The following is a 72,089-nucleotide window of genomic DNA, read 5'->3' as shown; positions in this document are numbered from 1 at the left end:
TCTTTCTGGGTCCAGGGCTCCCTCACACCACACCCTTCAAGTCTCCCCAGGTTAACGGTCAGAGTGTGCTTGCGCGCTCTCCCTCTTTTCCTCTTTCTCTGTCTCTCTTTCTCTCTCCCCTTCCTATATTTTCTGACCACCCTACCGACACAGTGGGTTGAAGTGATCACTGACCTCCTAGTCCTCAAATCCATTCCCCCAGCCTTCATCCTCCATGTGTTAATGCAAATTCATGTGCCCGACACACAGTGAGGCCAAACAAACCGAAACGTCAGAGTTTGGAGCACAGAAAGGTTTATTGCAGGCTGGCAAGCTGGCTCCTGCCCTAAAAAGCCCCAAGCTCCCTGAAGGGTTTCGGCAAAGCACATTTTTTTTTTTTTTTTTTTTTTGGCGGTACGCGGGCCTCTCACTGTTGTGGCCTCTCCCGTTGCAGAGCACAGGCTCCGGACGCGCAGACTCAGTGGCCATGGCTCACAGGCCCAGCCGCTCCGTGGCATGTGGGATCTTCCCGGACTGGGGCATGAACCCGTGTCCCCTGCATCAGCAGGTGGACTCTCAACCACTGCGCCACCAGGGAAGCCCATCGCCAAAGCATTTTTACAAGCCAGGTGAGGGAGGGGGGTCACAGGGTGTGTGATCAGCTTGGGCAGAGTTCTCTGACTGGCTGATGGTGAGGTACCAGGCTGGTGTCGCAGGGGTTCACCTTGTCAGTTCTTACGCTCCAGGAGGCCTGGGGCGATGTGCTCACGGTCCTCAAGTAGTTAACAACTTCCGTTTGTTGGGACTGGGGCACTGGGCAGGGTTACATCTGAAAAACAACCCAGGAAATGTGCATCAAATATGATTGCCCAGGTCCTTCAGAGAGGAGCTAAAGCAGAGGCTATGGGGGAGGGTCTGTCCTGGGGAGACCGCACGGGGTCCTGCTTGGGTACCCAGGCAGGGCTGCTCAGTGATGCCTAATTCTCGGCCGTTCCTCTTCCCCTGGCCTCAGCCTGAGCACACCATTCCTCTTCCTCCTGGCTCACCACTTCCGTCTTCCCTTCTGCACCCTCTCCCTCCCACCGGTGCATTTAGGTATTTCACAACACCCAGATCTCGAGCCTCTTCCCCTCTCCCATAAACACTTACTGCACTGCGTTAACTAGAACCACATATATTTTTTACGCATAAGATATCATTATAATTGAAACCAACAAACTATTAAAAAAACATCCAGTGAGATTCTAATATTATACTCCCCATAGAGTAATTGTGAGAATCCCAAGCTGGGTAACCTGGACCAGGAGAATGTTTCCCATCCTTCATCGTCCCACTCCAGCCAATACCATCAGTGCACCCTCATCCCAACTCCGGCCTTGCATTGCCTCTTCCTCCTTGCTGTTTGTCAACGGTTGTGGCCTCCGCATCTGCAGACGTTCAAAGTTCCCTATAAGTACCGTCTCTGCTGACTGTACCACCCGTCCCTCCATCTGGTCAACCCTGAAGCTCTCCCTCAGCACTTGGTTCTGCTTACTTTCCCTGCTTTGTTTTCCCCCAGAATCCAAATACTGTGATAATGGAGCAATATTTTCAATGCCTTCTGGTGGGAAGGATTCAGTCCTGTTTACCCTTTGATCAGGCAAAACCATGACAATACTTATGTGATATCCATGGATACTTCCTTGGCAGTAGGCATTAAAGATATCATGGCTTAATGGTAGCTGATGGTCAACAAGGTTTAGGATATGTTCACATGTGTTAGAAGTGGAATGAATATTCACTGAATGAGTAAACAAATTAACAAACAAATGAACAAAGCTAAGCATTTCCTTCTGACTCTAACCAGAGCTAAACCACTTCTACACCCAACCAAAATTTTATGTATGTGCTGGGATATTGGAAAACCCTCGATATAAGTCACGTGATCCACCCCTCAAGTCTAAGGAAATTAGGAAAGAGAATTAATGATCATGAAATAATTGCCATGTGACAGATCCTTCACATTATCTGTTGAATCTTAATGGCAAATCTAGGTGTCATTAACCCTATTTCCCAAGTAGGAGCTGGGAATCTGAATCCAGTTTTGTATGACTCCTTGCTTCTGAGATTGACCCCAACATGGAGCTAGTGTCCTTGAGGATTAATAACAATCCTTTAATTACAGTCTTTTGGAAGCCGGTCTTTTCTATGTGTCACCATCAATCTGTACTTTACTAAAATTTTTAATGGGTTGATGAGAGCCATCGAGCACTCTTCTGAGGCCCCTTCTGCTCTGCCCTTAGTCCACCATTTCCTCTTATCTGTTCTTCTGTCACTGACAAGTGTGGGGAATGCATTCTTTTTTGTGAGAAGTCTAGAGCGATGACTCACGCCATTTACCATGTTTTCCTATGTGCAACTTACCCCACAGTTACCAGTGTGCTTAATGGAATTACCAGGCTCTTACTATGTGATTATTGGGAAATAATGTTGGGTATTTTGCAGTGAATCCATCAGGAACCCATGTCACCAGTACACCGACCACTTATCCCTGTAGTTAAGATACTGTTGGTTTCTGTACACTTGTTTAAACAAAACAAAACAAAAAATCAGGAAACTATATTTTTAAATAGTGTTTGATTTAACTGCAGCCTAGCCAATTCATAACATCAGATACCTGAGATTTTGTAAATAATCTGCCAGCCCCAGAAGGAGATGCTAGGCTTTATGTCAAATCATCATAATGGATACTTTGCTGGTCCAATCATCTTGAAAACAGATGTATTTACAGTTCCGGCAGCTGAAGACCCACTATTAGGAAGCCAGATTTGTACTACCTGTTATATCTGTACCTCCTTGGTTAAATCCCAGCTCTCACTCCTGAATCAGAAGTGGTAAAATAGGGGAAGGAAAGCTGCACTCCAATGGCCAAGAAATTGGCTAACATTTTTATCTGAGAATAAAATTATAAAAGACTGAAAGGATTGGTCTGGCAACCCATAAGCATGAAGAATTCCAGGGTTTTTTGGTGTAAAACTACTGTATGTCATGTGTAGTTTCAGCCACCCCGCCAACTGATGGCTCCAGAGAACAAACACCAAAAAATGGCACCTCTATAAACTGACGGGGGACTGGGCAGGGCCCCTTTATTTTACAGTAACTGGATTTTTAGCTGGGCATTCGGTTATCCAGAATAAACATTATGCTACTAGTTTACCTTTCAGCTAGAAGTTCTCGCTAAGGGCATGTGGCAGAAGCAAAGTGTGTGACCTTCTGGTTGTCCTCCCTTCCAGTTCTTAAAGGGAGACGTGGTGGCCAGGAGGGGTGGACCATGTAGACCAGGGCCATGGAGAGGGGACCACGCAGGCCACTCTAGGGGCAGTGGGACAGCAAAGAAGAGACTGCTCCTGGCAATTCCATAATTTGAGCTACCACACCAGCATGGAATCTGACATGAGAGAAATACCTTTCTGTCCCGCTTAACCCACTGTTATTATGGATTTCTGCACCATGTTTACAAACCTGTCTCCTAGCCCAGAAGAACACATATCGAAAGTATAATTCTGGAGAAATTGATTTTTTTTCATTCTGATGGGATGAAAAAGATACATGTTTTTTCCTCCATCTCACTGTGTTTCTAACACTTTCAGGAATCCTAAGTAACAAATGGGTAAAAATCCTACCGAAACAGTTTTCCAATATTTAAAAATGTGTTTACATGGGCATATTTTAATTTCTTAGGTAAAAATTTGTTAAAAGTTTAGCAAGCTGCAAATACTATATCGTGGCCCCCAATGAATGAACAATACAGACCTGTCTCCATTTCTTTGCACTGATAAATTCTTTTACCTTTTGGGTGCCCAGTAAATTTAGTTGGTTAATGGACGACTGTCTTAAATTATCTCGGAGCTTTGCCAACGTGCAAAAGCTCGGAAAACATTTCCCATGATGTTCAAATGCTTCCAAGATACGTATGTGTCACTTCATAAAGAATGATGACCTGGATGATAATGAAGGACTTTTCTAAACCAAAATTGTGGATGCAATGTCTATACCCATGTCAGAAAGAGGGAGGCACAGGTCACGGCCTTCGGAGAGACAGGCACGAGGTTCTGACCATGTCTCTCTGAGTGACAATGCTACTGGTGCGACATCACCACCCGGGGTCTGGGCTCCACTTCAAAGGCGTGACCGCCCCCAAGGCAGGTAGCTAATTGCCTTTCAGGCAGCATAGGTGGTGGTGCAGTCTGGGCAAACAGAGTCTTATGGCCCACATATTGGAGACATTCTGAAACACCTGCTGAAAACCTAAAATTAGTTGGTTGGACTTGACAAAGGACACAAAAATAAATAAATAGTACTTCAGAAAGTGAGGGATAAAGGGTTTCCCAGTTTCCCAGACCTCCCTTATGCTAATTACTTGACGTTTTTCTACCTAACTTTTTAGTGGTGATGCAGTTTCCACACACATGAGAATAAAATGAGACAACCAAATTTATTTTTACTTATGGACCTGAGCCAGAGTTTAAATGACTCCAGCAATGACACTTACTTCCCTGGGGAGCATATTCTCTTGCCTAATAGATCTCGCTGTTAGGAAATTTCTCTTATAATTCAGCATAAATTGTCCCTTGCTGAATTCCATCCCATTATTCCTAGTTAGATGTCCTTGGACCCTCTTAAACAACGAATCCTCTTCTCACTGGCCTGTCCATTTCCAGGCAGGAGAGGGAGATGGAGAGAAGAGAAAATGGGAGGGATGATGAGGAAAGATGGAGTCGAATGTACCGACTCTGCCCTGGCTCGCGTGTGATCAGTGAACGTTTCAGCCACAAACTCCTACATACAGACACAGGCAGAAAATTTATTAACAATGGGATTGGGTAATCTCGGGAAAATATTTAACTTTCAGCCAACCTTGACATCTACCTCTTTATAATTTCTCTGCAAATGAGATAGGTCAAAATCATAAAGTTAAAGACTAAAGATACAGTGAAGATAAAGATCAAGTTAAAGATTAAAGATACCTGTCTGCAGGTTTTAAAATCATAGATGTGGCTCTATGCTTGGTTATTGATCACTTCTCCTTTTCCCTCCTGATACCCAGTCTTTTAAATAATGGACACTATTCATTGAGCTGTTTTAAACATCTGGACGTTATGTTTATAATCTCATTGAAAACTCACAGGCAGCTCTGACATGGTTTGTACAGAACCCCAGGATCAAGAATTGCCTCTCTGGTCCCCATCCACTTGGTTGCAGTGGAAGACGCCATATTACAACATGGCGAGACACCAGCTATAGGGGATCAGGGCAAGTTGGAATCTGACCAATGAGTTCTTCTTAGAAACATGTTTGATTTTGGCTGGAGAAAGTCAAATCTGTCTCTCTTTAGGTATCTGGACTGAAATATGTAAAGCTTGGGAAACCATCCTATCTTCTGTTCGGCGGAGCTAAGAAGGGATGATAAAGGTAAGATAGAGTGAGGAAGAATGCAGGCTCAACACAACAAAAGACAGATTCAACCAAATCCTAGGCCCTGCTCCCATTTGCTTCAGAAAATTGAGAGCATCCTGTATCTTGGTTTCAGGAGGAATCTCAGAATCCTTGTTATAAATGCCATTTAAACTACATTAGTATTCTTTGAAACACAGAGAGTTTCCATTTATAGATGGGTAAACTGAGCAGAAGAAGCAAAGATTCACATCCAAGTCTTTCTGACTCAGAGCTACGCTTTTCATCATCACAGTATATTTACTGCCACCAGGATTTCCTAGCACACATTCTAAACTGAGGCTATGAACAGGCTGAGGGAGAAAGAGGCCATTTGCACCCAACTCTTAGGGCAAAGGTTGAAAACACTTTTTCGGGGTAGAGACAAGACTTAAGCGACCAGCAGCTTGCTAACTGTCTCTGGTCACCAGGTTTCTATTTGCAAAATGAGCAGAAAGGGTTGTCCTGGATCAAGTGCTTCCCGGTGGGGGAGGTCTGTGTGCTGTTGATGTCCGTACTCACGAGGCATCTCTTAAACCACTTACATCAAAACTGCTTTTGTACTTGGCTGCGCTTGGATCAGATTTGTATTTTACAATACAAAACACAGTCAGTAAGCAGCCAGGATGTCTACACCACAGAAGAAATATCAAAGCGGGAATCCCACACTTAGGTAGATAAGGATGGAAATGCTCCGCCACAACCAAGCCACATCTGACGTTGTAGAAAAAGGGAGGCAAAGAACACCCATTAGGTTATCTCTAACCACTGGCCTTGTTTCCCCAAATTTCCCTCCCAATTCATTTGGCAAGATTCTTTATGATGTTACACCCACGAGGTACACAGAGATTAAGGGAAATAGATTTCTCTGTAGTCTCACTTTATAGCCAGTTGAGACTCCTAGAAAAGTCATTTCATCCCAAGCTGTCCTGAAAGGAAACCAGCTTCTTCCCACTAGCAAGTAAATTTTCTGGCTTGAAGCCAGTTTGCCATGCTGTTCTGTAAGCCTTCCATCTCGGTGTCCCTTTTCTTCCTTGAGATAGGCCCTATAGTATTCCTCCAGGACCCAAGCCTATTAAACAGAAAAAACGAAATATGCAAATTATCTCCCAACTACATGCATGAAGCCTGCAGACGTTATTCTTAGGAAAATGCTGGCAATTTATAAATTAACATGTCAGGCACCGAGGTTTGAAACCTTATAACAGTGTTTACTGTGTAAGAGGCCCCAAATGAACTGAAAACTAGAAGGGGAAGCACAGCGAAATCAGTGATTCAGTGACGCTAAGGTTGCCAACATCCTATTTCTGCCTCACTGGCTCTGCCAACTCCAGTAACCTTTGCACACGCATGCACAGGTGTGCACGTGCAAACAGGCATGCACAGGCACACGCCCACACATGTGTGTACATGCAAATGCACATACCTGCATACAGTAAGGCAGAGAACAAACACATAAAACAGAAATAACCAGAGTGACAGTCAGTCCTTCTGGTCTAGGCTTCTTGGCTGATTGTATCCCAAGCTCACTGATTCAAATTATTCCTTTTTTAGCCTTTCCACAAGTATTAACGGTAAGATTGGTAAGTACTGGGACCATAACACTAATATTTTAATAACATTGGCAGGCCCGATTTGGTAAATGGAGTGAATGTGATGGAAATCCAGTTGTTGGTAACAACAGTTTGAGCTGTGTAGATTCTGAAGGCTTAGCCATTTCTATAGGGGAGTTAAGCTACGGTTCAGTTTTCTGAAATTAAATCAACAAAGGATCCCAGACAATATGAAAAAAACGTGTTTTTTTTAATACTGTAATAATATCGGCTATACATCTCTACTAAAGATTTGTGTAGCTCCTGTTAAATTACATTTCCACAAGGAAGGGACCCAGTAAAACAAAAGTTTTTGTCAATCTCTGATCACATTACGGTTATTCTTTAAAAGGAAAAAACCTGATTATATGCTGAGCACATAGTCCATTGCAGAAGAAATGGTTTTATTTGAGGAGAACTGCTGGTCAACACAGAAAGAAATGATGCCCCTTGTTCTCTTCATTGGCAATAAATCGATATAAAGTTGATGGTTCTGAGTTCCCAGGTAAGATAATGTTTCCAGGCAGGAAAGACAATATTCGAGGCTCAGAAACTAGGGAGCTTAAGATCCTTTATTACATACTGTCTTGCAGGAAAGTGAGGCTGGGGGCTGTGATTTTTTTAATGACTGAAAGTAAGTTTCAAGAGTTGCTCTATCCCCATCTGCCTGGTGGTTTCCTGGATCCTAGGAGATCCAGGAAGGTGAAGCACAAGCTAATTATTTGATCTTCATCTTGCACTGGCATCTGCTCTGAGTCTTGGTCTCCTTCCCACATCTTTAAACTGAATTTTTCCCCTAAAGAAACCCAGAAACTCTCTTTCCTTTTTCTGCTGACCCTGTCTCTCCCTCCTTCTGAGAACCTGGCCTAAACGGCAATAGCTTTTGTTCATCCTTGCTACGTGGCAGGCACTGAGCTAAGTGTGCAAGTACCTCTTCTCTCCTAAGCCTCATTCCCCAGCTGAGGTGCAGGTTCTTCTTCTGAGCATCTCAGTTCCTGGATCATGTCCTCAGCTTCGGTTACATACACCCGCCATATCACAGACAAGGAAACAGAGTCACAGAAAGCTTGGTTATTGTGCCAGAGGTCAAGCAGAATAAGTGACAGAGGGGGGACGGGAAGGCTGGTCATCAGGGCTGGCACCTGCTACTCTCGCTGTCCTCCTCTCTCTCCCACTTCAATTTGTATCTGCATTTCTCAACATTGTACGTGGCCTGTGGGCCACGTGTAGATGCCAGTGCTTGTCCACGCTTCCGTTACTTGATAGAAACTATTTCCTAAGCACCTATGTGGGGCACCTCTTAGAGAATATAGAGGACACAGCAAAATATAGTTGGCACTCATTATCCATGGTGGTCCTACAACATCTACACAGAGTTCTCTAAGTCACCTTGAACACAGGATTAGCAAACACTGAGCCATTGCTCCTAAAGGAAATACAGAGTTAGGTTCCTGCAACCCTCTGGTCACACATTTCAACTTATCCTGCCATTCAGTGTTCTTGGGGAGAATAAATTGCTTGAATGCTCCCAAGACTGAGAGGCAGTTTTCCTGTCTTATTCTATGGGACGCCTGCTCTGCAATTGATGCCTTGTCTGCCCCCTGCTCCACACACACCTTCCCGTGTCCTCCAGGTGTCCAGCACATGTGTTCTCTGCTTGTCTGGACCACCACCTAGTGTTCTCATGCCTCTTAGTCCTCTCCACTTTCTTTTAATTTTAGAGCTTCTCTGACCTCGGAGACCTTGTAAGCTTCTCATCCCCTATATGCTTTCTGAGTGATGATGTCATCAGCTTCAGTTACATCTGCAAGTGGCCCCCACTCTATTGCCTTTGCATTCCTTCTTCTTCCTGGAAGGCTCTGCTCTGTTATGCCCAGAAAAAGTCACTTCCTCGCTTCATTCAGGAGTCTTCTAGGAGGCCACCGCCCAAGCTGCTGCTCCCATAGCTCTTTCCCTCTTTTGTTTGCTCCTTGGCCTCCTATACTACCTGAAATATTACATTATGCTCTTTATTTACTTGTTTTTACCCTTCTGTGGTAGGCACATTTCTAAGCTGGCCCCCAAGATTCCCCCCACAGGCATACACACACCTGTGTGATTCCCTCCCTGAGTGGGAGGGACCTCTCAATGCAGGGGGATGGATGGTCACTCCCATGACTAGGTTATGTCACACGACAGAGGGGATGGGACAGCCAGGCCTGACTGGAAAGAGAGTGCCTTGCGGGCTCTGAAGAGACAGGTGAGGCCACGATGTGTCAGGGACTTAGGATGGCCTACAGAGCTGAGAGTGGCCTCTGGCCAACAGCCAGTAAGACAATGGGGACACCAGGGGCCCAACAACTGCAAGAAAGCCTGCCTGATCCTAGAAGAGGACCCTGAGCCCCAGAGGAGAATCAGCTCAGCCAACGCCTGGATTTCAGCCTGTGAGACCCTGAGCAGAGAACACAGCTAACCAGCAACCAGACTCCTGACCCAAGGACACCATAGACAATAGTAGGCTTTGCTTTGAGAAGCTAAGATTTTGGTAACTTGTTACACAGCAGTAGATATACCTTCCTTCGGGATGACAGCTCCATTAGGGCAGGAAGCCAGTCCATTTTACTCACTGCTTTATCCTCAGCACCAGCAAAGGCTCGGCACATAGTTGGGACTCAAGAGTGGAGATGCGTGGGGCGCCCCGGCCCCATAGACATCTGGCATTCATGGCTGCATTTCACAGAGCCTAGGGGTCCGGAACTCATCCCAGGTTTCTGAAAATTCCTTCCTTCCTCCCTCACGCTCCTCTCTGGCCCTGTCTCTCTGGTGCCTCAGTTAGGCAGCAAACAATCTGGGTGTGATGCATGGCCCCTCGGGGAGTGTTTTCTCCAAATCCCAGGATAACCAGTGTTCAGAAACAGTCCTTTCCATGATGACGTCAAGACGCTAAGGGTCCTGTCTTCTCCACCTTGTGCAGGACACTCTGCCCAGAGCCACTTTCCTCCAGTTCTAAGCATGGAGCCCACGGGGGCCTATCAAGGAATTCTTTCTAAATAAACCCAGTGCCTTGCTTAGGAGCCTTATGGGGACAGCTGTTAATACAGTGACATTTTCTACATCATTTAATCTATGCTGATAAATCCTACTTCAGACCGCTCTACTGGGCTTCACATGCCTTTATCCATCTGCCTGCTGGTTACCTACACTTGGAAGTCTCATAAGCATCACAAATTCAACACTCCCACAAATGGAACTAACCATTTCCTTCCTGAAACGTTCTTTTCCAGGGTTCCATATCCCATTACATGGCACTGCCACACAGTTGCCCAAGCTGCAAACCTTGGAATTGCTTCTGAACCGCCCTCCCCTTCCCCGCTCCAGGTCTGATCAATCAGTCATTCATGGAGTCAGACTGATTTCTTCCCCCTTGGATGTACATCTGGGCTCCATCCATTTGGCTCCAACCTCACCACCATTGGCCAGGCCACCACCATCTCAGTCCTGCTTCAGAAAGCATCACACAGTCTCTGAGAAGTTAAGAAATTGCCTCTTGTTCTAGAGCCAGTAACTGGTAGAGCTCAGATTCAAGTTGACATCAGAGCCCCTAGACAGAGCTGCCTCTCAGTTAAAAGTGATGGGGACAGTGTCAGGAGACCCTGTAAGGCCAGCAGTACAACTGCCTTGGTCTTGGGGAGCTCACCCCCTCTCCATTACCCTATAGATTTTCAGGCAGCCTGTCCCCTTTGCTTCCTGCTCATCATAATCTTCACTTGAACCATCATAATTTGTGTTTCTCTGTTGGGTGTATCCTATGTTTCCTTAATCTCTCCCTTTTCAAGATCTGCCTTCTGTTGAAGCTGTGAGTCAGTTGAGGAAGATGAATGTCAAAAAAAAAACGTGGGGATTCTATTAAATTCTCTCCAATCAATGCATGTGTTTTCCCAATACCCAAGAACCACTCTAGAAGGAAAATCCACAGATCCTTTATTTATAGAGGGTGACATGGATAGAACAATTTTAGAGGGGAAAAAAAGAGCTTTTTTGTAATAGATTACTGGTTGCAGGTGATATTTACATTTATGGAAATGAAACTTGTTATCTCTTTGGGATCCACAAGAAGATAGTCCTGTGGTCCAAGGATCGCCTCTTTTCTCCCCACACCAAATGCCATGGGCTTCACCTGGATTCCCCACTGGGTTGCTCCTGCCACCCAGGTACTGGCGGTAGAGCCCAGAAGATCCAGAATATTTAGTGCACATCATCAATCCAATGCCATTTCCACTACGAAATGGTACAGAGTTCTCACTGGAGGTGGGGAAAGTGTGCCATGTTTTTAGATATCCCTGCTTACCTTTCAGAAGAAGAGTCCTGGTGAATCCAAGTCGATATTATAAAGTGCCTAACCACGCAAAGACCAACAGGACCATTTAGATGAAGACCCCATCACCTCTAGCCCCATTCCCTCTCTAAATGAATCAATAAACACAAGAAGGGGTGGAAACCAATAAGAATATGTACCCAAAAATGGGGAAAGAAAATCACAGTTGAGATAAACTCATTGTTTTGTTGTTGCTATTATTTATTTTTGTTGTTAATTTTGGTTGTTTTAAGACATGCGCTAATTGGAGAAACTGCTGCAGAAATGGAGGGCGGAGGTGATATGTATTTCTGGAGAATGAGTGTTACGCTGAGATTTCAGAAAATCCAAGCCTGTCACACCAGTGAAATGATAGAGAAAGCTGGGCATGTGAAGCTAGCCATTTTTGGTGACTCTGCAAGCCTGTGTGCATAATTCCAAATCAAACATATTCACATTATTAACTTTTTAAAGTTTATTAGTCTCAGTGCTAATGAACTCATTCATCCTTGGCAAATACACATGGCTCCCTAATGAAACGTCAATAGATAGATCGGCAGTGAAGTGAGCACATCCAGGGGTTGACGCCAAATTCCGCTTGGCTGTAATGACTGGAAAGACGAGAGAGACTCTTGGACACAGCACCAGATAAAGGAAAAGCACCAGCGTGGGTGTCTGAAGATGGGAAACCTGCCCCTGGCTCTGCCACGTGGCGGCTGAGTGACCTTGAGAAAGTCTTCTGCAGGAAGAGGAGAGCAGGCTAGCTCGCCAGAATGTTCTGTCTAGATCTGTAATGCGATACTCTTCCCCTCCCCCAGCACAGCGGTCCCCTCCTAAGAGTTCTCCGTGTTTACATACATCACAATGCATGGCATCTTCTATTTAGACATCTGCCTAGTTCAACAATGGCTCATTCTTTAGGGATAAAATTAAAACTTAGCTTCTCAGGAGCTATCATGCCACAGGTTATGGGTTTTCATTTCTGACCTGTTTGAACATTGCACAAGTTCAGAGTTGTATGTAATGAGTTTCCTAACCCGCGTTGGTTTGTGTCAGCCTGCGTGACAGTGTGTTGAGTACGCCACGGGAGATAGAAAATGGAACATCCTTTAAAAAAAGAATCTAAGCAAACCTCCCTTTCTCTCAATTATCAGTTTCGAAAAGTAGCCTGCACGTGGGTGCTCTTCTGTTTGGGGGTTTCTGATCCGCTAGCATTAATTCTCCAGGGTAAATGTCCTGTCTTCATGCAGTGATGGTTTGGGGGTTTTTTTTTCTTACTTTACCTTAGATCTTTCAAATTGTACAACAGCCTAGAAGCCAGGATGTTTTCTCCCTGATGCCTCACAGAAAGAGACCGCTTTATTATTGAGTGAAAGCAGAAATAATAATCAAGAAAAGCTTTTGCTTCTGGACGCATAAATTAGGTCCAATTTTCCTCATTATTTTCTTCTGCAGGGTATAAAGAGACTGCCTGTGGTAAAATATGTATCAGTACAAAACAAATAGAAAACAGCTTAAACCACTGAAGTATTTACCTTTTTATTAAAAAAAGACATTTTAATCCTATTAATGGTAAATTATATTACCTATTGTGAAAGCAGACATGAAAGAAATATCTGAAGCATGCAGTTAATTATGATAGCAAGTGACACATAATATTTATGCTCCTCTTGAATGGCCCGAACTGTTTTTCTTTCACTAACTGTGAGTCACACTCTGATTGAAGTCTTGAAACCTATGTTGAGCTAGACCTGCAGGCACATCTGCTGTAGACGCTTCATTCTATAGATAATTAGTGGTACAAGAAATAGTCATTGTTTATTCTTTTATAGTCCTAATTTCACATAGAGGGAAAAAAATTCTCTACCCCAATCCTTTTATTTTAATTCTCCATTTCAGCATATTTGTTCACTGTCCACGCAGGCTCAGCAAATCAGGGAGTTTGCAAACGAATTTCCACCGAGAAAAGCTATTCTTTCGTGAGGCTGGTGGGCTTCTTGAAACTCCAAGATATTCATGAAAGCACCAGCCCTGTTTGTGGGACATGACTAACCCATCTAAATAAGTGAGGTGTTTTAAACATTAGGACACATTTCTACACAATTGGAATAAAATACAAAATATAGGTTAAAATTAGTACACCATGGTTCTGTTTGATGACTACACCGTGACATAGCCAAGCAATGGCAAAGAAATAGGGAAGGTAGTTCCTCGTGGCCTGGCTTTCGGATCACACTTGGCCCAATTCCACGGGGAGGATGCTCAGCATTTTTGCAGGGTCATTTTTGCAGGCCAAGCTTAGGAGGACCCAGCCACTCTGCACCCAGGCAGAGTCTCAAGCAGTACAATACAGCTGCTTCTTTTCTCATATCAAAGGCTATGGCTGAAATCCACCCGACTGTTACTTCCAAGTTGCTTGACAACAGCTGTGGGCTTCCTACCATCTCCTATCAGAGTCCCGGCATCCATTCTGTCGTTCGCAGCAGGGGTAACATGCTGAATGTGAACTACCCCATCTTCACTTCCACAAGTCACTGTGGCATTCACCAACACTTTGGTTTCATAGTTCTTTCGAACTCCCAAAATGGATTGAGTAGGCATCCCATTGGCTGTGGAAAGGTATAGCTGGCGATAAGCCATCCCTGCTATTAGGTGCTATCTTAAAATGAAGAGTGAATATAACCCTAAAATCAAGAGGGTTTTTTCCCACTATTATTTCCCACTAAATTTCCATTAGATTATGACCAATGTTTATGTCATATCACAAACATCTGCAATTTGAAAAAGCAAGAGCCCTCAAGCTTATTGAACAGCTACTATATACTAAGTGCTTTGAGTATATATATATATATATATATATATATATATATATATATATATATATATATATATATATATATATTCTCATGTATCCTCACAATATATTTGCAAAGTTCACACTAATATCCCATTTGTCAAGGCAGAAACTGAGTCTCAGAGAAGCTAAGTGAATTGCTAAAAACCAAGAGCCAATAAGTTGAAGGATCACAAAGCAAATGAGAGCAGGTCTTTGGTCTTTACCATGATCTATTTCTCATTTATATTTTTAATAGTTTGGTACTACGAAGTTGTTACACAAATATTAACAATTTACTGAAAGCCCTTAAATTTGAACTTAATATCCATTATGAGCTAGAGAAATCATTCTTCCAGACTTCATTTAGCTTCATTTACAAAATATTCAGAAAATTTCGTCCAATTTTCAAATCATAATCAGATACCATTATTTCTTGCTCAAGTATAATTTACATTTTCTGAAATGCACAGATCTTATATGAACAGTTTGATAAGTTTTGACAAATGCATACATCTGTGTAACCCAAGGCTCTATCAAGATTAAAAAAAAAAAAATGTCCATCACACCAAACATTCTGGTCACTCCCTGCCCATCCACACAGGCAACTACTGTTCTGATTTCTGTCAGATCATTTTGCCTGTTCTTAACTTCTTGCAGAATCATGTAGCATAGTGTTAGTTTTCTGTTGCTTCCATAACAAATGACCACAAACGTAGCTAATTTTACCTGTACTCATTTTTGTGTGTGTGTTAAGTTCTATACACTTTTACCACACGTATAGGTGCCTATTTCCACCTTCCTCCCAGCCCTTCCCCAATATCAAACCCCTAGAACCACTAATCTGTTATCCTTTTACAAAATTTTGTCTTTTTTAAAATGTTATGTAGGAGAATTCCCTGGTGGTCCACTGGTTAGGACTCTGCAGTCTCACTGCCAAGGGCCTGGGTTCAATCCCTGGTCAGGGAACTAAGATCCCACAAACCAAGCAGCGTGGCCAAACACACACACACACACACACACACACACACACAAACACATATACACACTATGCTAACTATCATGAATTAGATGTATAAGAAATTATAATTAAAATGAACTTTAAAAAAATGTTATGTAGGTGGAATCATTCAGTACAGAGCCTTTTGAATTGTGATGTTTGGGGTTTTTTCCACATAGTTACCTGGACATCATCCAAGTTCTTGTGTGTATCAGTAGTTTTTATTTCATTGGGGTGTAACACTCCATGGTATGGATGTTCTACTTTTTGTTTAACCGTAAACTTGTTGGAGGATATCTGGGCTGTTTCCAGTTTGGGGCTAGTTTTGAAAAAAAGGGAATATGAATATTTTTGTACAGGTTTTAGGTGAACATCTTTTCATGTCTCTGAGATAACTGCTGAGATTTTCAACTGTTAATTTGCATGGAAATTGTATGTGGAACTTAAAAAATACTGCAATTCCATTCCCACCACGATGCCTGAGTGAGTCACAGCCTCACCAGGTTTGACGCCGTCACTATTTTTCTTTTTGGCCTTTCTCACAGGCCTGCAGTGATTGCTAGTTGTGGCTTTAATTTGCATTTACCTGATGGCTAATAATGTTAAATATCATTTAATATGCTTATTTGCCATTTGTATCTCCTCTGCAGTGAAATGTCTATTCATGTCTTTTGTTCATTTTCTAATTGGGTTGTTTACATTTTTACTGTTGAGTTGTGAAAGTTCTTTATAACTTTTAGATACTAGTCCTTTGTCGGATATGTGGTTTGCAAATATTTTCGAACAGCCTGTAGCTTTTTTCTCTTCTTCACATGAGCTTTGGAAGAGGAAAAATTTTCAATTTTGATAAGGTCCAATTAATTTTTCTTTTTAGTGTCAAGTCTATGAACTCTTTGCCTATATCTAGATTCTAAAGATTGTCTCTTTTTTTCCTAAAGGGTCTATGATCTGATGTATTACATTTAATTCTATAATCCATTTTGAGTTAATTTTTTTATAGGATGTGAGACTTAGGTTGAGGTCTATTTTTAAAAATTTGGCCTATGGTTGTCCAGTTGCTCAAGTAATTTTTTGAAAAATCTATTGTTTCTCCACTGAATTGCTTTTTTACCTTGTCAAAAATAAGTTGAGCATATGTTTGAGGTTCTTGTACTGGGTTCTCTATTCTGTTCCATGTATCTATGTGTCTATCCATTCACCATAAGCCTTGATATCAGCTAGTTATTCCTCTTATGTTATTCTTCTTTGTCAATATTATTTTTGCTGTTCTACAGCCTGTGTCTTTTCACATACATTTTAGAATAATTTTGTCTATATTTTCAAGAATCTTTCTGAGATTTCAATAGGAATTGCATTAACCTATGGATCAATTTGGGGAGAAATGACATCTTACTATGTTGACTCCACTAATCCATCAACATGGTATAATTCTCCATTTATTTAGATCTTCTGTGATTTCTTTCATCAGCATTTTTTAATATGCAGCGTACAGACCCTGTACATGTTTTGTTAAGTGGAAACTTTAGCATTCCATTGTCTTTGTGGCAATTATAATTGGTATTATGTGTTAAATTTAGGTTTCCACATGTTTATTGCTATTATATAGAAATGTGTGTTGATCTTGTGTCCTACAAACCTGCTGAATTCACTTATTATAGATGTTTACATGCATGCATAAATTCCTTGAGATTTTCTACATAGGCAATCATTTCACCTCCAAATAGAGACACTTTAATTTCTTCTCTACCAATCTGCATGCATTTGTTTCTCTTTCTTCCCTTATCACAATGGAGAGTACCACCAGCGCTAGCTAGGTAGAATGAGAGTGGTGAGAGCAAACATCCTTGCCTTGCTTCTGATCTTAGGGGGAAAGCATGAAGGCACCATTAAGTATTATGGTAGCTGTAGGGGTTTTATAGATGTTCTTTATACATTCCCTTCTATTCCTAGCTTGCTGAGGATATCTTCTAAATCATGAATGGTATTAGATTTTGTCAAATATTCTTTTTGCATCCATTGACAACTGAATAATCACAATTTTTCTTCTTTAGTTTATTAGTATGGTGGAATACTTTGATTGGTTTTCAAAAACTGAACCAGCTTTGAATAACACTCCATATCCATTCTACCAATTTCTGACTTCTGATTACAATAGTCAATCCATATACATTAAGGTAATTATTGATATGTTAGAACTTAACTCTGCCATTTTATTATTTGTTTTCTATTTATTTCCTCTGGTTCTGGTTCTTCTCTTTTCTTGACTTCCGATAAGTTATACATTTTTTAGAAATCTATATTGATTTATTTATACTGTTTTTTATCACTTTGTTTAGTTTTTGTAGGGGTTGCTCTGGGTATTAAAATATACATATGTGACTTACCAGAGTCTACTGGTATCAACATCTTACCACCTTAAGTGTGGAAATCTTACCTCCACGTTCCCTTTAATCTTCCATACTTTAAAATATCATTGTGTTGAGTAACAGATGGTCTTAAAATTTTTGTTTCAACCATGAAATAAGATTTTTAAAACTTTAAGGAAAAGGGTAATCTATTGTGTATGTCCATATTTCTGCTTTCTGTTGCTCATTCCTCCTTATATATGGTCCAAGCCCTTCTTTGTTTATTTCCTCTTTGTTTGAAGAACTTCTTTTCATCAATATTTAAGGGTAGCCTTGCTAGCAACAAATTCTTTTGGTTGTTCTATTCTCTGAGAATGTCTTTATTTTCCCCTCATTCCTAAAGGATGGTTTTCCTGGATATAAGATTCTGGCTTCACAGTTCTCTTCTTTCAGCAGTTGGAAAGTTTTATTCTACTTTCTCTTGGCATCCATGATTTCAGATGTGCATTGGGAGAGTTCTCAGAAGGATTTTTTAACAGTATTGGGGAAAATGTAGACTAAAGGCTAATCTAAGCCTTCCTAACAAAGATAAAATGCAAAAAAGGCAGGAATTAGACTATTTCCACATAACTTTACTGCATTAAGAACAAAGCTCAAGAATGTTTATAGGGGGCTTCCCTGGTTGTGCAGTGGTTGAGAGTCAGCCTGCCAATGCAGGGGACACGGGTTCATGCCCCGGTCCAGAAAGATCCCACATGCTGTGGAGCGGCTAGGCCCGTGAGCCATGGCCACTGAGCCTGCATGGCCAGGGCCTATGCTCTGCAACGGGAGAAGCCAAAAGAGTGAGAGGCCCGTGTACTGTTAAAAAAAAAAAAAAAAAAAAAAAAAAAGAATGTTTATAGGGATGCAGTAATATTCAGCACCCAACAGAGTGAAATTCACAATATATAGTATCCAATAAAAAAAAGTTACCAATCAAGCAAAACAGCAGGATAATGTGGCCAATATTAAGATGAAATTTCACTCAATCAAAACTTACTCAAAACAACATAACTGATAAAAACAATTAGTGGATAGAGATATGCTTAAGAAGCTGGGTATGCTTATTTTCACATATGCTTAAGAAGCTAGGTAAAGACTGGGCATATTAAATAGAGACATTGAGATTACATTACAAGCCCAAATAAAACTTCCAGGCATAAGAACCACAGTGTCTGAAATTAAAATACATTGGATGGGATTAACAGCAGATTAGACATTGCAGAAAAAAAAGAAGAGTGAACCTGAAGGCATAGTAATAGTAAAATCCAAAATAAAATGCATAAAGAAAATAGAATTATTTTAAAAATGAAAACAGTATTGGTGCGCTGCAGGACAACAGATGTACAAGGAACAAAGATAAGAGCTACAGGTAACTTCTCGTCAGAAACAATACAGGCAGAAGGTGGTGGAAGAGCATCTTTAAAGTATAGAAAAGCAAAACAAATTTTTTTAAAGAGGAAAGTAAAGAAATAAATGTCAACCTACTCTCTGTACCAATGAAAATAGCTTTCAAAAACAGTGATGAAACGAAGACTTTTTCAGACATGCATAAACTGAAAGAATCCATCATCAGTCCAACTACATATAATAATGTTAAAGTGAGTTCTTCAAGCAGAAGGAAGATAATTCCAGATGGAAATCTGGATATATCCTAGGGTTGCTCAACTGTGGCACTATTTATATTTGGGCTAGATAATAGTCTGTTGTGGAGGGATTCCTGTGCCCTGTGGGCTGTTTTGCAGCATCCCTTGCCTCTACTCACTTGCCTCTACCTACTAGATGTTAGGATACTCCCCCTACCCCAGATGTCACCACCAAAGTCTCTACACATAGCCAATAGTCCCCTGGAGGGGGCAAAATTTTTCTGGTTGAGAGTCACTAATCAACTAAAAAAATGAAGACTACTGGAAATGGTAACTATGTGGGTAAATATAAAAGACAGTTTTCTTATTATTTAAATCTCTTTAAACGATAATTGACTGTTTAGGCAAAAATAATAATGTAGTCAGGGATTTATAACGTGTGTTCAAATAATATATGACAGCAATAGCACAAAGCCAGGAGGGGAGAAATAAAACTATACTTTTATAGGATTCTTATGCTATATGTGAAGGAATAAAAGTAGACTTTTATAAGTTAAAGACGGATACCATAAACTCTACAGCGACCACTGAAACATAACAAAGTGTTATAACTAATAAGCCAATAAAAGATAAAATAAAATGATAAAAATGTCAGAATGGTCCAAAAGAAGACAGAAAAAGACAAAAATGGAAAAAAGAATGGATGGCGTAATAGAAAACAAATAGCAACTTGGTAGATTAAAGCTCAGACATATCAATAATTACATTAAATATAACTGATCTTAACACTCCAATGAAAAGACAGAGATTGTCAAATTGGATATTAAAAAGAAAAACAATTATATTCTGCCAACAAGTAGCACAGTTTAAATATAAAGACACAAATTGGATAAAAGTTTTAAAATGGAGAAAGATACACCATAACAACATTATTTCTTAAAACCTCAAGTGGCTATATTAATATCAGATTTCAGATACAAGTAGGTGTCAGAAAAAAGAGTTCTCAGGGATAGTCAGTCATTTTATAATAAAGGGATCAATTCATCAGGAAGAAATAACAATCCTAAGTGTTTATATATGTAGCAACATAGCTTCAAATACATGAAACAAACACTAACAGAACTTCAAGGAGAAATAGATAAATTTGCAATTATAGCTGGAGATTTCAACACCACTATCTCATGAATCAATAGAACAAGTAGACAAAAAATTAGTAAATATATAGAAGGCTTGACCAATACTATCAATTAAGTTGACTTAATTGGTATTAACAAGAGTAGAGTACACATTCTTTCTAGTACGCACAAACATTTATTGAGAGACCAAATTCTGGTGCATAAAACAAAATAGGAACAGAAGAGAACTTCCTCAAACTAATAAAGACATCTATTTAAAAAGTACAGCTAATCTTAGACTTAACAACAGGAGTGACTGAATGCTTTCCCCTTAATATCAGTAACAAGGGAAGAATATCCACTTTCATCACTTCCACTCAATATTATACTGGAAATTGTAGTCGGAAAGCAATGAAAAGAAATAGAAGGCAACCAAATTGGAAAGAATGTCTTTATTTGCAGATGACATGACAGTATATATAGAAAATTCTATAGAATCTAAAAATGAAAAAAAAGAGACTACTATTATGTCAGTTTAGTTAGATTGTAAGATACAAAATAAATATACCAAAATCGCTTGCATTTTTATGTACAAGCAATACATATCAGAAATTAAAATGAAAAAAAATGACAATAACATCAAAGATATGAAATACTTAGGGATAAATCTGAAGAAAGATGTGCAAGATGGGTACACTGTTATCAGAGTTCCATGCTTTTCCAGGCTCTCACTGCAAAGGTCAATCTGGAGAGGACATGACAACATGACATCTTCTTGCTAAATGTTCCTTGGACAAAGCTTATTCCCTGACTGACTTTTTTTCCTGACCCAGACAGGCTGGGATGACTTATATGGAAGGGAAACTCAGGGCCACCTGTGTCTCCTTGGGAGCCTGGCTCAGAAGCAACCCCGAAGCCCAGCCATTTCCCTTGTCCTGGGCCTGTTCCCTCTCTGCTGTCCAGTGCCATAACATGTCTCAGGTTGGAGACCCTGATCCTAGATTCAATTTCTATTCTAGGCAGGCCTTCCACTCACCCCATCCTCCATGCCCCCTACATCCACCTCAGACACTTGGAGAAGGACTCAGGGACTGTTATTCCTATTGGGGCTCCTTCAAGCCTGCTTGAGATCCCTCCCGAAAATAGAATAAGGGGATGCAGGTCTCAATGAGTGATGACTGGAAAATAGTGGGATGCCTTAAAATTAAATATTTTTAAGAGTGTAAATTGGGTGCAGAAGAAACATCAGGTCTATTTGGATTTTCAGAGGTCAAAAATTAGAAGATGGAACCATTCTCTCCGGTCACATCTTAGAGGGAGAAGTCCTTTGAATAAAAATAGACAACGTCTTTATGCATCTCATAGTGTAGTGAATGTGAGGAATCTCACACCCACCACTTCCTTCACCAAGTGCTTAGCGAGGGCTGGCCGTGTGCCAGGTGCTTTTCTATGAAAAGGGATATATTCGTGAAGAAAGGAAGTAGAACTGCAGACCTTATATTCTTTAAATGATTATATGTTATATATTATTGGAAGCCAGGAGGCCAGAAATGTGTTTTATCCAATGTTTGTTTTGCTCATTGTTTTGATATTGTTACTTTTATTTATCTATTTATTTATTGGCCAATATGAACATAGTACAGCGTTCCCTGTAAAGACAATTTTAAGAATTCTCACACATTACTATATATAAAATAAATAACTAATAAGGACCTACTGTGTAGCACAGAGAACTCTACTCAATGCTCTGTAATGACCTATATGGGAAAAGAATCTAAAAAAGAGTGGATATAGGTATATGTATAACTGATTCATTTTGCTATACAGCAGAAAGCAACAAACATAGTAAATCAACTATACTTCAATAAAAATAATAATAATAAATACTCAAGTGTATCCTTCAAAGGCCCAAATTATAATAACCCCCCCAAAAAAATATATTTAATGTTTACTTTGTTTGGCTACTTGGCCAGGACCAATAGGTTAAAGACTTACCCTTGGGGATAAACATCTCCATAGTAAACACATCAGACAGAGGCCGACCTCAAAATCTGATCAGATCGTGGGCACAGAAATCTGGATTCAACTCTCAACTTGGGGGAGTTCCTTTAGATCTCTGGGCTCCAGTTTCCTTATCCGTAAAAGGTCCTTGTACCAGTGCTGCCTGCAGTACTGACTGGCTGGGCGGGGGCCGCAGGTGATGTGCACAGAGGAAAAGCAGCCGGCGCTGGTTGCACTTCGCGTGCGAGCTTGCTCCATAACTGCGCTCCAGGAAGCATCCACAATTATGCCTGCCACAAAAAAATTATAGTGCAAGTTTTTAAATATCTTTAAAATGTTAACACATGCATATTGTATGTACGTTGGTGTGTCTATATATCATGTTCTGTATAATGATAATGTCAAGTTTAAAGGATATCTAGACTTGATGCCTTTCTCTGAGGCTGTTTGGGTCTGGGTGATGTTTTTAAGCTGGAGTAGCAGCTAGCAGATATTTTTAAAAATGTACTAATATAATGTTCAAAACCTGATCACAGCCTTCTGATATCCAGCTGTCCATCAGAGAACAAGTACCTCCACAGCTGGCAGGGTATGTGCAGCCCCAAGGGGACCCGCAGACAATATTTAGGAAGCCTTCAGAGGCCCACTTCCCTAAACCCTTCTTCTAGGGCAGAGCTGGAATTCAACACGGGGCCCTGGGGCTGGCAACATATGCCATCTGCCCCTCTGTTGCTCGGAAAGTGAACTATTTGAAATCGCTCTCCTCTTTACCAATAATTTTTTTTTAATTATTTGCTTTTCTCACCTTGGCAGGAACAATCTGTCCCTTTTCTATTTCCTGCTACTATTATTTTGTCATATTTGGGTTAAGTAGTTATATTCCTGCGTTTAGAGCTCCCAAAACTACCCGGGAATATTCCATCTCAGAACAATTTCCACTGAATTTTTGTAAAGATTTGTTTTCTCTGGATCTCTGCCCTCCCCCACCCTGAACACACATTCACATTGATTTCAAATTGGCAGGAATTAGATACCTGCATTTTGGAATGATGAATGAACTATAAAACCTAGTTTTTGACCAAAGCCTAAAATAAAGGCAAAATTATCTAAAAGTATCTCTTTTGCACCATGAAAATTATCTGAAAGTGTCTCTTTACACCACGAACTAAAGCATAAACATTTGAATCCATCTGTGTCGTTTTCTGTTCTAAATGGCACTGTTCCATTGATTAAAAGAGAAAATATTCTTTAAACTTTATTGACGTCATTTTTTTCTTTCTTTCACCAGTATTCAAATTATGAAATGCGATATATCTAAAAGAGTGATTGTTAAATAAATTAAGAATTGGGAACACAAGAGATATTTAGGGATCATTAAAATCATTCATTATTAAGATACCAGTAGGGTGACCCCATCAGAAGAAGAATGCCACCAAGTCACCACCATTGTCTGTTCCCTTTATGTATGTGAAATTGTCATTATGTCCAATCTGAATATATGTCTATGGGGGGAGAACTGACCAAGATTCTCTGTACAGCTCTTTACTGAAATCCTTGGGTTGATCATTCAAATGGCCCTCCATGGTCCTAAATATTCATGTTGAAACCAGCACCAACACGGAACGTGATGTAGGTTGTAACTCTGTGTCTGTGTGCGTCCTGCCCCGTGGATTTCTCCCGTTTGCTGTATGAAAACTAAGGGATGCGTCCATGGGAGATGAGAAGCTGGCCCGTAGCAGGCAGCTCCAGATTTCCACACGGAATCCGCTATTTAATGTAGGTGTTCTTAACGGCTGCTTAATTAGTAAACTCAGACAATCATGCTCGACTCTGGGGTCCCTCAGCGAGAATCCCATTGTAGCAGTAAAGTTGCATCTGGCTTGCAACTGCCTGCGCGGCACCCTGTCACCTTCCCAGCGTTGGGTTATTGGGTCTTAGTGAGGGTTTTTATCTGTTTATTAGTGTGCTTTTCAATCCCAAACTCCCCACATCTATTTCAGGTTTGCTTTTCCCCCAACCTTCCCCAGGCTTTCAAGTCCAAGAGCCCTGGCCCTTGCCCTTGCCCAGGCCACTGTTCTTCTGCAGGTCCCCCTCCAGCCAGGTCATCCATCATTCACACGGACTTCAACACGAGCTCTGACACACTCGGTAGGTAGGCAAGGCACTGGGGAAGCAGCACAGCTGCTCTGCTGTCTTCAGAGACTCACACTTCACCTGCTCCAAGTGCTCTGTTGTCACTGGCTTAAAAGGCCAGACAGCTAGAATGTCCGGATAAACTCTTATCTGCTCACCACCAGCATGGCCTAAAGCCAGCAACAAATCCCATGTGTTTTCAGGAGAGGTCACAAGGATTTCTAGGATTTGGCTCTTCCAACAGCTTAGAATATTCTTTCACCTTCTCTTTATGTTTTAGAATTGGATAAAAATCTCACTTCAATAGAGAGAGAATATAACTCACACCTAGAACCTGAAATACACCACATGTAGTGTCATTTACAAATCAGTTACCCTATAAGGCAAACATTTGCTCTGAGTTATGTTGATGTTGAGGGCTTACCTGCTCTGCAGACTGGTAAACTAGTCACCGTTAAATGAAGCAAGACTCCTACTTGTTTCCCTTTGCTAAAAGCATTGGTACCTTTTTTGAAGTCTAAAGCATGAGGTCAGGAAGGCCTAATGTGATGTTTGATCTCTGTTTCATTTGAAAGAACACTCTGACACACCACTAAACCTTCTAGGTGTTCAGTGTTAGATTTTCCTGGGCCTCACTTGAGTGCTGACCTTCTGACATGTTTCATGAGGTCTTAAAAACCTTTTCCTTGCCTAAAATATAGAGAGGAAATGTGTTCTGTGTCTCTCCTCCACCTCCGTTCACATCTGGTGCTTTACTCATTTCCTTAATTTGATTATATTGCTTTTGCCCTTTTTTTTTGCTGGTGAATGCTGAGTGACAATTCCAGAATGTTGGCCGTGGTGTCCAAATCTCTCATCCCTTACAACCATCCTATGCAAACGCGTGATTTCCTCCCGTGGGTCTGCGGTGTACGGACCTTGTGTTTCGACAGCTCATTCAACCAGATGGAATTCCCATGTCCTGCAGCAGGAAGTGCCTGCTATGCCCGTTACCAATGGCAGTCCAGATAAACCAGAGTCATAGCCTTTTTTCCTCTTTGTGTCTGAGCTGGAGGGCAAACTTCGGGATTTGATACAAATTCCTTAAAATGTCAGTCTTGAAATCATGATGAAGCATCAAAGATTCCTCACCACAAATTTGTGAAACCTCCCTGACCAGTGATGATCGGTTTTTAGGAAGGCTGCCCTCATTCCGTGCAGGAATTTTTTTTTTTTTTTTTTGCGCTACGCGGGCCTCTCACTGTTGTGGCCTCTCCCGTTGTGGAGCACAGGCTCCGGACGCGCAGGCTCAGCGGCCATGGCTCACGGGCCCAGCCGCTCCGCGGCATGTGGGATCTTCCCAGACCGGGGCACGAACCCGTGTCCCCTGCATCGGCGGGCGGACTCTCAACCACTGCACCACCAGGGAAGCCCCGTGCAGGTACTTTTTTAGGTTCTTGGTATGAACGAGGTCTGTGTTCTCGTTTCTCCCCATTCTGCAGCTAAGGAAACTGAGGCAGAAGAAGTTAACCAACCCAGAGTCTGGTGCAAAAGTTTACACTTTTAAAGGCCTCCCCCGCAGGTCAAACATCACTAAGGTTTGTGCAAAATACACGTTCTTCCAGCTCCCTCCTACAGGCTGAAAATTTAGCAACGTTTTATTACTGCATTTCTCTAATCATCGTGAGTTTCAACTGTGAGTTGAAAACTCCTGACGACCTGACTGTGGACTGAATTTCCGCTCGACTTAGGAACACTGAACAATGATTGCATTTCCACTTCCTAGACTCTATTTTGTTTTAACCCATTTAGGTGGACTGTGTAATTAGACAATAAACTAGATTTCTTTGGAGACGCGATTCATTGGCAATTTTGATCCAATTTGGAATATACACTAAATGAAGAATGAAATCAGAGTGGAAAGTTCTTCAAAATAAATGAATATTGGGGAAAAACAAGTAGCCTTTAAATAGTCAAAGACTGTAAGTAGTTTTTTTTAGTCTAAATATCCATCCACAATAACATCTGTTAAATTGAGGCCAATAGGGTTGACCAGTCTCCTGGGTCTTCGTGAAGAACAGTCAATAAAAATATATTATGTAGTATTCTTCATATAGTTTTATCCCTTTGCACAACATCTCCAAATTTTTAAGCTGCTAATAATGTTCCAAAAATAAACCTTCCATCAGTTCAAGCTAGCACCTTTGTCTGAGAAAAAATAATAATAAATGCATTGCCGACGAGCAGTTAAAAAATCAAAACTACGGCAAGCTCAGGAAGCATCTCTATAGGGAGTCTTTGCAAATGGTAACATAAGTCCCCATGCAAATCCACTTCTGTCGGCTATGTCACAGATGCCAAAAAAAGCAGGCACAATAAATATAGAGTATATAGATATAAAACGGCAATGATGTCACACTGGAAGATTTATAAGCTTCTCCTTGCTTAGAATGTGGACAATACAAAAGCCTTTAAACAATTCTATCTTCTTACAGGGTCGTGGGACATCACAAAAGCAAATATTTTTTTGTTTGTGCTGGTGATGGGTTAAAAATAAATCTTTTTTCAAAAAAGCAACCACAATTTGTGTTATCTGTAACATGGTATTCAAAGACTGAGTTTTCAAAAGAGAAAAGTGGATATCAGAGTTGCCATCTGGCAGATTCCCCATCGAAGTCACCCCGGAATCCTGTGTGTTTGTCACATTATATGACTCGGTATCTGGGGTGCTATTCTCTGGACCCTGCCTCTGAACTTGGACCCAGAGGTGTGGCAATGGCCTTCCTGAGCCTTGGGGCGTCTATCTCTGTCTCTGGTACCATGTCTCCTAATCACCAGCTACCAGCATCCTTCTCCCCAACCCCTCTCCCACCACTTCCCCAGGCCCAGCAAACGCTCATTCCCTGGGTTGTACTGAGCCTCCGCTCAGCAACCTGCTGTCCTCGGCAGGGTCTCTGTGCCACCCCATCTTGGACATCCCATGCAGCGGGCATGCCGACCGCCCTCAGATCCCTCCTTCTTGGAGACACATCCTGCAGGCTTGTCTCCAGAGGAGGGAGTGAAAGAAATGCTGGCCCCTCATGAACATCTATTGAAACTGATGGATCTAATGCCTGGCATCTGCCAAGCTGTCATTCAAGCCAGGGGGGATTTGGACGGAGACAAGGCAAGCATTGTAAAAAAGACTTTGTGATCTAGTGGATGGAGCTTGCCTTGAACTCCTAGGTACAGTGAGGGCAGGAAACCTTGTTTTCTGCAAAAACCACTTCGTGTCAATGGGGAAATGCACTCTATACAGAACGAGTGAATAGTTCCCTTGATTTGTGCCTGAAACATGAAGAGTGAGGGGAAAATATCCCAGCTGTCTGCTGCATTGTGTGAACATATACATGCATTTAAATTACTTATATCATTACTTACAGATGTAATTGTGAAATATGTTCTTTTTGCATTCAAAATGAGGGACTGAACAGATGGTGAACGCTCAGTTTCAAGCAATATGTCCATTAAAATACCCCGTACTGTTGGTGTTTAGTGTAACAATAGCAGTGGGTTCATTATGGCAGGATCTTGCTGCAAGTGCTCGCATGGGGAGGAAGAGCAGTCGGGAGATGCTCAGCCTCCTGGGTGGTGCTCATCCCATCCCGAGACAGGGCCTCTTCACCACCGCCCGGCCACCCGCCGTGGGTTTTCAGAGTCAGACTCCAGTTGTTTTGCTTAGTCTTTTGCTTCCAAAAAGGAAAGTCAATAAACAGCTGACTTTTCCCAATGCCTTGCCTCTGGGTGATTTTTTTCTCCGCTCTCCAGATGTTCTGAAATGTGTAGCTCCAGATGCATCACCTCCAACAGGATAACCCCACCCGCTTCGTGAGTCCTTTTCTCTCCTAATGAGCCGGGGTCAGGTGTGTGGGCTAACGGTGCATCCGAGAGGTCATGTCTCTTCTCGAGGCTCAGCAAGGACCACCAGGAAGCCAGGTATCCGACCGAGGGGCTGGGGGAGTTACCTAACTTGGTGGTGGGTGAACGGACCCCACCCTGACAAAATGCTGCCTCTCATATGCTCCCATGCACTGCTCGTTACGTGAGGATTCTTTTTGAGAAAGGGAAAGACATTCCCTCAAGCCCTCCCACTCACCCCGCCATGATTTCCATGTTGGCAACAATGCCAGTGGCTCAAATGCTCTGGAAATCCATTCATAAACAAGACAGAAAAGCACTAAATTTTCTCTGAAAGCCCAGACTAGGGAAGACGGTGGGAGAATTTTATGGTGCAACCTTGGCTAGATCCGCTGAATATACTGAGTCAGTCTCTCCACTGTGAAAAGAAGAAATATTGGCTATTGTACCTCCCTCCTGGGCAGGTGATGATCACATGCATTTCCTGTGCAGGGGCTGAGCTGCAAACTTCACGCCAGCAACACACAGAGAAGCCAAGGGTGGGAAGCTTGCCGAGGAGGAGAGCAGCGTACGGCCTGAGATCGTGCCGTGTAGATCTTAGAGGTGAACTGGGGGGGTTTCAGCAGTAACGGCAACCGGCCCGTGGAAGGTGGGCGTGAAGACAGAATGGCCAGGGAAGGGTGGGGCTTATGAGCCAGTTTTGCTGGGAATACCGAGGGACGGGGACACGGTGAGGAATACTGGGGACAGAGGGAGCAGAGTGGGGGGGAAGCAGTCACCTTCTGAGATGAGTGTTACTGTCCTCGCACCAGAGGCTCTGGAAGGTGAGGAATGTCTTTCCTTCGCAGGGGAGCAAGGATTTGTGCCCAAATCTCTCGGATTCAAGCATCCATGTGCTTTTCACTGCATCACACTACTTCCTCATGGCTGCAGCAGGAGATAAGGGAGAGAGAAAGAATGGGGTCAGTTTTCATGGAGGACAGAGGACAGTAGATCCCTTTGAGGCCAATCCTGTGTGTCCGTTGGGATACAAGAGGTAGAGATGGGGGAGCGGCTGGTGGGAGTTGTGTCATTCGTGGTCCTCAGCTGCAGCTCTTTGCCAGCATCATCTGTGAAGGATGCTCACGGACAGACACCCACTGAGTCAGAACTTCCTGTGTGTCCTGCTTTCTGAAAAGTATCACAGACGATTCTATCGTGGGTGGGAGGGGCTTGTGGGCAGAAAGGCCGGGGTCTGAGTCCGGGGAATACATGCCTGATGCCCATCCCAGCCACCCCTCAACTGGGAGACCACTGGCCACCCAGCTCACACCACATAGCATCACCCCAGCCTGCCCAGTCCAGGGCCGCCTCATCCCCACACCTTCTCTAGCTCTAGACTCAGCACGGGTCCGAGAGCCTGCATGCATTTTCACACCCACGTGTTCTTGCTGAGTCTCTCCTCCCAGAGTCCCCCCAGGTGAGCCATCTCTCATGCTCCAAGGCCACGCTTCCAAATCACCTCCTCTCTTCACCACCTTACACCACTCACCACTGTAACAATGATCGCTCCATCCTTCCCTCATTTGCTGTGGCAGCAAAGCCGTATTTAATGTTTGCTGTGCACGGCCACCCCTGCAGGGCGTGTACAGAGTGCTGATGCCTGGTTGAGCTCCTCAAACTGTTAATGCCCCACGCGGGTGCTTCCTCAGCACCCCGGGTGAGACTAATGCACGGGGTCCAAGGACCAGATGCTAATAACACCGCAGAGCCGCACTCAGCACAGCCTCCCATGGGCCCGGCCCTGAGTCTCACTCAGCGGAATTCCAGCCCCTGGAAGACGGTGGCGAGGACTCCTTCACCTTTAAGAGCCAGGGCCCTGCTGGTGCCGTACTGACACATAGTAGGGGCTGGGGAACATTTGGTGAATAAATAATAAGTAAGATTGGCACAGATGGTCCGGTGTTAAGTACCAGAGGCAAAGGGGAAATAAAAGAAATAAGCTGGTAACACCTGCCAAGATAAATAAATGAAAGGAAGTCACCTGGGGCCGTAAAAGGAGAGGAAACAGTGAGACAGGGATTCTGAGATGTGAGGAGAAAATAGAGACTGTAGACTGAAAAAAAAGAATTAAACAAAAGCAGCATGGCGGTGGCCGAGCACGGGCGTCGTCATAAAATAGCAGGTGAGATTCAAGGAGGCACAACTCTAAAAGAAATTATTTTCTCTGAAGTCCTCAAAAGGACAAAGCAAGGAACAGGGACAACTGAAAAAGCACAGGCAAAACCAACTAATGGCAGGTGTGATAGGCTGAATTTTGTCCCCCTGCCAAATCCATATCTAGAAGCCCTAACTTTCAGGACCTCAGGGTGTGCGTTTGGAGAGATGGTCTTGAAAGAGGTAATCAAGGTCAAATGAGGTCATACAGGTGGGCCCTAATCCAGTCTGAATATGTTCTTATAAGAAGAGGAGATTAGGGCATGGACACACAGAGAGGAGGGACCATGTGAGGACACAGGGGAAGACAGCTGTCTGTGACCCTAGGAGAGGGACCTCAGAAGAAACTACCCACTGACACCTTGATCTTGGCCTCCTGGCCTCCAGAAATGTGAGGAAACACGTTTCTGTCATTCAAGCCACCCAGTCTGTGATGCTTTGTTACAGCAGCTCCGGGAAACTAAAGCAGCAGGTGAGGCCAGAAAAGGAAGTGGATGTGTCCATGGAAACAGAAGCTTTGCATCAAAGGGAGTGGGGCTGACCATAGGGGCATCTGAGGGACAGACAGGCAGGTGGGACGAGCTGGTCAGAACCCTCTCCCCTGGCAGGTGGCCCCGTCCAGTGGCCGACGTGTGCAGCCCTTTCCCGGTCCGTCCACTTCCCTCCACGCAGGGGCCATCACACCTGCTAGTGACTCAACAGCACTTACTGACCCCTCTCCAAGGGCCAGGAAAATAAGGACTCTCTTCAGGCTCGAGCCTGAGGGGCAGACAGGAGAATGAACAGGCAGAAACAGAAGAGTCAGATGAGGGTTGGCTGCCCAGCTGGGGAGGGGGGATGGTGCACAGCTGATGTCTGGCTGCCTTTTGAGGGATAAGTGGGAATTTGAGAAGAAAGGGAGTGGCATTCCAGGTAAAGGAGGTGAGAACCAGGGAACCCCAGACCATCGTGAGGGACGGGAGATCCACTGAGCCCTGTTTGCTCATGGGGCACGCACTCTAGCAAGGAGGTCTGGTGTTCCAGAAGTGGGTGGGGTCACGAGTTTGCCTCTTACCCTGTGGGTACCTCTGATTGTTCTGTGCTACTTCCCTCATGTATGACTAGTACATACACTTTCCTTGACCAGGACACACTTCTACTCTCTGATGGTGAACTCCTACCCATCCCTCTAAGGCCCCATCCAGCTCAGCCATTACCTCCTTCTTCCATCCTGTGCCCCACAGCCTGTTGAGGACAACTCCATCAGAGCATTTGTCACCATGGGCTGTGCTTGCCTATGTGTACAGCCTGCCTTCTCCACTGTATCTGTGCCCTCCATAATCCCTGGTTCAAGAGATGTTTGCAGAGGGGCTGAGCAAGTGAGTGGATGAACAAAGAATGCAGTGGGTACACAGGTAGCTAAGAATAAAGGGGGGACCAGTAGACAGGGAACATGTTACAGTCTCTCCATAGGCGATGGGCCTTTCCTTTATCGGAGGAAAGGTTTGCAGCCTGAGGTTTCTTATTCTGCCTCCCTGTGGTTGAGGTTATGCAGCTAGTTAGCGGAAGATGACTTAACCAGCCCATGGTCTCTTCGCTCATAACGTTTTCCTCTCCATCTCTAGGGCTGCCGGTGGAAAGAAGCAACTGCATACAGAGATAAAGAGTTGGGACTCTAGTGAGAGAGGGAGGGAAGCAGCCCATGGCATTGACAGGATTTATGTGCCAGAAAGGAGAGTCAAGATGTGCAAGGTGGGAGAGACTCCCTTTCTGTTTACATGATGCTAACAGCTGAAATTAATTTTTCAGAAGCCAGAGAAATTGGCAGAGGCATTTGGAAGGTGAACAGATTACAGTTCAAAAAGTAAGAAATAAAAAATGATTCAGTAAGAAGAATGATGAAGAGGGGGAGGCCTCCCCCCATTTCAGAGGTCAGTGTCATGGGGTTTATTACAAAGGGAGCAAAGAAAAACCGTCTGAGAGATCAGGGGAAAAGAAGTCTTAGAATGACAAAGCATGTGTGGAGTATTTTATGCAAAATTAATATATAACAGTTTAGGATGAGAATGAAATCACAATGATATGTACATTGTGTGGATAACTTTATGGAAAACTCAAAAAATAATAAGATAATGGACATGGAAACATCATGTAAAGAGGCCACTGAGGTGGAGGAATCGTAAGCTAAATTATGTCTCCCTTTTGATATACAAGCCTATTTCTTTTTTTTTTTTTTTTTTGCGGTATGTGGGCCTCTCACTGTTGTGGCCTCTCCCATTGCGGAGCACAGGCTCTGGACGCACAGGCCCAGCGGCCATGGCTCACGGGCCCAGCCGCTCCGCGGCATGTGGGATCTTCCCAGACTGGGGCACGAACCCGTTTCCCCTGCATCGGCAGGCAGACTCTCAACCACTGCACCACCAGGGAAGCCCCAAGCCTATTTCTAATGTGTGCTTTTGCCCGTATTGTAAACCCTGGAAGACAAGAAAGGGTTGCCTCATGCCAGCTTCCGAGTATCCGGCATTGTACCAGGCACTGGAGAACAACATGAAATGAACTGAGGCACAAATACAATGACTTTGCTATTAAAATATCGTTTAATAGTGTTGACCTGGAAAGGATGTAAGATTATCTTTACATATCAGGTGCCTTTAGGCAGATGAAAGACAGCGCAATAAGCCCACTGTGGTCCGATTTGGCAAATAGTCTAGAGGCACTGAAGCTGATTCAGTGAGAACAAGGGCACCTCTTTGTAGAAGAAAGAAAACTCCCTAAGAATAACCTGATCTTTGTTTGCCACTTACCTGTGACCATAGCTACATGCCTTAAACTCTATTGACAAATAGATATGCTTTATATAGATACCTACAGAATTCTCTCTAACTGTAAATGTAATACATCTTGTTAAATAAGAAATCCAGAAAATTACAAACAATACAATTTAAAAACCTGTAATTTCATTGACTGCACGTAATTACTTTTTTTTTTTTTTTTTTTTTGCAGTACACGGGCCTCTCACTGTTGTGGCCTCTCCCGTTGCGGAGCACAGGCTCTGGACGCGCAGGCTCAGCGGCCATGGCTCACAGGCCCAGCTGCTCCGCGGCATGTGGGATCTTCCCAGACCGGGGCACGAACCCGTGTCCCCTGCATCGGCAGGCGGACTCTCAACCACTGCGCCACCAGGGAAGCCCCTACTAATAATTTTTTAACATCTTTATTGGGGTATAACTGCTTTACAATGGTGTGTTAGTTTCTGCTGTATAACAAAGTGAATCAGTTATACATATACATATATCCCCATATCCCTTCCCTCTTGCATCTCCCTCCCTCCCACCCTCCCTATCCCACCCCTCTAGGTGGTCACAAAGCACCGAGCTGATCTCCCTGTGCTATGCAGCTGCTTCCCACTAGCTTTCTATTTTACGTTTGGTAGTGTATATATGTCCATGTCACTCTCTCACTTCATTGCAGCTTACCCTTCCCCCTCCCCATGTCCTCAAGTCCACGCTCTACATCTGCATCTTTATTCTTGTCCTGCCCTTAGGTTCTTCAGAACATTTTTTTTTTTAGATTCCATATATATGTGTTAGCATACAGTATTTATCTTTCTCTTTCTGACTTACCTCACTCTGTATGACAGACTCTAGGTCCATCCACCTCACTACAAATAGCTCAATTTCATTTCTTTTTATGGCTGAGTAATATTCCATTGTATATATGTGCCACATCTTCTTTATCCATTCATCTGTCAATGGACACTTAGGTTGCTTCCATTTATTCTGCTTTTAAAACCTATTTCATTTTGAGCATTATTATTAAGCATCATTTGAGAACACTCTCCTCATGCTGTGTAACACTCCTTCTCATGGATGCACTGGTTAGTCAACAGATGGTTAGTAAGCGTTCATTATGTGCAAGGTCCTCAGCTCAGCCCTAGAGCTACAGCTGGGAGCAAGGAGATGCAGAAGGATGGAGAGAGAAGGAAATGCAGCATTAGAAACACAGATACATGTGTGCCATGGTGGCAGCCATTTGGTTTATCTGTTGTTTCTGACATTGTAACCAACATCAGGGACCTGCGTGGCAGGTGTCAGAGTCTGAGCCTGGACTGAGATTCAGATTCAGGTGGGCAAGCCTGCTGACCAGGTGGGCAAGGGCCCCAGAGCAGTCTGCTGGAGGATATCAGGGTGGAGGATGAGAGGGAGGAAGAAGTTTTCCCTGTTACCTTTCTGGGAATGGAGTCCATGGGGCTGGGAAGGATGCCTGTCTGCCTGACCCCATGAACTTGACCCTGACCTCCAAGAAGAGAAAGGCAGTGGTCAAAAGAGAAAACTGTTTCTAGGAGGGCTTCCAGGAGATGCCAGACACAGAGGGGCCACCAGAGACAGATGCCACTGTGCCCCTCAGGGTCAGAGCTGGAAGCCCATGGAGACCTAAGCCTGGTGTGGATGATGCATAGGCAGGTGAGGCCCAAGAGTGGTGAGCAGAGCTCCAGACACCCCTTGAGCACAGGAGATGGCGAAGACTTTATGGTCTCCATGGTAACTGTAACTGTGGCTCTTTCTTGGTTTTGTGCAGGTTTTCTGGGGTCTTTAAGGAATAGTTGCTGGTGGAAGTTGCTTTCCACAGGGCTGGAAGTTGTATGTCAGCAGATGAAGCAGAGAGTTACTCCTGATGGGGTGGCCAGGAGACCTAAAGGAAGTGGGTACCTGAGAAGGGGGATTACTGGATCCACAGGTGTGCACTTTATAAGGGTTCTGACCACACAAGCAAGCGAGATCTCCAGGTGGCCAGCAGCAACCTGCCCCTCACAGCAAAGTGGGACAGTGCCCATCTCCCCCGCAAGTGCACTGAGAACTTATAACATCTTATCTTTGCCAAGTTGATGAGTTTAAATGGCATGTCCTATTAATTTTCATTTTTGTATACTAAAAAAAGGATTTTTTTACATAATGATAAATTTCTATTTTCTTCCTCAGTTAAATATCTGTTTATGTGTCTTTAAAAAAAAGAATAAAAATGTTTTCTCTGTGGACTGCTATCTACAGAGTTAGGATGTTAACTCTTTTTTTTTTTTTGACTTATAAACAGAAATTTTTTGCTCATAGTTCTGGAGACTGGGAAGTCCAAGATCAAGGCCCCAGCAGACTGGTTGTCTAGTGAAGGCCTGCTTCCTGGTTCATAGACAGCCGTCTTCTAGCTGTGTCCTCACATGGTGAAAGGGATGAGGGAGCTCTCTGGGGTCTCTCTTCTCAGGGCACTAATCACATTTATGAGGACTGTGATTGGGGGTTAGGATCAACACCTTAGCATTCAGCCTACAGGCCCAGCTTAGCGCGGTAATGGCACAATAAAGGATGATTATTTGAACATGAATTCAACTGAAATTCAAGTAAAGCAAAACCCAAAGCCATATACTTACTCTCTAGCTTAAAAAAAAACTGTTCACTGTCATCTCCTCTACTGGAGGGTATTAAAGCGGGCCTGTTAAGTTGCCTGACAGGAACACTAAATGTCTAAATTGGGAATCGACTATATTCTATCTAGGTTAACCCTCTCTGTTAACAGGGGAAAACAGAGGTCTTGGGAGTTGGAGACACTTGCCCAGAGACAGACAACTACTTTTGGGCTGGGCCAAGTGTAAGAGTGGGGTTCCTTTCATTAACACCAACATCTTTTCATTTATGTGGCCTTTCACAATTTGCCAAGCACCTCCTGAGCTCCATGACCTCATTTATTGTACTATATCCATGAGCTTACAGAGATGGCTTTTGGGAGATATTTTGCATCCTCAGACCAGTGTTGCGATAGCTTATTCTATACTGACCCTTAAATTTAAAAAATACATATGTACACACACATGTAAATGTGTGTTTACATCTATATGCACATATGGAAGACACGGCACCACATCTCCCTGTGTCACCCTATACGGGCCACATCCTGGCAGTCACAAAGCACAAAGAGACAATGGTCTTCAGTTTGAGAATTCCCGAGTTGCCACTGACGCTTCAATACCAAAGGGCTTAGAAGTGTTTACACTTTCAAGGGGAGTAGGAACGTTTTAGGTTTCCCTTTAATGAGTCTCATTTTGAGACAGGATGGCTAGGTTGGCCAGACGCTCTTCATGCAGTTTTTGTAGTAAGTCTTTCAAAGAATGAATGGTGAAGCCAATTCATTTCTCCTCCTGGAATTTGTCCTTCTTCTTCTTTTCCTTTGTGGTGAGGTTATATATAAAGGTATGGGCATACAGACATCACGAAAGATATCAGACAATAAATCCAAAGAAAGCTATGGAAATTAAAAATCTGAACTCAGGGGCAGGGCAGGAGGTGACACGGTCTTTTCACAGAGCCGTTACACACCACACAACTGTCCTCAAAAGCATGAATGGAAAAAGCTAGCCATTCAGCTGCAGAACAAAGCTGCTGGGCTCTTTGTTTAATGTCTTTAGCATTAGGCTGGGCAGCAAGTGCCTTTTCCAGAGTAGGCCAGATTAGATAAGTCCAGTTTGGGATTTTTGTGGGGTTTTTTTTTTTAAGATTTAATTTTATTTATTTTTGACGGTGTTGGGTCTTCGTTGCTGTGTGTGGGCTTTCTCTAGTTGCATCAAGCAGGGGCTACTCTTCGTTGCCGTGCGTGGACTTCTCATTGTGGTGGCTTCCCTTGTTGTGGACCACGGGCTCTAGGTGCTTCAGTAGTTGTGGCTCGCGGGCTTCAGTAGTTGTGACTTGTGGGCTCAAGAGCGCATGCTCAGTAGTTATGCACATGGACTTCGTTGCTCCGCAGCATGTGGGATCTTCCCGGACCAGGGCTCGAACCCGTGTCCCCTGCATTGGCAGGTTGATTCTTAACTACTGCACCACCGGGGAAGTCCCCAGTTTGGGTTTTAAGGCTTGAGTCAGCTCTGTGGCCAGCAGCTCGTGGAGGGACACACCATCGTGGGAGGACACCCAGTTTCTCCCAGGCCAGTTGTAACACTTGGGGCCACTGGATGGGGAAGAGAACCAGATGTGCTTGTTTGGGGTTTGCTTATTGATCACTTAGGTTCCTAGATCTCCACCCAGTTTAATTGCTAAAACACCACTCCCAAAGGAGACATCATAGCCTTCAAATGTGTAAGGTTTATCTGCAAGGTCTTCAAAAAACTCTGCTAAGGAGTCCAGCGTCTCCTCGGCCAGTCTTTCATAGGTAGTATCGTCCAGAGGGCCAGCGTCACCCAAAGTTCCCGTTGTCCTCAAATTCATCCAGCAGACACTCTGTTTTTTGACATTCAGGGTCTAGTTGAGGCAGTGGAAGTTCAGACTGGGCTGGCTGCGTGCGTGAGCCGCGGTGGTCCCGGTGTGCAGGCCCTGACAGCCGTACAGCGGGGGTCCTTCGTTGGCCGCGGGGCCCCGGCACAGGTCTGGGCAGAGCCGGGGGGTGCTGAGCAAGCGGGGCAAGAGGCTGGCAGCCACGGGGAGTCCGAGAGTCCACGTGCTCAGGACGTTAACCTTTTAGTTTCATGTTTGTTGCAGATCTTGTCTTCATTTGTCATTTGCATCTAGTTTGGGTTATGATTTTTGACGTAAAAAAAACTTAACCTTTATACAGTCAAATTTATCAGTCATTTTGTTGGATTGTAGCCTTTAATTGTATGACAGCAAGTCCTGCCCTATCTTGGAACCAGTTAAAGAGTTAATATATATAGTTTTATATGTTTATGGTTTCCTTTTTTACTTTAATCCTTAATTTATCAGAATTTTTTTGAAGCATGGTTTGTGGGGAGGAGGGGATGTGACTTTGTTTCCCCTGAATTGCAAATATTTCCAACCCTGTTTGTTGGATAACATACCCTTCCTCTTCTTTTATAATGCATCCTTTATTATATTTTTGATCTTCATTTAAACTTCTTTCACTTTTTTAATCTGTTTACCAAAAAATATTTCTACTGTAGTGTTAATGTTTGATTTATGGAGGACTTCAAATAATAGGAATATCTATTCTTTTTCTTCCTGCTGCACTTTTGAATTATTCCACGAAGTTCAAAAAATAATCCTGCTGGTATCTGGTACATTCCATACCGTTTCGTTTACTCTCCAAAGGTCTCTGAGAAGTAGGTTTTATAACTTCCCCTTCATAGCTGGAGAAACTTAAAGTCAGAAAAATAAAGAAACATGCCAAAGTTGCTAATAAATGTTAGCAGACCAATCTGGGAAACGGAATTTCTACACCATTCTGTCTGATGGAAAATCTTCCATCCTGTAAATCTCAGAGATGTTCCAGGATTTTGATGATCATATTTAGACAGAAATCCTTAAATGATTCCTCTGAAGATATTTTTTTTGTTAAGGGTCAATGAAAAGTATGACCAAAAGAGACAGGAAAGGATGAGAAGGAAAGAGATGATTTGAATCTGTCTTCTCTTGATCCTCACGGCATCTGCCCTTGACCCCGTGAGCGTCCAGCTCCTGAGATGGTCCGCAGGTGTCTCAGACTCTAAACACAGCCACCTGCCCCAGAAGCAAACTGCTCTCTCTTCTTTTCCACTTAAACACCCCAGGACCACAGGAGCAGTTATTATGAATCAACATAGTTTCTGTTGGCCCCAGTATAATGTGGATTGATTGTTTATCAACTCTGGGAGAGCAAAGAATTTATAGTATTTTCAAGAGTAACCACCAAAACCACAGTAGCAGGTAAAATGATGAGTTCATTTGTCACCTGAAATTGAGATGGAAGTGTCTAGCTTAGGGACAGTGCTCTGTGTAACCCAAATATGATTTTCCTGTAGGAAAAAAAAAAAGAAGACCTCAATAACTTCTATAGTTTTACAGTTTTGAATAATTTGCAATTTTCAAAAACACAACACGGTTTCAATTGAGTTAAAAGAAAATAGAGCTGATGCTGGAATCATGGCAAGGGCTGAATTTCCTCACCTTAAATTAGGTAATTCTGTACTAACAGCCCAACCTTATCAAAGAAAACAGGGCTTAATTCTTTAACAGAAATGTTGCTCCCATATAGGAAGTTAATGGCTAATGGTGAAATTTATTTTATTAGTAGTTCAAGATTTCTAGCACTGAAAGGCTATAACAATATGAATAGCAAAGCACATCCATGTAGATTTTCTTCTACATGAATGCTTTTGTTCTCAAAATTGTAAAAGAAATTCCTGTCAGTGGAGAATTTGATTCTGCTTTTTGATTCTGAATTTGATCTTCTTTTATAGATGGTGCTATCATTCATTCTGTAAATTCTAGCCCCTGAAACTCCAGTTCATTGTTCTACCAAATACAATTGTCACATAAGCCTAAAGGATTTTTTTTTTCCTTTGAAGGAGGAACTATTTTATTCCCAAGTAACCAAATACACTTAGAGTATCTAACAGAAATAAATGGTGCATTTTCTCTCAACCCTTAAAATGCTTTCAATTAAAAAACTTTTCCAGGGAGAGAGGAAAATTGCCAATGCTGCGATTTATGCACTAATTGTATTCATTTTGAAATGTGATAGATATTAGGTATTGTGGCAGATTGTGAGATAATATTCATCTCTCTTGTAAAACATATATTCCCATGAGGTAGATGGAAAGTATTAGGTGTTTCGGCCAGAATAAAGTGTATTCCATTTCCAGGAGGTTTTTCTCATCAGGACTTTTGTGCAGACCCTGAAAATGAGTATCTGTGTCATTTAGTGTTTGTGACCTGCTCACGTGATAATTCTGGAGATTATCACCCTCGTTCCATGACTGGGGCAAGGACATGTCTCCACATCATTGGGCTCCTACTTGGGATGTCCCACAGCACAGAATTAGGTATTCAGTTTCACCCCCCCAAAACAAGGAATGTTCACAGGTCCTCCCACTTGCCTGCTGGGATATCTAAACCTGATCTCTGATATGGATGGGGCTTGTGCTACCATACAAATCCATTGCCTTTCTAGGAAAAATTTAAAAATCTCAGCGTTCATTCCCAAATGCTGAAATTAGTCATGAGACGTCACTTTTTAAAAGTGAACATTTGGGGAAAATGAGACAGTGGTCATGTTTCCAAGGAGGGTCCAAGATTTGCTTTTATGTCTCAGCACATCTCAGAATGAATGTCCCTCATGTCACTCATCCTGTTAGCAGGTCACTGTGGTCCTGAAAGAGAGGACAGGGATGGAATTGGGGCAACCCTCTGCATTGTGAGGGGAGGGACGCATGCAGCTCGTCACCCCGCTAAGTGGCCCCAGTTTCATCCTGAATGTGTTGGCATGGCCTTGGGGGAGCTTCTTCCTCTGTAGTCATGGCACCTTGGTGCACTGTCTTTGCCCCGGGGCTGCCAAAACCAGACCTGAGCCCCCATCCATCACCAGGTAATTCTGAGAAAGGAAAGCACCTAAGGACATGTGAGTGTGTGACTCACTTTTAACCAGGGCAGGAAGGGCTGTGGGCACACGATGGCACTCCTGTAGCCCCTCCCTCTAAGTCTTCCAGTAGAAAAGAACCATCAGTACAGTAGTCAGGACATGGAAGCAACCTAAATGTCCATCTGCAGATGAATGGATAAAGAAGATGTGGTCCATACATGTAACGGAATATTACTCAGCCATAAAAAAATGAAATGATGCCATCTGCAGCAACATGGATGAACCTAGAGATTATCATACTAAATGAAGTAAGTCAGACACAGAAAGACAAATACCATATGATATCACTTATATGTGGAATTTAAAATATGATACAAATGAACTTACTTATAAAAAGAAACAGATTCACAGACATAGAAAACAAACTTATGGGAGTTCCCTGCTGGTCTAGTTGTTAGGATTCGGTGCTTTCACTGCCATGGGCTAGGTTCAATCCCTGGTCTGGGAAGTGGGATCCCACAAGCTGTGCAGCATGACCAAAAAAAAAAAAAAAAAAAAAAGAAAAGAAAAGAAAAAAAAGAAAAGAAAAAGAAAACAAACTTGTGGTTACCAAAGGGGAAAGTGTGGGGAGGAATAAGTTAGGAGTTTGGGATTCACAGATACACACTACTACATATAAAATAGATAAACAGCAAAGTCCTACCCCATTGCACTATATTCAATATCTTGTAATAACCTATAATGGAAAAGAATCTGAAAAAGAATAGGTATATATAGGATCACTTTGCTGTATACCTTAAACATTGTAAATCAACTATACTTCAATAAAAATAAAATAGAATAGAATAAAATAAAATTAAGTTAAATTAAATTTTTAAAAATGAAGCATCAGAAAAGGAGCTTTTAGAACTCAGGTACGAACTGTGTCCACACCTGGGAAGTGATGTGCCCTTTGTTTCGAGAAATTGGACCAATTCGGGGATTCATTAGAACAACAGTGGAGGTCATGATTGTGGCTTTGTGGCTGACCTGTCAGCAGGGTCCCCCAGACCCATGCCTGTGGGCACAGCCCTGGTTGTAGGTTGGACTGAAAGCAACAGGTCTGTCACGGGTTGTGACCCTAGAGATCTAGTGTTGCTACCCTATTATGGTGACAACCACGAGCACATCAGTGTCACTCCTTCTAAAGAATTGATTCCCTGCTGGGAAAATATATACTCAGATCTCTTTCTGGATCCCCGGCCGTATTTCTTTCCACATCCCCTAAAACACCTATTTTGTTCTTCATCCTGTTTGCCATTCAAACTCCAATAGCAAACCCACCAGCAATTCCTATGGGCTTCCCAGCTGAAACATTTTTCAAATCTGCTCATTGGCCCTCAGCCTCCATTCTCTGCACTTCCCTCAGTCATGGAACAGGGAACGTTTCTGGGCACGTGACGATTACATCTCCCAACCTGCCTTGCAGCCGGCCGTGGCCACCTCAATGTAGGCAGATGTAGTATGAACCCCCAGGCTCCTGGTTCTGTGATGACAATAGGGGGTCAAACTGGACGACCCTCACCCAGTAGTCACTTCTGCCACCACCCAGAACACACCCCAGTTGCCACTTGTCTACAAACGAACATCGAACAAATGTCTGTTTGCACTTCCCACACCTTTCTCCTCTCAGAGGAGGAACCACCCTTTCTCATGTTCAGGCTAAGCCTTCGCTGTGCTCCTGATTCTATACCCTCTTTATCCATTTAGATGTTATGCCATGAATTATTTCCTGGACTCTTCATGTTTTCCTCCCTGCTGCCTGTTCTCTTAAAGCCTTTGAACCTGGGACATTCAACCATTCTTTAAAACCCTCCCTCTGCCTTGTCATCTTCGCTCGGATCCATCTTAACCTTCCCTTCACAGAACCAAGAGACTTGGAATCCTTCCCCATCAACTATTCATTGTTATGTCTTTTGGAAAAGAATACCATTTATTGTTTTCCTTTTTCTAAATACAAAAATAATACACATTCACTGCAGAATATTTGGAAGATCTAGGCAAGCATACAGAGGAAATAAAAATCACACGTAGTCTTACAACTTGGCAATAACTCATCATTCATATGTGCATTTTTTTCATATGTGCACTTAAAAAAATAAAACTAGGATCACATTTTTCTATTCTGTTGTTTCTCCTTAATGGTAAATCATGAACCTCTTCCCATGTCAAAAACATGATTTTTAAATGGCCTCTTGGTATCCACTTTCTGGATATGCCAAAAGGTACGAGGTCACATCCTCAGTGGTGCTCAGTCCAGGGGTTTAGATTTTCTTGTTCTGTGAGAGCTTCTTGGACCACCATCTCTCATGTACATTCTTTACTGATGTGGAATTAACACAGATTCAAAACACTGCACCAAGCAACATGCACATATTTGGAGGCTCTTGAAGCATAACTGCTGAATTGTTTTCAAAAGATGGTTGAATCAACATGTACTACAAACAGCAGTGTGGGAGAGGATCCGTGTCCCCCTATTCTTGCTAATTCATAGCCAACCCAAGGAGCGAAAATGTTTGCATTTTAGTTTGAGGCCAACTATGTTATTGCATTTGTGTTTGCCATTGCTGCGTCTCCCTTTATGAAAACAGTCTGTCCTGCTGTGTTTTCTCACTTTCCATCTAAACTGTTTCTAGTGTCCTTATTTGCTCATTAAAAGAAAAAACTCTTTATGCATTATTACTATTAATTCTAGTTTGTTAGGAATACCTTTGCCAGCTTCATTTCTTGTTTATGGAAGTGATTTTTTAAAATGTGGATGGAATCAAACCTATCAGTATTGTTTCTCCTCCTTTTGGCCTTCCCCTTCCCACAGTCGTTCCCCTACCCCTGCACTCAATCTTTTCTCCCTACAAGTTGCTAGACTCTTCTCCAAGCCAACAGCAGCCGGCAACCCCAACTGTGCCCTCTAAAAAGCATCTTTGCTGCTTTTTGCCTGTTGCCTGGCTGAGGACCTGTGCTCTCTTGGGTTTCCCCCAGCATCTCAGATCGTATTTTTAAAAGTTCATTTATATATGTGTTTGTTTGTTTTTAATAGACAACAGAGAGGTTTTAGGTTCTCGGCAAAATTACGAGAAAGGCGCAGAGATTTCCCATGCCCCCCTGCCCCCCACACAGGCACAGCCTTCACTATCAATGTCATTATCAATGTCGAGGGAGCCGCACTGAGGCGTCATGGTCAGGTCGTCTTTGTCTGCCTTCTCTGTCTCTGCCCTTGCCTCTCACGCTGGTGTCCCTGGGGTCTGGTCTGGGTTGTCTTCTCTCCCCGTCCTGCCGCCTCTCTCAGGGCACATGCCCCTCGCAGGAGGGATGTGCTGGTGCTTTCAGCACCACAGCTTCAGTTCAGCCCCTCTCTTGGCCTCCACACCTGTACTGTCAGCTGCTCACCGTGTCCCTTCAGAAAGACGTCCCAAAGCCGTCTTCACACACCCTATTGCCCTTCCTCATTCTCTTCTTTGGTGCAAATCCCCGTCTTCTGCTCCGTTCCCTAAACTGGAAATGCTAGAGTCTTCCTTCACATCCCACATGTAATCACTGAGCATATCCTGCTGATTCTTCCTGTAATTTCTTGGATCATACTCCCCTCCCCTCCCACCATACTGCCATAATTCAGACCTGGTTTTACCTTAACTTTGCAATACACAGATCGATTTCACAGTTAAGAGTTCAGGGTATCTAGCAAACAGATACGTCATTTGTAGAACAGAAGTGATCTGAGCACTTGTATGGTTGCTTTGAGGATTAAATAAGATGAAAGAGGTAAAGTACTTAACGTGGTTCCTGGTAGATAGGAAGGGTCCAGTAGATGTCAGCTCTTATAATTAATTATCACACAGCTTCTGAGTCATACATCCACAAGGCCGATTGCCACACTGCTGCCATAATTCTCTTCCTAAAATGCAAACCAGATCCCTTTCTCCCTGAATATGTCAGTGGTGAAGGCTAAACACCTTAACATAATACAAGACTGTCCACGAGGAGCCCTGCTTACACCTCTGGCCCTGTGTCTCCTGATCTACACCCCATGTTTCAGCCTTGATGAATGTAAGTGTCAGCTATTGCCTTAATAATGTCACATAACAACCATCCCCTTGTGCCTGGGTCTGCAGGATGAGTCTGATTTGACTCCAGTGGGTTAAGATGGGCTTAGCTGGCAAGTGGGCTGAAGACTGTAGTTTGGGTTTAAATCTGCTCCATTTGTGTGTGTTCTGGGGCCCAGACTGAAGGCACAGTCACCACTTGGTGCCTGCTCTTTCATGGCTGATATTTATTGACCAGAGCAAGCCACAGGACAAAACCCGGCATCCATGATGTGGGGAAGTACACGGTGCCCGCAATGGGGGAGGGAAGGGGGGATGGTTGCCAACAGTAACCCAGCCTGCAGCACTGGGTTGCTGCCCCCCACCTCCCCCGGAGCCCTGCTGCTTTACACTCCTTGCCTTTGCCATTCAGCTCTTTTGTGAGATGGCCTCACCACACCCCCCTCAACTTTCTTCTGCTTAACCAACGTGCATCAGCCTTATAGGGCTCAGCTCAGCTGTCACCTCCTCAAGAAAGCCATTCCATCTGCCCCCGTAGATCTGGCCTCAGTCTCCTCTGGATGCTCCTATCCACCTGAGCATCGCAGATTTGTGGTCGAGGTTTGTCTCCTCCTTCTGTGCCTGACCTCAGATCCTTAGACAGTATTGCTGTGGCTGAATGGTGAATAGCTGAAGTCAGTCTAATAAACCCCTCTCTCATTCAACCTGTGTGTTGTTGGCTCCTGTCAAGTCATCCCTTTTCTCTAATAAAAATGTCTGAAAATAAAGAACACCAGTAGGTACTGCAAACCAGATATTCTTTTGGATACTGGTATTGCACACTGGATACTCTCACGTAACATCTGGTCATGTCTAGTTACTTAAAGAGGGACCCTGGATTGTGCCAACCAGGCCAAAGTTTACACAGAAAGCAATTTTCTAATTGACAATTTCAAACCTGTGTACAAAGGATAAATGCTGCTGATGCTCATGGGGCCACAGGTAATCAGCCAGGGGGGTGGAGCGCTCTGTGCTGCATGCCCATGGGGGTGTGTGTGCCCCCAAGAGCACGCTCTGTTCATTTACAGCTAAACTCAAGGCTTTTCCCATGAGCCCCTGGGTCTGCTTGCCTTTCCCCTGATACTATGTGTGGGAACCTCACCAAACGCAGGAGAGAGCAGGTTCTGATCCACTGGCAGACATTGTCTCATAGAAACTCATGCTGGTCTAGACTTAAAACATGAGGCAGTCTCAGTAGAAATATTTTGAAACCAAAATAAATAAAAAAGAAAAAGTGGAAAAGAGTCAAACAGGCAATTATTTGTAATAGAAAAAAACTATTGATTTTCCTTTTTTGATACATAGTCTAAATTATCCCTCAAGAAAAGTAGCGATGCATCTTTAAACAGATTTATTGGTTCTGGGAGGAAAAAATGTGTTATTTAACTTCAATGCTATTGGATTTTTCTTTTATGCTAGATGTGGAAATACCACAGATGAACAGAAACAGGGTAGGGAAATTCTTTCAAGGATCAGAGTTATTTTGGATCCCAGGGTAAGATATTCTAGTATTTCCCTCCAAGCCATAAGAGTTCATCAACAAAAGATGAACTTTCTTTCTTGTTAAATAAATGACATCACACATTCGCAGTAAGTACGTTTTTCACAAAATGTAAAGTTCCCGCGGGTGAAGCGGACAAATCACATTGGGTCCCCCCAGTGTTACTCTGAGCCTCAGCTCCTCTGTTACAAAGGACTTTTGCCCTGGGCAGAATCCTGTGACTTGTCTCATCCTGGAGCTGTAATTCCTTCTCTGAGCTGGATTTCTCCACACGGGTCCCTCCAGCCTTCTCTTCCCTCACACCTTGGCTTCTGAGAGCAGAACACGAAGTAACCTGACTCATAGAGACGCTGTGCCCTCTATTATAGAAATGAACACGGAGTCAATGGGAAGCACACTCCGCCTTTCCAAGCACCTCATCCTGAGCCCTCTCAGAGATGACCTGGGCTCAATGGTGCCCCACACACTTGGGGTCACAGAGACTGTAGAACCATCCCCAGGTCTCACTGTGTGCCCATCACGTGACCTTCACCCAGGTGTCCTCCTCTATCTGTCAGAGGCCATCCCAGGTGACCTTGCTGAACTGTCACAAAGAAAACCTACTCAGAGTGATGGGAAAGCATTCTTCAAACACAAAGTGCTCAAAAAGCTGTAAAGTCATATTTCAAACCACAGCTACAAACTGAGCCCCTCATCACGTTGACTCTTTATAGTCAGCAGTGGAGGAATTTAACAGTTTGGGTTTTTCTTTTTTGATAACGATGCTCTTTCAAATAACTAAGGGGATAGTCACCAGGACTCCAGCTAGAATAACCCACAGAATGCTGTGATTGGAAAACATCAGGTCCTGATGATAACAAAGCAAGTCCCGAGACCATCCCCTTTCTCCTCTCTCGACCACTCTTGGGGCTGTGGTGCCCGTGCCCTCAGCTTTCTGGGTATTTTCATTCCTGTGGGAGATGTAGATTCAAGGATGGAAAAGGGAACACCAACATGTTTGCTCCATTACTCATGGCGGTTCTTTCCTCTCTCTGGTATGATTTGGGTGTTCTGGCTCTCTACGCTTAAAAGGATGTGCCAGGTCTTTGAGGTTGCTCTACTTTCAAGTTTGAGAACTGTGGGTAATAAGTCCAGGGATTTGGGGCTAAGAGCTGCATTCATTGCCTGTGGGCTAGAACATCGCCTAGTCTGTTAAAGCAACAAGATGAAAGCAAGAGTTGTTCTGGTCACCAACAGCACTCAGCAACCCTGGGCATTGGCTTTGGCCTCCCGCTACTAAGACCCAGTGCCCTCTCCTCCCTTCCTCTCCCAGAGGTGCTTGTACCTAAATGTCAGCCCCTTTACCAACAAAACTCATCAGTCGTCTACTTGGGGACCAACGGTGCATCGCATTCTATACCCCAACATGTGTTTGGGGAGACTGGTCCCTGAGAAGGAGCCTTCATCACCTTGCTCCCAAAAGATGGAAACTTCTCTCCATGGGACTGTCAGTTAAAGTCAAATCAGGGAAAGCTTGGTCAGAGTTTGGAAATGCTGGTTCTCCATAAAGACTAGAGGATTCTCCATAAAGACCAGCGATAGATTTTTGTTCGATCTGATTGAGAAGTGCCTGTGTTCAGTGAGGCCACTGGATTCCTGATCAAACCTGGTACAGAAAAGAGCACAGAGCCATCCGTATTCTCCCCATGTGACAAATGATGTAAATACAGACCCTTCTTTAAAACTCCAGCTAATTCAGGTGGCAGGATGAAGTGTGCCATGTCATAATTAATCCCTCATGTATTGCAAGCAATTTAATGTCAAAATAATCAACAGTCGCTTTTTCTACCCTTTTGTGAGTACATAATAAATACTGTCATTTAAGCCGCAGCAAACATTGGATTTCTTTCCTGGTCTTTGAATAACACTATTCGTGAAGTAAATACCAGACCTCCCCCTCCATCTTCCCCTCCCGAATCCCTACATATATAAGCTCTTTAGGAAAATAAATCATGGATGTCAAAAGAAAAGGTGTGTGTTTAATTTTCAGTTGGTACCTCACATGGTGATTATTCTAGCTTTACAGTCCAAACACGGGAGGGTCCCACACAATGGAGGGGAGGGGGGAAATGCAGGGGTCGGGGGGAGGGCCCCTCACTATCCATCCTTTGTTTTTCCCTCATGGATCACCAGCAGTGACATGGCAGTTACTTTTTTTGTTGTTTTTTTGGCAAGGCAAAACCACCGCTAGTAAATGGCCAATGCATTCTTTTGATTAAACTCAGTCCACCTTTTCAACAAACAGGAGTGAGAGGAATGGCCAAGTTCTGCTCTCCCTTCCATGGGCAGCAGGTGGAGATCCCTGAGTCTATACCATCTTCTCCTGGGCAAGAGGTCATGGGTCTCGTCATCTGTGCATCCTCCTCTCCCAGGGAACCAGGGTCCCTTTGGCTTTGGGTAGAAACTCTCCTGTTAAATTAATGGGGTGACCAGAAAGAGAGCCCCAGGAGCAGATCATTAATCTCTGGTTGCTTTAGGTGAGAAGTGACGGAGCTAAAATCTCGACTCGGAGGGGACACTTCACAGCACATGGGAAGACCAAAGCATTACTGGTCTACTTTAACAGATCTTGTGTGAAAATGATTTTCAAGTATTAACATGGAAAACAGGGTCCCAAGAAGAGCTCCTTCTTAGTGATTGGTTCTGAATTACCATGGGCCTGAGCTTCCCATGAAATCACATCACTTTGCCCTTTGATATCTATTCAGCCATTATTACAAATGTCCCTCCTCTTAGATACTGTTGCATGTTTTGCAGATGCAAGAAACTTATGACTTAAGTTTCACACTTACCACAGTCTTCTTTACATGATTAATGGTTTTTATTAAACTCATACGGAGTATCTACTTTTCCAAAAGCTCTGGATAGAGGTTTCTGTGACATGGAGATAAATACAAGCCAACTCAAGCCTTCACACAACACACACGCACCCACATTAACCAGTAATTACAATAAAATGGAGTGGCCTTCTGGATCTTAGTTCCTGGGAGACAAGGGCTGTTCCTCTTTCTCCCTGGATTCTCAGTTCCTGCTACAAGACTGTGCATAGTATGGCTCTTCCATGGCTGTTGAGGTGATCAAGTTTCAAGTTCACTGTGACAGGCGGGGAGGATTCGGTCATCAGCCACCCACGTGATCCAGGGGAAGGGTGCTGCGGCTTCACAAAGAGCTGTACCGTAGCTCCTGTCTCCTAGATCTTACTGCAGCTCTAAGGGCATCAGCAAGCACTCGAGGGACCCCTGAAATCTTGGAGTGACAACATGCCAAGTTCTCAGCCATCATTAGTCTTCTTTTGCATGACCGTATTAGATTAGACAGCCAATGACCCAAAGAGATCCCAGGTCAGGGGGCACACAGGCAGAGCGAGTAGGGATGGAATGCATTGCCCCGGTGAGGGGGGTGTCCCAGAAGAGCAAGGGGGACCCAGGCACCCTGGGACACTGGGCACTTCATGGAGATGCTGACCATGAGGTAGGTTTGCCCACCAGCAGGAGGGCCGTAAAGACCCACCTTGCCTGCCCACCCCGTCCCTGCGGACCGACCCCACTGGCAGTGCCTTTATTACAGGGAAGACCACCTCTGTCCAACAATTCTTGAGCTCCCTATAAAGTGGCTTCAGTTGTTCAGGGCGGGGGTGGGAACGGTGGGAACTCTGCCCGAGAAGGTTTGCAGAAGCAGCATTGAAAATCGCCAAATCAATCTCCCTTGCAGACTTTTCAAATAAACTTACCTTTGAAAACTGCCTCTGGAACCCTTAGCTTTAACAGTGGAGTTTCCCTGGTTTATGGGCTGGTGGTAAAATCCTAAAGCCAGAAGCTCCTCAAGGAGGGACTGACACACTGTTTACAGAAGTGCTGCCATGAAAATAATACGTTGCAATGAAGCCACTATAAATCCACACATGCTTCCGCACACAATACATCGGCCCTTTTTTACACTGTTTTCTCTTTAAGAGGACATATAACAGCACAGACACAGCCCTCTCTGCCTCCCTTCCCACTATTCCTAGCAAACCTCTCCGGACAGAAGCTATCCCACAACAAGGCAGAGGGTCCCTGGATGTTGTGTTCTCACACCACTGAGCTGTTTGCAAGATAACAGTAGACACAAGCCAACTTCACCAGTGTCTTTGCTGAACAATGCAATATGACAGCATCCATGAAACTGATTAGCATAAGTCAACATAATACCCACTTTGCAGCATTAGTATTGAAAACTTTCATCTTGAAATAGTAGGAGGAAAAAGACAACCTAGGATGAATTGTAATGATTTTGCAGGAATATTACCAGGTGACTCTATAAGATTCATATGTCGATGGAGCCACACACTAACAGACATACGTCAACATAATCATCTCAAGCAGCTTTGTATCCATTCCCAAGCTCCGTGAGAATATAGGCATGGTTTCCCAAGTGCAGCTAACAAACATGGGGCTAAAATTATCTAACAATTTGAAAAGGTTTGATGATGGGTGATACATAAAAGTTTCCTGATATACCATAGACCAGTCTAAGAATCGCACATTTAATCCCTGAAGTTCAAGCTACAGATAATTGTGCCTCACAGGGCCAACTCCTAAAATAAGCAAGAGAACAGGACTGCACACCAAATGACATTTCCGATAGTTGATAGATGACTTCTGCCTTTCAGGGTGATGAAAAAAAGGTCATATGCTCTTCCAACTATAGTAAACATGTTCCCTTTCCTTTCCCTCTCTTTCCTCAAAGCTTGCTTTAAAAAAAAAATCCATCTAATTATTTCCTTTGAAATGAATGTCTTCATTTTAGCCAACTGAGAAAATTGCAGGACTTGAGAATGTACCAGTTTTCTTTACTATGCCAAAAGATGAGATTGAACTGTGGAGCAACATTACTGATCCATTCCTGAGATGTTTTAAAATTTAATTTTGCTTTTGATCGAAGTATAGTTGATTTACAACGTTGTCCCAATCTCTGCTGTACAGCAAAGTGAGCATTCCTGAGATTTTTGAATACCCAGCATCCTTGTGAGGGCACAATTTACTCTTCATTGCATCAATAGGATGCCAGGATTTGACTATGGAAAGCCAGCCTTGTTGGAAGGTGGCTCCTGGGGTTGAAAAAGGAGAGTCACGTGTTCACAGACAGGTTCCCTTGTTGGTCCACGCTTACCAGGAACACACAAGCGATCAAGGCGGGGGTCCACCCTCAGAGCAGTGGTGCTGACACACTCCCCCTCGGGTTTCCTCAACCCTACCCCTCCTCTCCCTTCCCACCATGTCAAGGGCTGAAAAGGGAAAGACAAAGACGGTACTTTTCCTTTGCAAAGCTCTGAAATGATGAAGTGACGGCTGTATATTGAGTCTTGCTGCATCCTGGGCAAAGTATTAAGCACTTTTAGATATAATTTTGAAGGCTTAGAATCACACTGTGATATAGGGTAACTCCTTTTAATAGATGAGAAAAAATGTATTTTAGAGAATGTAAGGAGCCGCCCCTGTTCCCACAACACTTGCACGATAACCAGTAACACATAAATTATCAATCCTGTCATTGCAACTTTTGAAAATCCTAAAATTGGGCATAATGGGCTTTTTGGGTGATTGAAATTATCACCCTAATAACTTATAATTAGTTATTATATTACAAGTTGTCTGAATTAATAGGTTATAAAAACCTATAGGTTATAAAAACCTGCTCCCTTTTCCCACAACAATGTCAGCATTTGGACTCAGGTAGGGGCACATTGTACACAATCAGGCACTGCGTAGCATCCCCTTCTCCCTCCAGGGGACCCTCGTGGCTGTTTATCAACAGTAGGAATTAGGCTAAGAGGTGTAATCCAGTTAATAAGTAATTATTGAATGCCAGCTATGTGCTCAACACTGAAAAAGCAATACGAAGACAAACCTAGTTCACCTTTTTCCCTCTGATCCTACAACTTTCGCTTCCTAAAAGGGTTGCTTGGCTAACAGCAGGAAAGAAAAAACTTCTGGCCCAATTACTGTTTCTCCACTCTGCAAGAAATTATAATCCAATTATTTTGGTACCCTATTGATGAAATTTAGCAAAGAGAAAGAAAAATCTAGAAATAGTTTACTTTTTTTTTTTTACTTATTTATTTTTATTTTTGGCTGTGTTGGGTCTTCGTTTCTGTGCGAGGGCTTTCCCTAGTTGCGGCAAGCAGGGGCCACTCTTCATCGCGATGCACGGGCCTCTCACTATCGCGGCCTTTCGTTGCGGAGCACAGGCTCCAGACGCGCAGGCTCAGTAGTTGTGGCTCACGGGCTTGGTTGCTCTGCGGCATGTGGGATCCTCCCAGACCAGGGCTCGAACCCGTGTCCCCTGCATTGGCAGGCAGATTCTCAACCACTGCGCCACCAGGGAAGCCCTACATTTTTAATTAGATAGCCTTTATAAAATTATATTTAGACTTTGGTCTAAACTATCTCAGAGAACAAAAACTTGGCAAGTGGAATGGCAAAATGGCCATCGCAGAAACCATGTAGATCCCACGAGCGTCTGCATCTGAGGGGAGGTATGGAACGTCTGGGAACATGTAGACATTTTATGTAATGTAAACAGGTGCTCACAGCTTTGAATTCCTATCCTGCAACTCAGTTCATCCTTCCTTTCAAGTCATCCATCAGTAGGAATCTTGGTTGGTCTTGCAATTCAGTAGATATCTTCTCTCTTTCCTTAAATAAGATTTAAATTGCCGAATGTAACCTTTTCAATAACAAAGCGTCTACATTCCCACCAGTGAATTGCTCATCTTCTTGGCTGGGTCTCAGTCAAATCACCTTTATGAATCATACAAATTGCTACTTGACACAGACACAGAAACTGGGATTTATTGTCAAGAGAGTTGAAATAATCCAGCGGATGGTGCAGGCTCTGATTTGACCCTGAGGTGTAGATGTACAGACATGATGTTCTTACCAATTATGGGTACAAGCAGATCCGTTATAATCCAAGAGCCAGAGATAAAAGTAATTATTATACGTTGTTAGGGTAATCATTTCAATCACCCAAAAACTTCATTATGCCCAATTTTAGGATTTTCAGAGGTGGCAATGACAGGATTGAAAATTTATGGGTTACTGGCTATCATGCAAGGATAATGAAAACAAATGCCTTGATTTGTGAATATGTATGTCAGCTTTATGCATATAAATAGACTTTAAAAATCCTATTGTGTCTTATGGCTCTACATAAATAACAAAACAACCTCATGGCTTGGAAATCGGACTTGTGCGTCTTAAATGCTCCAGTCAGACGACTTGGTTTCTCTATTAAACTCGCCCATTAATGCCAATCTATGAGCCAACCTGATTGGGAAGAGACGGGAAGAGAGATCGGTGCTTCCCAAACATTACTGTGTGCATGAATCACCCAGGAATCCTATTAAAATACACGTTCTGATTCTGTAGGGCTGAAGTGGGACTGCCAACCTCCGTTGTTAACAGGTTCCCAGGTGATGCTGATGCTGTAGTTCATGGACCACATTTTGAGTCACAGAACATTGGACTTCTCGATGCTCCCAAAGGTCTTATCCCCAATTAAATCCTTGATGGAGTGATTCAAATACAAGACAAGAAAGAGCTACTATAGCTGCATAAAGAATATGATATCCAAAGAGATCTGCAGAATATATTCAAGGAAGCATGGTTTCAAGAAAGCAAGATAAGCACCTTTTGTAATCACATGGTTTTGCGATGTTTGTTTAATTCCGGGGACCTCAATTCCATGAGGTTTCTTATGCACCCCTTCACCTTCCAGAGAGTTGGCATTCTAGATCTGCATGAAAAGACTCGGAATCAAAGCTATTTTTACGCACCCAGCAAAAATGTTTCTGCTTCTCCCCCTCCTCTTCTTTCTCTTCCTCCTCCTTCTTCTTATGCCTTTTTCAGGGAGGAAGTAGGTTTTAATTGAAAACTCCTGTCAGTATGTTTTCGAGACGTGTCAGCATGTAAATTACTCCATATAATTGGCAGGGTACTGCGCTGTCCTGAGCACGTAAGCAGAGCAGCAGCCCACAGCCCTGCGTGTAGATGCAAACGGAGTCCCCCTCAGGCACCGTGACCTTCTCTTAAAGAACGGACAGCAGCCTCACTTCACGAAGCTCCCAACAGAGACATCTGAAATCTATAAATCGGTCAGACTGTAAATCCATCTACTAGAAAGCCACTTGTGAGAGTAAACACCTGAGACGTTTATGAACTGTTATACAACGTCTTCTCATTTCATCTTAACTCTTTCTTCCACATGTTTGTTTCAAAATGACTTGCATTGAATTTTCATAGAGAATTATACATGTTAACCTTTTTCTTCTATTGCCCTGACTATAAAGCAACTTAACATCAAGACCAAGTTTTTAGGAATCGGTTATCCAAAAGCAGACGAATCATTTGGTTAAAAATGTGCTCACTGATCTTATCAATTCAAAACTTCAGACCAACATTTTATGAAATTCTGTAGCTGCAAACACTCAACTCTAACATTTCATACCTCCTTTTCTGAACGACCACAACCCTATTTGGAAAACCATCTCCAAAGGAACAGGCTGCACCCAACAAGGGCAGATTTACATTTGATTTTAAAGTAGCAAACAACTTTGTAAATCTCAAACTTCCAAAGCCACTAAATGAATCAACGTTAGTTCGATTTTGGCAGTATCCACATTTTACTCACAAAACACACACCCACAAATTAAGTTAAAATAGGATATAACATAATATTGAACTTCTGCAAATGAGTATTGATATAAATTTGGTTAGTGTTTGAAAGACCTGGGAAGGTAAATAATGTCACACTCTTCTTTCTTAATCTTAGTTTAACAAAAAAAAATTTTTATTTGTAATCCTCAGTGTTCCCCAACTCACTGGTAAAGTTTCATTATTTCTTTAATATCCACAAATGTATTTATTTCATAAAGCTTTATTTTTTCTAAAAGTCTTCTCTTTTCATTTTAAAATGCATGAGTGCCAGGAATTTCCAATTTTATCTCAGTATTGACTTTTATGTTGATGAATATGCTTTTCTCCTTTATTTGTATAGAAGTCACATGATACGGTTTTCCTTTCTTTTTGATTAAAATGTTATATTTGATTTTCCAGGAATAAAGTAGCTCACACAGACCAAAGTAAGATAAAACTTTGAATCTGAAAAATAGCCAGATGGACCGACCAAGCAATACAGAAAAAACTCTAAATCAGCAGAAGCCATAAATCAGTCATGCCATTCAAATTCACATTTGTAATGTAATTTATTTTTGAGAGAATTTACAACTATTCGAACTTCACTATTTATTAGGTAAGGGAGGGATCTGAGTGAAGTATTTATGTCTTATTAATTCTTTTTATAACCTATTAATTCAGACAACTTGTAACATATAAACAATCTCAGCTGCATTATCTAAACTTGGCAAATCACTCTGTGGATTTGGACACTGAACTGGGTAGACTGATGGCTTTTACAATCCCTTTCAGCCCTGAGACGCTCTGATTCGTTAAGAAGATGCTCCAAGTGGGTACAGAAGGGCCTGCTGGAAGCCTGAAAGGGTCAAATGCAATATCTGAAATGGCCCTCATGCCAAGAGAAAACTTTACACTCAGAAACCAGAAAATTGCACAATTTTTATGATATATTTTTATTGCATTTGTATTATAAAACACAACCTACAGTCACTTTCTTTTTTTTTAACATCTTTATTGGAGTATAATTGCTTTACAATGGTGTGTTAGTTTCTGCTTTATAACAAAGTGAATCAGTTATACATATACATATATCCCCATATCTCTTCTCTCTAGCATTTCCCTCCCTCCCACCCTCCCTATCCCACCCCTCTAGGTGGTCACAAAGCACTGAGCTGATCTACCTGTGCTATGTGGCTGCTTCCCACTAGCTAGCTACTTTACACTTGATAGTGTATATATGTCCGTACCACTCTCTCACTTCATCCCAGCTTACCATTCCCCCTCCCTGTATCCTCGAGTCCATTCTCTAGTAGGTGTGCGTCTTTATTCCCGTCTTGCCCCTACGTTCTTCATGACCATTTTTTTTTTTAGATTCCATATATATGTGTTAGCATATGGTATTTGTTTTTCTCTTTCTGACTGACTTCACTCTGTATGACAGACTCTAGGTCCATCCACCTCACTACAAATAACTCAGTTTCGTTCCTTTTTATGGCTGAGTAATATTCCATTGTATATATGTGCCACATCTTCTTTATCCATTCATCTGTCGATGGACACTTAGGTTGCTTCCATGTCCTGGCTATTGTAAATAGAGCTACAATGAACATTATGGTACATGACTCTTTGAATTATGGTTTTCTTACGGTATATGCCCAGCAATGGGATTGCTGGGTCATATGGTAGTTCTATTTTTATTTTTTTAAGGAACGTCCATACTGTTCTCCATAGTGGCTGTATCAATTTACATTCCCACCAGCAGTGCAGGAGGGTTCCCTTTTCTCCACACCCTCTACTTTATTTCTTATTTAAAATTACATGAGTTCATTTTTCTAAATCTGATCCTCCAAAGCAATTTTATTTTCCTTTATCCAAGAGCTGCCTGGTCGAGATCATCACACATTAAAATATACTCTCAAATATGTTGATGACGTTTCTTCCTTGAAGGTGGGGAGCCATCAGCTTGGGAGGGAAGCATTCCTGGCTGCCAGGATGTGACCCAGATGGCTTTTGGGAATAGCTTCTATGTTTAACCAGGTTGTATTCTATATTTACTGTATATAAAGTTTTCATAGCAGAATAGAACACATGGAACATGATGATGGAGTATGACCTTTTTGTTTGTTTGTTTGTTTCTAACAAACTAAATCTACACTGTGTTGTTTTGTTCTATCAGTGATATGAAAAAAGAAATGTTTGGTTTTTAATTATATACATGTGATATTCAGCAGGTACTGGAAGTGATATTTTAAGCTCCCTCAGCTTTGTTTCAAGGTTTGAGTGTATTAATTCCTATGCAAATCATTCTGTGGCAGAGTTCACTGTCACACTGATGCTGGAGAAAGGAAATTCCATAAATTTGTTCAAAGAAAGGGGAAATTCTGGGAGGATATATGAAGATTAGGGAAGCATATCAAGACAAGGCCTTCTTCTAGTGCCCCAAATCTTTTAATGTTAAATTATGTGGAACGGACTCATTGTGGAATGTAGGTGTCACTAATGTCAGATAAGAAATGCACAGCATGGACCGAATTCTTCATTAGATTCACAGGTGACAGCTCATGGGGATCAACCACGCGGGGGCACAAAACTATCCAGTGGCTGCCCCACCCGGGGCCAGCCGTCCACCAAGAAGAGCTCCCTTGTTTTCATGCCTAGCACACCTTTTGGCAAGCAGTACAGGTAAGTGGAGGAAGAGACATAGACCTACATAATCAGAGACATGTGTACTTGGTGGGTCTCCAAGTGCCATGAGGCTTATAGAGCTGCTCATTCATCTCCTATGGACCTTAATCCAAACTCAGTCTCAATCATTGAACCAATGATTGATTAAACACATTGTTTGAGCCTTGGGATTACAGTCAGGATTAAAGTTTTAGCAGAGACTCTGGAAGTGTTAAAAAAGACAAAGTTAAATGGTGGGAGGTAGGATGGGAAGCAGGAGGTGGAAGGTGGAGGAGGAAAGACGAGCAAGACGGGGGTGGAGGAACAGCCCAGTTGTACCATCTTTCTGCTCCCGGAAGCCTTTACTGCCAAACTCTCTCCTGCAGTCATGGTTGAAGAGAACTGCAGTCAATTAAAAAAAGCTGTTGGCATTTGGTAACATTTCCTTAAACCAGAAAGTCATTTTCCCATGTGCTTTTCTAGTCTCCCCCTTTCCTGCCTCAGTATCTGCTGCTTGTAGGGTCAGTACCCAGAAAGTTAAGCATGAGAGTTCATGCCAAAGGGCAATTGGCTGAACAAAGATTCCTGCATTTGTACAAGACAAAACAAGCTTTTTGTGACCACCTGGGGACCTCCTGAACTCATGTGGCCAGACCTACAAGGGCGACCAGGAGGTCACCTTCAGGTCATGTTATGTAAGGAAACAATGGTTCTAAGAGAAGGGGAGAAAGGTCACAATTCCTCAAGGGCCACCAATTGATCTTAAGGACCCAGGTCCAGAAAGAGAAAGTTAAGAGTTTTAGAGAATATCAATGTTTACCATTCATAGGCCATAATCGTGCCCTAATAGGGTAGAATTTTGTGGAGAAGATGGCTATGTGCCAATCCAGTAAGAGTCCATTTACTTTCATAAATTTCTCCTTAGAAAGACCCTGAGAAAAAAAGAAATTGTAAAGTCTAATAAATAAATCAAATACAATATCAGTGTAATAGAACAGTACCCACTGGACATGTGGCACAGAAATGTCTCTTTACATGTTTGCTAGTGTATTAGCCTTCTAAGCATTTATAATTAAAAAATTATTATTATACTTTAATATAAAATAGGAAAAGAAAATTTCAAATTTTTGTGTTTATAAAAATAATAAAATGGAAATATATAGCCCTTAAGCATTAAATTTAATTTCAAAATTAAATTATTACATAAAACCACTTAATAAAATCTTCTACTGATTGTCCATAACTCTCTAGAATCATCCAGAATTTGCTAATTGGTTGTCCAGTAATCAGTCTGTGTATTCCTTTCTAAGAGAACATGTAGCTAAAGTCCAAAGCTACTATATGTTTTATTGTTCAGATAACAAATTTGAAGCACATCATGGGCATAATGTAGCAATATTATAAATACCATGATGATATTTGGTGTTCAAGTGGGTTCTCCTTTTTTACTCAGCAGAAGCTGGAGACTCTGGGTTTTGTTTCACTCAAAATGGACAGTTTTGCAATTTGGAAAAGTATAAATTATTACCAGTCCTCCTGTCCTCCTCCGGGTATAAAGAAGGCATTATTTACATCTGGGTGAACAGTCTATGGCCAAGAGTGAAGATCAGGGTGAAGACTCACCCAGAATCCTGAGTTGCAGGCTCATGGTCAATGCTTCCCGAGATTTGCAACATACTTGAAACACATGCACATAGCCAAGGTCAGAAATTTTTATTTATTTTCTAAATAATTCAGGATATTCCAAATCTTATTAGAATTTCTCATTATAATGCAGACATTATTACTATTGTTTGGTCTCAAAAGAATTGAAATAGGTCACTTAGTGCAAACAAACCTGTGGAAGGATATTTTTGCCACATCTACTCTAAAACAGTCCGCATGCGAAACTCCAAAACCTGGATAAACTAGTGAACTCTGGCTAATGAACCTTTGGTTTGAACATCAGGGCTGCAGGGAGTGTTTAGGGGTAGAGAAGGTTCTTGAGTGTTCTCATTCAGAAGCCATTTTCTCTAATGATTTTTCCTCTGAACCTGAGAGAGTGCCTCCTTTTTGACCGTTAGAGCACAGCCCTTAGACAAGCTGTTTCTCAGGCTTGCCTGCCTGAATTAAGCAAAGGAGACCTGAGAAGAGTTAACCGTGCATTTTGGAGGGAGTTTCTCCCACTGTCATTTATCAACCTCTTGCTTTGTCTTGATGACACCTGCATATTCACACTGTACTAGCACATTCTCATGAATCTGAAAAAAAGAAAAAAACAGTCAGTTTGCCAGGGATAAATATATAACTCTTTACTGTGACCCTGGGAGTTGATGTGCTTCCCTCTCTCCGTGTGCCCAGGTACATGAAAAATGTACCTACGCCTGGTGGAACTACGACAGTCAAACAATGCCATCCTGAACTTTCTCACCATGATTTGCTACCTGTCCCCCAAAAACCTAGAAACCTGGGCTCTGGCCAGAAGTCAATGAGCAGAACAAATGAAAGAAAGAAGTAATGTCTTCGTAGGGTTTAGAGTCTGTGGTCTAAGTAGAAGCAGGAAATACCACAAATTTCCAACAGAGGGGTGTTTCCAGGAGATTTTTCAGACTCATTTTGCATAACCATGTTTGCTTATCCAAGAGGTTTAGACAGTTTGAATTAAGCATCTGAACTTCTGGGTGCTCATTTGAACCAAAGCCAAACTCTGAACTTTTCCGGTTTCCCTGTCATTAATCAAAATTTCAAAGATCAATGGCATGTAATGAATCAAGCATAATAGCCTCCATCAAGTGGGGTAGCAAGGCACAGCACCAAGGGGATCACAGAACACGGTGCTGGGTAGAAATGTGGCTGCCTCTGGACACCAAGTGAATCAATGCTGTGATCTGGGACCCAGAAAGCTGACGCAGCCTGAGCCATTCTGCCCTGGAGCAGGAAGGAGAGGCGTGTTGCTTGTACCACATCCGGAGCACACCGAGCACATCCCTGGAGCCACATGGGGGAGGCTGTATGTAAGACCTAACATCTCAGGTGCTGCCTTGACATCTTTGCATCTCATAGGGCCCCACAACTCAACCAGGAGCGCCCCTGCTCTTACCAGAGATGAAGCACCTCCCACAGCAGGAAAGGCCTTCCACCAGCCGGTCGCCCTATCAGATGAACCAGCTGTGCGCCTGCTGCTCCTCAGCTAACAGGCTTCCGTTCCCTGCCAGCCCACAGAGTTATTCAAACAAGCCAATCACATCCTCCCACAGGGGCCAGGGCCGCCTCTCCCTTTTGTTACTACAGACCCGCTTCTTACTGCCCCTGCTGGTTCTCTTTGCTCCCTAGTGCGCCACGCTTGTAGGCCTGCATGCCATGCAATGGCCTCTTCTGGGGCTGCATGTATGTTTACTGAATAAACGTCTGCTTTATTTCATCCGTTCTGTCTCAGGTGTTATGTATTTGGCCGTCTTTCTATTTAAGGTGGCAGATCCCTTCCTCCCTAATGGGGTAAATAGGAATTAAGCAGACAGGGGCAAAGGTGTCAGTAGGGTACAACTGTGCAAAATTAAGGACATTTGTAGGAGGATTTCAGAAATAAAAGCTAGAGAAAATTGTTGGCCAAGGGATATTTAAAATATGACTCAGATCTATCCTTGTGTGATGGATGTGTGTATATGTGGGTGTGTTGTGCACACACAAGGGAAACTGTGCATTATCAAGGAAGAGAATCTGAGCCTGGCACACAACAGCTGCATCCCTGCTTTTCACAAAGTGTGTTCCTGGAACACTAGATCTGTAGGATGTCAGGGGTGTGGTGAAAAAAATGTGGTCTCTGGTCAAACAGGTTTGAGAAGTGCTGACTTGAACAAACTTAGACAAGTTTATTATTAATGTGCATTTTAAACCATCAAATTTATTTGCAGGACTAATGTTCCAAAACAATACTCTGGTAAATGCTAGTCTCTATAATGACCCTTGTGCTTAAAATAATAATTAAAAAAGGAACTAATAGAACATAATCTTGACCCTGTCCCCATTTTTCCACATAAATAATTATTTATTTGGCATAAATAAACAAGGGAGTAAAAAACTTAAGCCATTGTAAATTTCACATCATTTACTGCTTCTCTCCCAACTAGAACTATCCCTCACTATTTAGATACACAAAATCTCCAAATAATGAAACTTTTTCCTCTCTCTTGGTCCATTTTTCCCAGTGATAACTGTATGAACCCCTTTGGACCCAAGTCAAAAAGAATTGAGCAAGAACTAAGAGCAGTGTCTAATGAAAACATAATTTCTTTTGACATGTAGGCAGACACAGAGTGCATGTTAATAAATATTTTAATATCTGGTTTGGAAATTCCAGTCTGTTTTTATTTGGAATATATGATTCATCATATTGCTTTTGTTTAAAATGAGATTATAGAATGCTCATTTCAAAATTTCATGATTCTAAAATTTTCCAAGATAGTATTCTGGAAGATTTCTCTACCAAAATAATATTGAAGTCATAGTTTGATTAGATAGATGATAGATAGATAGATAGATAGATAAATGATAGACATAGATAATAGAGAGAGAGAGAGAGAATGATAAGCAACATGGTAGACAATGAGTCATTTAAAGTCGGGAAAGTAAATTTGATAGGCTAGATGACAGTGAGATCCACTCCATGTCAAGATAAAGACCATTTATTCTAAAGAGATCTAAGGACTGTTTTGTTAAAGAACTTGTCAATTTAATTTTAGATAAATGTGTATTTTTTAATGATTAAATCCCAAATTGACTTTTTTTAACCAGTTTATATCCTTACTACATTGATTAATAGGGAAAATAATGCATACACCAGCATTATACAATTCATACCAGCATTTTTACAGCTAAAATAATTCAGTCACTCAGAAATTACTAAGCAAATGCTATTAAACATTTAGCATTATGCTAAATATTAGGGACAAAGACGTGATTCAGATGTGATCCTTGTCCTCAAAGAATTTAGAGCCTATCTATACATTATAGAAAGGGATCCATTTGGTTTCAGGTACATCGAACTTGATGTTGATTCAAAAAAAAAACTTCCTTAGAAAATTTAAGAAATATAATGTTGAATTTATCTTAACAAATTATTAAAGTGTTTTATTTTAACCAATGGTTTATACCAAAGCATTTCAAATACATTTTTACCTGGCCAAGAAAGAAAGGTACCACGTGCAAAGGTGACATCACTAAATTCTTATGCTTATTGAGACTATCTTCTGGGTCATTATGACAATAATGAAGTAACCAGCAATTAAAACCTCCTTACCTATAGCCCAGGTTGGGATTTCAGAAAGAGCATATTACTAGGAATAGCAAACTAGGAATTGTGACACATTTCCTGGAGACTCGTCAAACTCTTACGCAAAAATAATTTGTCACAAAACCAACAACAACGACAGCAACAGAAAGGCTGGGAGAGCAAAGGAAGTTACAGTCCATATAACACTGAAGGAAAATCTTCCAAAAAGGGGGGACCCTCTTTTGCCCAGCTAACTCCAGCACAGAAGTAGAAGTGAGAACGCGGAGGTGGTGTGGACGTACGTAGGGCTGAAATGTCATTCTTGTCGTTAACTGAAAGCATCTCGTGGATTTGTTCACATATTTGTCTTTCTTGCCCCACAAGAATGTAAACTCCATGAAGACTCCAAGTGTGAAACCATCAACAGGGTAGTGATGGAAACCAATAGTGACATAAAATAAAAGCTGAAATAAAGATGAAGAGGATCGATAATTTAGACTATACCAAAATGATGGATCAGTCAACCTCCCCCAAAGGTCTATCGTTGTGCAAGATGCTGCTGCCGGCAGGGGTTCCTGGTCCCTGGGCATGAAGGGAGACCTGCCATGTTTGTTCCTGCCTGGATGTGGACCTTGGAGAGTGGGATGTGCAGGTTAGCATCCTAACCTTCGAAGAGCAGGGCTGGCAGCCCTGGGTCCTCCCTGTGTGCAGCCAGCACCTCTCAGCTCTCTGTCCTTGCAGTGGGCTCTCCCCTACCTCACTCTCAGTTAAGGGCTAGGATCCCACATTCCTCCAGATCTCCATCCAAGGAAATTTTGGCATCCCCATGACCGCAGTCCCTGAACATCTGTCCTTCTGCAGCACAGCCATGCCATGATGCTCTGGACTCAAGAAGTCCTGGGTTGGCATCTGGACCCAACCCACTTAAACAGCAGCAGGACCTGGTCAAGCTGTCACTTCCTTTGCTTCCGTTTATTTATCAGTAAAATGAGGGTAAGGATGTTTCTTTTTAAAAGGTTGTTAGAATTACATAACATGCAGCACAAAAAGGAACATCTGGCTGGCATGGTACCCTTTTTTAAGTTAATATTCATTATTGTTGTAGTTGTTGTGTGTTGTCATTTTAACCAGATTCTACATTTCAACTACATGTAAACCAAATATTCCTTGTAAATGATAAAATTCGGCCTCTTTGCCTATTCTATATCTATCCCATCTCAGGACAGGACGAGTTTGGAATCCCAAGGCTAGAACTATCAATGCCAGTGGGTCCTTTAGATAGTCTTATTAACTACTTAGAGGTTATTATCGGTTGTAGAAGCTGAATCCTGGGAATGTTCACCAAGATGCCTGTACTATTGCTGTTCATAATGACAGGAACAGAAGTCAGTGTGGGTTTTGTGAATGTCAACAACCCCTACTTAAACTCTGTCCCTGGGCCCTTATGAATGCAGATTCACCTCTGATAATTTAGTCCACTGTTAAATAGCTAATAAGATTTTAACATCCTCAGACAAAAAGAAAAAAATTCACGAAAATGTGAGTTCATTCAAATGGCTAAAACATATTGTCATTAATTTTGATGGGAATGATTTCCAGTGGGCTGAATCCAGGGAAATGGTTGATTAAGTAGGAGAGATAACAGAAGAAACAATATGTCTAAGTTGACGTGTTGTGGAAAAGGATGTGGAGGGGAGATGTAGGAAGAAAGAATAGGTTTACGGCACAAAATCTGAGTTTTTGTCTGAATTCTTTGTTCAAATTCTCTCTGCCCAGGGTTGGGGAGAAAATGGACTCAACTTCCAGTTTCGTTAGAACGCTGAGGGGAGACTGATGTAATAATAACAGCTAGCATTTATTGGGTGCTCATCACTGTTCTAAGTACTTTACATACAAAATCACATTTTTTCAACTATCATATATTGGCTTTAATTCCTTTTAATAGAGATTTTTAGAGCAGTTTTAGCTTCACAACAGAATTGAGAGGAAGGAACAGAGATGTCTATAGATCCCCCATCCCCACACATGCACCCTGCCCCCATTATCAACACCGCCCACTACAGTGGGACACTCATTACTGTCAATGAACCTACACTGACCTATCAAAATCACCCAAAGTTCATAGTTCACATTGGGATTCACTCTTGGTGTTGTACCTTCTATGGGTTTGGACAAAGGTAAAATGGCGCATATCCATCGTTGCAGCATCATACAGAGAAGCTTCACTGCCCTGAAAATCCTCTGGGCCCCACCCATTCCCCTCTCACTGCCTGCTGACCCCTGGCACCACTGATCCTTTTACTGTCTCTGTAGTTTTGTCTTTTCCAGAATGTCATGTATTGAAATTATATAATATGTAGCCTCTTCACATTGGATCTTTTCACCTTCGTACTATGTATTTAAGGTTCCTCCATGTCTTTTCATGGCTTCCTAGCTCATTTCTTTTTAATGTTGAATAATATTCCATTGTCTGGATGGACCACAGTATATTTATTCATTCACCTACTGAAGGACATCTTGGTTGCTTCCAAGTTGTAGCAATTAGGAATGAAACTGCTATAAATATCTCTGTGAAGGTTTTTGTGTGGGCATAAGTTTTCAACTCCTTTGAGTAAATACCAACGAGCATGATTGCTGGGTCGTATGGCAAGAGTATGTTTAGTTTTGTAACAAACTGCTGAACTGTGTTACAAGGTGGCTGTAACATTCTGTATTCTTTCCAGCAAGGAATGAGAGTTCCAGGTGCCTACATCCTTCCCAGCATTTGGTGGTGTTAGTATCTTGGATTTTGGCCATTTTAGGAGATATGTAGTGGCATCTTATTATTGTTTTAATTTGCAATTCCCTAATGACATATGATGTAGAACATCTTTTCATATGCTTGTTGGCCATCTATGTATCTTTGGTGAGGTGACTGTTTAGATCTTTTTGCCCATTTTCAATTGAGGAGTTCACCTTCATATTGTAGAGTTTTAAGAGTTTGAATAATAGTAACGTAGATTATCATTTACAAACTTTTTCTCCAAGTTTTTAACTTCAGTGAACCCCAGTTTATCAATTCTTTCTTTCACAGATTATGCCTTTGGTACTGTATCTAAAAAATCATTACCACACCCAAGCTCACCGAGATTTTCTCCTGTGTTATCTTTTAGGCTTTTGATAGCTTTTCATTGTACATTTAAGTCTATGATCAATTTTGAGTTAATTTTTCTGAAGGATGCAAGGTCTGGGTCTAGATTTATTGTTTTGCATGTTGATATCCAATTGTTCTAGCACCATGTGTTGAAACAACTAACCTGTATTCATTGTTTTATCTTTGTTGCTTTGTCAAATATCAGTTGACTATATTTATGTGGGTATATTTCTGGGCTTGCTATTCTATTCTATTGATCTATTGTCTATTCTTTCACCAGTACCACACTGTCTTTATTACTGTAGCTTTATAGTAAATATTAAAGTCAGGTAGCATCAGTCTTCCAACTTTGTTCTTCTCCTTCAATACTGAGTTGGTTATTCTGTGTCTTTTGCCTCTCCATACAAACTTTAGAATCAGTTTGTCAATATTCACAAAATAACTTGCTGGGATTTTGATTGTGATTGCATTGACTCTATAGATCAATTTGGGAAGAACTGACAACTTGACAATATTGAATTTTCCTATCCATGAACATAGAATATTTCTCCATTTATTTTGTTCTTTTTTACTTTTTTCACTAGAGTTTTGTAGTTTTCCTCATGTAGATCTTGTACATATTGGATTAGATTTGCACCTAAATATCATTTTGGAGGTTGCTAATGTAAATGACATTGTGTTTTAAATTTCAAATTTCACTTGTTCATTGCCGGAAATAGGAAAGCAACTGACTTTTGTATATTAACATCATACTATGCAACCATGCTATAATCATTTATTAGTTCCTGGAGTTTTCTTGTTGATTCCTTCAAATTTACTATGTAGATGATCATGTCATCTATAAACAAAGATAGTTTTATTTCTCACATATATATATTGCTTTAGCGAGGACTTCCAGTACAATGTTGAGCCTTATCCCTGGTCTTAGCAGGAAAACTTCTAGTTAATTATTAAATATGAAGTTAGCTGCAAGTTTTTTGTGGATGTTCTTTACCAAGTTAAGGAAGTTCCCTTGTATTTCTAGTTTGCAGAGTTTTTTTTATCATGAATGAGTGTTAGACTTTGTCAAATTCTTTTCTGTACCTATTGATATGATCATGCAATTTTTCTTCTTTAGCCTATTGATGAGATTGATTACATTAATTGATTTTTAAATGTTGAATAATTAAATCCTAAAATAATCCCAATTGGTCATTGTGTATAAATCTTTTTATACACTGTTGCATCCAATTTGCTAATAACTTTTACAGGGTGTTTGCATCTATGTTCATGAGAGATACTGGTCTGTTGTTTTCTTGTGATGTATTTGTCTGGTTTTGGTATTAGGGTAATGTTGGCCTCAATTGGCCTTATCAAATGAGTTAAGAAGTATTTCCTCTGCTTGCATCTTCTGAAAGAGACTGCAGAGAATTTGTAGAAATTACCAGTGAACCCATCTAGGCTTGGCAATTTTTCTTTTGGAAGGTTACTAATTATTGAATTAATGGCTTTAACAGATATAGTCCTATTCAGATAGTCTATCTCTCCTTCTGTGAGTTTTGGCAGAATTTGTCTCTCAAGGAATTGGTCCGTTTCATCTAGGTTATCAACTTGTAAGCATAGAGTTGTTCTTAGTATTCTTTGTCTTTCTAATGCCTATGGGATATGAAGTGATGTATCTTCTTTCATTTCTGTTATTAGTAATTTTTGTCCTCTCTCTTTTTTTCTTAGTAAGCCTAGCTAAAGGTTTATCAATTTCATTGATCTTTTCAAAAAACCAGGTTTGAGGTTTTCATTAAAATTTCCTCTATTGATTTCCTCTTTTCAATTTCATTGTATCCAGACCATACTAAAAAACAAAAACAAAAACAAAATACCCTTTCGACATAATAATAACTATAATAACCCAACTATAAAATGAGCAAAGAATTTGAACAGACATTTCTCCAAAGAAGATATACAAATGGTGGAAAAGGCACATGAAAAACATATTCACTGTCATTACTTATTAGGGAAACACAAGTCAAAACCACAATAAGAGACCATTACACATTCATTAGAATGGTTAAACTCAAAACAACGGCCAATAACAATTGTTGGCAAGGATGTGGAGAAATTGAAATGCACTTTGCTGATGGGAATGTAAAATGGTATATTCACGTTGGAAAACAGTTTGGCAGTACCTCAAAATGTGAAATATAAAGATACCATGTATCCCAGAAATTCTAACCCTAGTAACTACCTGTAAAATGAGAATGTGTGTCCATATAAAGACTCATACACGAATGTTTATAGCAGCTGTTATTCATCATAACCAAATGATGGAAGCAATCCAAATGTCCATCAACTGTTAAAGGCATAAACAAACTGCGGTATGCCCATGTAATGGCAATACAAAAAAAAAAGGAATGGAGTACCTATATATACTACCACAAGAATAAACCTCAAACATTATGCTATGAAAGAAGCCAGTCACAAAAGATCAAATATTATATGACTCCATTTATATGAAATATCCAGAATAGGCAAATTCATAGAGACAGAAGTAGATCAGTGTCTGTCTGGGGCTGGGTCAGGGTTTGAGGGGATTGGAAGGTAACAGGGAGTGACCCCTAATGGATACAGGGTTTCCTCTGGAGATGATGGAAAATGTTCTAAAAATTAGGTTGTAGTGGGCTTCCCTGGTGGCGCAGTGGTTAAGAATCCGCCTGCCAATGCAGGGCACGCAGGTTCGAGCCCTGGTCCGGGAAGATCCCACATGCCGCGGAGCAACTACACCCGTGTGCCACAACTACTGAGTCTGCGTTCTAGAACCCATGAGCCACAGCTACTGAGCCCACGAGCCACAACTACTGAAGCCCGCACGCCTAGAGCCCTTGCTCGGCAACAAGAGAAGCCACCGCAATGAGAAGTCCGCGCACCACAAAAAAGAGTAGCCCCTGCTTGCGACAACTAGAGAAAGCCCGCGTGCAGCAACGAAGACCCAACGCAGCCAAAAATAAATTAATTAATTAAAAAATTTTTTAAAACTAGCTTGTGGTGATTTCTACACAACCCTGTAAATAAGCTAAACACACTGAACTGTACATTTTAAATGCGAGAATTTTATTGTACGTAAATTATATCTCAGTGAAGCAGTTTTTTAAAAAACCCATTAAGATACAAAAAAGGATTGTCTAAAAAATGGCCCTCCCTCCCACAGATGTGGTGTTTTTATCAAGCTTACTGCGTAATATGCTTCTCCAGCTGCTGAGTTTAGTTTCTCTACTTGGGGGTTCTTCCAATAAAACATTTCTCTGCAGCCTCTACAGCTTTATGTAGATTCTATACAATATTCCCAAATAATAAAGGGTATTTATATCTGTATATTTGAAGGAGATGGATATATAGTTTCCTCATAACACTACAAATATAAAATGTTAAATTTTTTACAGACAGTCTAATGAAACAATAGGATTTCATCAGTTAACTCATCTGTTTTGTCCCTTCAGGACAATAACTTAAGTTTTAGAAACATCCTCTGCTGTATTTTTCCCCTAAAGTATGCATTCAAAGGGGCTTGTGAATTGTATGTTAGATAAATCTTTTTCACAATGTTGAAAGTTTAAGTGATTTTTAATAAAAATAGAATCCAACATTTTACAACTTGAACAAGCTTTCAAACGCCGCATTACTAAACTCCACTCTTCCCATGATGGAATCTTCTGACAGTTCAGCGTGAGACAGGCTCGCCTCCCAGGTAACCCAGAGGAACCGTGTGGGTGGTGACCTGCCCCTGTAACATGGGAAGGCCAGAAAGCTTCATTAATTTTGAGAAAACTAAGTGATTTGCATGGTCTAATTAACACACATCTCTTAAACAAATCCAAAACAAAGTCAGGTGAGAGAGGTTTATACAATCAGTAAAACCTAATCACTCCTCACATCCAGACACCACCATTATTACAGTTGTTCAACATTTTTTAACTCTCCATTGCTTGGAATAATAATAACCTGTTAGAACTTGGAAATGAAAATCTTTCTACCTGACAAATGCTGATGTTTTTAAGTATTTCAAAAGCCAGTGTCAAACAAGCCATTTCTTCTTGGTCTGCGCGTGAGCTTTCGCGAAGTTACCTGGAGCCAAGGCCCTGGGATGGGCCCTTCCTCCTTAATTCCCCGATGCCAACCGGTAGGGGGAGCTCTCCTATTACTTAAGTGGCCACAAACAAAGCACACAAGCATTTTTATGGGCTCCTCTGGGGACAATGTCAAGGGATTTTTTTTAAAGGGATGTTATAATCTGAAGAACATTAATGCAATGATTTGGTCAAAGTTGGAGAGGTGCCTCATTCAGAGTCGAGAACATATTTTTTCTAAAACAGCCTTGCAAATTGATGAGGGTATACAAGTTGTGGGCCTGTAGAAAATGATCCCATTCCAAGAAGGAATCATACACCTATCACATAAAGCAGAACAAAACTTAATTGCATCTGAATCTTAATGGTCATAATGAGCTTTGTCATCTCCTTGATATGAAGGAAGGTTTAGAAAGGTTAGAAAGAAGAAAAATTCAGACTAAGGAAATTATAGACTTTGAGAAAGGTGGCTTTATACTATAAATTATAATGCAGGATGTGCAAAATGAAAAGAGCTTCAAAAAGTATTAGACTTGAAAAACTTGAGATTCTGTAGTTAAGTTAAATAAAAAGGTAAGGAAATGAATGGTATATCTGGTAAGCTTTTCATGTAATCTACTAAAATAATACTTTCACAATTAGATGGAGATTTGCATAATTCTTAATTGGAACTTTTGAGTTAAAGTAAGAATGCTTTTATAGATGCTATAACATATATCATGATACAGTAAATGAAGACTACAAAATGCACAGTGTCATTACTAAAAGACAACCACGGCAAGAATTTTATGTTTCAATGTGCGTAAATCCTCCAGTGTCATATTGCTAAGTGTAGCAGCAACCGTGGATCACCCCAAGTACTTGTTTGCTCCTGCTCTCTCTTATCAATAGAATGACCAATTTTTAGTTATACATATGGCTTTGCAGAGGAAAAACTACAGTCCCCAGACTTCCTTGCAGCTAGTGGAAGCTAGATGGCCATGTACTGGCCAATGGGATATGAATGGAAGTGAAGTGATTGTACGGAAGGAATGTGAATGGTAGTAGACCACATCAGAGAAGAGAACACCCTCAGATCCCCACTCTCCCTGCACCCCCGGGCCATGTGCAGAGAACAACATCCCAGAGAGGGAAGCAGTGACATAGGAGAAGCTTGACCTCCTTATAACTTTGCCAACCAGAACGAGCTTAGACCTTTATGGGAAAGGGGAACACGTCTCTAAGTTGTTTAGGCCACCGTTATTTTGTGTTTCTGTCTCCACAGTTTAATCCATAGCCTAAACTACTTAGAACCCATTCCTCTCCATTGTGAAATTATCTAAAAGTTTAGCAAGTGAGCCCAACATTGGATTGGTCTAGTACCCAAAATCTGTAAAGAAACTTATTGACTGGTGATTTAGAAGATGGATAGATAGGTGATAAGATCGATAGATAGACAGATGGATAGATAGGTGATTAGATAGATGGATGGATGGACAGATAGATAGACAAGTAGATAGATTGATTGATAGATAGACAAAAGAAAGAGAGGTGGTATATATACTTCCCCTATGAGTAGGAGGTAGCAGAGCAGGAAAAAAAGGAGATGGAGATGGAGCCAAAAGAGGCTGAAGAGGAGAAAGAGGAAAGAGGAAGGACCTGTATCAGTGTGGCCAGGACAGTCTCAGTACATCTGCTTCATGACAGGTAGTTAAGGGTGCCTTTCTTCATTCTCAAAGAGCTCTGATTTGGACAATATATTATGCAGTCACTCTATCCCTTTGAGTCCTTGTAATGAACCCCGACCATGTGAAATAGCTG

The 72,089-nt window shown here is 42.0% G+C and overlaps 1 pseudogene; it reads right to left on the bottom strand.

Annotated features, from left to right (window-relative positions):
* Nucleotides 1-36,935: 36,935 nt before the first annotated feature.
* LOC132502523 (frataxin, mitochondrial-like) lies at nt 36,936-44,026 on the bottom strand (annotated as a pseudogene).
* Nucleotides 44,027-72,089: the final 28,063 nt, after the last annotated feature.

The sequence above is a fragment of the Mesoplodon densirostris genome, chromosome 15 (assembly GCF_025265405.1).
Source record: "Mesoplodon densirostris isolate mMesDen1 chromosome 15, mMesDen1 primary haplotype, whole genome shotgun sequence".
In the NCBI taxonomy this organism is placed as follows: domain Eukaryota; kingdom Metazoa; phylum Chordata; class Mammalia; order Artiodactyla; family Ziphiidae; genus Mesoplodon; species Mesoplodon densirostris.
Note: the sequence above shows the minus strand (reverse complement) of the source record. Positions and strands in the feature narration are given on the sequence as shown.